Here is a 66489-nt window from a genome sequence, read left to right as displayed (position 1 = left end):
ACGGAGGAAAAAAAAAAAAACATTGAAAGAACTCGAACAAACCAAACAAAAACCCCCAACCAACCAACCAACCAACCACCAACCAACCAAGAAGCAATTTTTGTGGATATTTTAAGGTTAAAAATAAATTTCCTTTGAGTGAATAATAGTACCCAGCTTTACTGCAAATGCAAAAACGCAACATAATAGCAGCAGGTTTGAAACCCCAGGAGAAATAAAACCAGAGCACCTGACTCCTATTTCTTTGTTGAGGAAAAGATGATTAAATGGTAAGATTTTAATAGACTGAGAGGTGGAAGACTTGAACTCATTCCTTCACACACCCCCAAAAGCAGTATATTGCATCTTTGAGTCAAAACCTCAAAAGACAATTAGTCACCTCACTAATTTATGACCTGCATCACAGGCATGATTTCAGGGATGTCTAAATGCTGAAGTGTTTAATGGTAACTGTACATGCACACAGCATCCTGCAACTGTGTATATACAGGAGCATGACTTCTGTGGCTGGGCTCACTTCATGTGTTTCATTTTGGTGGGCCTGGTGCCACCCCTGTGCTCAGAGAGCACATCTTCCTCACCCTGACAGCACTGGATTTATTACTAGACCTGGGAATTTATCACCAGAAGGCCAGGATGGGAAGGCACAGAGAAATGTATGGCTCTGAGATGCATTTTTGAGCCTCTTCTTGAGGTCCTCCTCAGAGGAGGTTCTCAGAGACAAACCTAAACACAGCACCACTGGCACCACCCATCACTGTCTCCTCTGGGGGCTGTGTTTTAGAATGAAAGTGTTAATGAGTCATGCAAGAGACAGATAATATGGAACCCTTAATGCTAGAAAATATCTTGAAGGGTAAATAATAGATGAGACTTGGAAAACATTCCCGTGCCCCTCTGTCCATCCCGGATTCCGTTCTCCGGACGTAAGCTCTCTGCATCAGTGCTCTTGAAGATCTGCTCTGGATCTGTGAGCTGCAGCTCTGCCAGCACTGATAGCCAGGAGCTGGGCACTGCTGAGTGCCACACAGCCCCCTGGGCCAGCTGTGGGATCTTGACAGTGATCACACTGGGGCACAAACCCAGCGAGTTGTGGTGGTGCCCAGAATGCCTTTGAAGGGGCAAAATTCCAGCCCTTGCTCTCTGATTCAGCTTCCCAGCCTGGTGGGCTCTTACAAGGGACTGCAAACAAAGGTAATTAAGAATCGTGAAATGGAGCTTCAGCTCTGAGTTCACTTAACAGCACCCCCTATACTTTTTATTTTTGAACTGTAGTGGGACAATATTCGTCTTGCCATTCTACACAGTTCAGTTGTCTGTGGAGCACTTGGCAATCTATTTAATGTGCCCCATGAACACCATTATTCTCCTTCACAAGGATATGCTGAACGTAAACTAAGATTATCATGACTTGTACACTGTGGTATTAGAAAGATGGTGCATGTCCAGATTGAGACACTGGGCTTCCGTTCTCTCCAAAAGTTTGCCAAGTGAAATGAAATGTATCTTTTTTTACCACACAGGCAAAGATATGATGTGACAAATTGCCTTTTATGAGTGCTGGCAGTGCTTCATTATTTTTGTACAACATAGATAGTCTACAAGGCTGACTGCTTGACCCAGAGTAGTGTCTAAGAATTCCATAAATCCCTCATTTCCATGACAGAATGCCAGTAAGAAATTAAACTGACTCCTGCACTTATGAAGGTTTTTTCCTCTCTGTTCAAACTAAAACTAAAATATTTTCTTGGAAAAATGAACAGAAGATGCAAGTTCTTCAAGGAATGCTTGAACTTCTTAACAGCTGTGATGTGAAGTGTCAACCTCATAATATGATGCATATCATGAATGTATAGATCTTAGAATTATCATAAATGTATAAAGCTTATACTAAATCATACAATATTATCCAAACAATTGTTGTTATGTTGACTCTAATAAACTCTATCTGCCTGATGGAAATTAAAAAAAACCAATTATTCACATGATTATTAGAGGGGGAACTAGTAGCAACTTTCAGGTCAGGTTATCTGCCTGTTCTTACAACACCTGTCCCTTTCATTTCTTGAAAATTCATTGACATTGTAAGCACCTGGGCCTAAATTTTATTCTGAAAATCTGTAGTTCTGCTTTTGACTGGTTGGTTAAAAAGCTATTCAGCCACTTTTGACCATGCAGACAGAGGAAAATAGGTATCTCTTTTAAAATAAACCCCACTGGTAACAGACATCCATAACCATCCCAAAACAAAACCAGCAAAGCACAACAGCTTGTGTACTGGAACCATACCCTGAGGATGTATCTCTTTCCAAAGGATGTTCAGTGGTACCCATGGGATTCAGCACCCTGGAGAGAGCAAAGAGACCCTGCCCAAAAACCCCGGCCCAAGACCCCCACCCACCCAAAAATCACATCTCACCACCAGTTAGTAACTAAGGGGCACTCCAACTCCTGATTTTATCTCATTTTTATGAGTCCGGATGAGTCCACAGCCATCCAACACACACCTCCTAAAAGACCCCTGCATTTTTAATTTCAGCAAGGATGTCAAGTATTCACTTTACCTTTGTGTGTGTGTGCATGTGTATGTGAAAAATCTCAGCTAAGCAAATCACTTGCATGGCTTAACTATTATTCCACAGTCGTTCAGGGTACATTTCAGTTTTCCATGAAGGATATACATACTCTGTGCCTCAGTCTCTTAACTCAGTATCCTGTTGCTATGTTAGGTTGTCTCTCATGACAAGGAGGGAGGAAGATGAAAGCTGAAGAACTGGGTGAAAGACCTGTCAAAGAAGTGTGTTTTCCTCTGCTGTAACTGGGAAAGGTTTTGATTCCATGACTTTTGCACCATAGCTCAGCAAACTTTCAAGAGCACTAATTTCTATTGGACAAAAGCCAGTATCACATGTTTGCCATTTGACGCACTATGGGAAATCAAACAATAACTATAATGCATTCCATGAGAGTCATTTTAAGAATGATGCAGCCAAATTTCACTGTTCTCATGTTATTCCACCTGGACAATCTTGGTGTGCAGTTTAAGTGCTCTTCACCAGGCCAGCAGAATTCTTTAATTAGAAATCATAGTATAGTTTTATATAAAGCCACAGCATTTTCAATATCCCGATATTAATAAAGCAGATGAACTAAAATAGTCTGCTACCATGCAGAGCAAAGTATCTGTTGTTATGCTTATGTTGCATTAAAGGAAGACAAAACTACTGCATGAAATAAGTTCCCTATGGTCACTGCTGAAGAGGTAACCAGATAGGGGCCACAGAGAACCTTCACATAATAAGAGGCAATATAAATTCTTGCATAGTGAACCTCAGCTGTTACTTGATTCCTTTCTTCAATTATATTAAGTGTCCCAGCATTGTTTGATTGGGTTTGTTTAAATCATTAGTGATGCACTGGAGGAAAAGGATACTGTTATTGGTTCTAGGGTTGTAACAGAATACCATGAAAAGCAGGTGCTTATTTCAAGTATATCTGAAAAGATTGACCAAAATAGAACTATTGCTTCAGGAGAGACTCCTTACATAGGAGCTGTGTGTTATAACTGAAGAGGCAGTTTGAAAAGATGACAATGATCCTTTCAGGGTAAGTACAGTTGGGCATTTTTACATTTACATGTATGAGTTTAAAAAAGTCAACTAAGACATTTTATGAATTTAATCTAAAGTTTCCACAAAGCTTCTTTTCTGTGAGCTGTGGGCTCTTTTATACAACCTTCAATTGATTACCAAGTTGATATTAAAGAGCAGTAAACTGAACTTTAAATTCTTAATGTACCAGGTCTACTTTACTTTCTTTCTCAGCTAAGCTGGAGCCTCAGCCAGTAACCCTTCTGAAATTATTTACTTCATGCTCAAAGTGGAGCATATTTTCTTATTTCTTACTTCCATCTCCTGTAATTTTTTTGAGAGAGCTGTCTATTGCTTTCTCTGGCAGTTGTAAACCCCTCACTGATTCCAGAGCACGTTAACACGCAGTGCACACGTGCAGCAGGACCAGAAAGTCAGGCTTAGTGTGTTGTGCAGAGATTTAAAAAGCACAAGCACAAAGGCTGGCCAAGGGTCTTCCCACTGCATCCCAAGGAATCCCAATAAGCCAGGCTGACTTAGCTCTCCTGCACACAGAAGGGTGGAGGGCTCCCTGGTGAGTACCACTCCACCACTCTGGGTGCTCAGAATGTCACCCAGGATGTTTCCAGCAGAGAAACAAATCCTACATTCTTCCCACAATTAACACATTCAGCTGGATATGATGAGCTCAGCAAAGACACTTGGCACCTGAGGCACTTCAGTTTTGTCCACCTTTTGGAAATCTGGGACTGTGTTTAGCTTATCGGAATCCAGGAAATCTAAATAAAGGTATCGTGATAAGATCTGTTTAAAGTTTGTTGTGGATAAGAAGCTGCCTTGGAAGTAAGGATTGTGGAAGAAGTGAGTGAACTTGAGAGCTATGTGTTCTAGCAACTAGAACATCCCATATACGTTTCTTTAAAAGCACCCTCCTGAGCAGGAGGATGTTCACTTGATGTTCATCTGGAGTAAAACTTACCAAAAGCAGCAGTGTGCTGAACATGGATCACTCCACTGAATGTTGACTTGTAAACAAGAATTGTGACTTACTGGCTTCTTTCTAGGAAAACTAGGAAAATTTCGTGAGGATTTTAAAATAAATCATTAACTTTTGATACTGTAACCCAGGACATGCAAGTGACCCACACTGAAGTAATGAAATAGGAACTCAAAGAAACATGTAACACCTGCAGCTGATCTTGTTCTGGGACTGGCACTACCTGCTTTCACCAAAAGGTCTCTTCTTACGTTACCCTAATGTGGAAAATAAGATAAAATTCTGAGTGGCTTCTAAGTAAGAATGTTCTAGTGAGAATATAGAGCAGGACTTCAGAAGGTCAGTAAGACTGGCTTAAGGCATTGTTGAGTATTTGTAAAATGCACTAATTATATTAAGTACCACTGCAAACCGAAGAGTTCTCCAACCCTGAGCACTAACTCCACTCTCCATCTGGCATTCAGGTGCCCAAACTGAGTGGCAAAGTGTCTGTCCTGAGGATGTACAGGAGCAGAGGGGTGTGGAAATACACAGCGTTTCTCTCTGCCTTGACAATGACTCCTCATGGTGAGGGAAATGGGGTACATCTGACACATATGCTGAAAATGAAGATGCAAATATTTACTCTTTTTTTATTGGAAAAGCAGTTATTATTTATAAGAGATACTTATGAATGCATTATATAATATTCAGTGCCACTTTATATCCCATGTGTACAGCATGACAAATGTATACCCTCTAGAGGTGTGTCCATGCACCTTACTACTGCTAACAACCCAATTTTTAGTTCAGGATATGAAATCCTCAATTTTCAGGTTCAGGATAGATTCTACTTTTTTTGGGTGCTCAAGCCCAAACACCCACTCAGATGCCTCGCTGTCTTTGATCTCTGGACATGTTCATTTCAGAACTAACTTTGAGAATACAAAGATTTAGATAATTTAAATAATTAATCTTAGCTTTGAACATTTATCAGACACTCCTACGAAAAATTCCATCATCTCTTCCCTTGTCCTTTTTCCATCAGCTGTTAACAACAGATGGACATTCCATACCTCAAAATTTGTAAAATTACCAAAAATCTTGTGGAAATCTGTAATTGCAAGGTTTATACTTCAATTAGCAGTTGTAATTACTGTCTACCGTTCATAATGCATTCCGACCAATAATTGTGCTAAAGTGGATGAAGTCATTGTGAGATGCTGTATTAGTAATGAAAGGGTAAAATACATTACAGCCCTGTTGTAATATGAAACAAACAGATTAAAACCAGAACTCATGGGCACAGCCAGGGGCACAAGCATATTGCTACCAAAAAACCCAATTAACATCTGCACAAACATGTCCTGAGGCACAGGAAAAAATGCTGAAATTTAAGGAAAGCATCACTACCTAGTCCAGATTTACATATGACAGCATCACCATCTTGTTTCCATGGAGAAAATGTTCCCAGGGATGAATCCATTTGTGTTTTCCTGAAAAGATCTACAGAGCTTTGCTTGCAGAGGTTGTTGAAAGAGCCTGTGCCTGTTTTGGGGAGACAAATAGCATGCAGTGACTGAAAAGTTGTATTTTTAGTTGTGAAGGGAGAAAACTGACTTGGAGGAGACTGAGAGAAGCCCTCAGTGGGGTCTGCAGCTTCCTCCCTAGGGAAAGCAGAGGAGCAGATACAATCTCTGCTCTCTGTGACCACAGACAGGACCTGAGGGAACGGCTGGAGCTGGGTCATGGGAGGTTTAGGTTGGATATCAGGGAAGGGCTCCCCAGGGAACGGCCACAGCTCCAAGGCTGCCAGTGCTCCAGGGGCATTTGGATGACACTCTCAGGGATGCACAGGGTGGGATTGTTGGGGTGTCTGTGCAGGGCCAGGGCTCCCTTCCAACCCAGGATATTCCATGACTCCATGCAATGGAATCATGGCTCTGTGGCTCCACAGCCACACACTGGAACAGGCCCCAGGATAGCAGAGCCTGAGGCTCCTCCCCTGGGGCCTGTGTGGAGGAGTCCTAAGCTGTGAGTTGGAAATTTGTCCAGGAACCCTTTCTGCAGCCCAACCCTGCTGAAACAATCTGCTGCGACTTTTCCAGGAGGAGGTTATTCCCAAAGAGAAATGGAGGCACAGGAAGACTGGAAGGAGACAGAATCCTAGAATTGTTTAGGTTGGAAAAGACCCCTTAGATCATCCTGTCAAGCCATTAACCCAACACCACCCTGTCCACCAGACCAGAGGGGTCTGAACAAGAGGGACAAGCCCAGTGCAGGAATATCCCCAGGGACATACTGGAAGGAAGCCTAGATGGCTTTGGGTGGATTTAGGCATTTCTACACTATGGCCCATCCCTTACAGGGATTGTAACAAGCGGTATTTCTTTCTTTTCCTTTTCTCCCTACAGAGTGTATAAGGACTCTTGTAGATTCCAGGAAAGGAGTTCCCCAAAGCAGAACATGAAAACTGAAATAAAATAGAACAAATGCATCAAACACAAGCCATTAAATAATACAGAACATTTATTTTTTTTAATACCCTAGAAGCTGGTCTAAAATATGTACCTATTTATTGCTTCAAGAGAGTGAAAGATGCTCCTTCTTCTGGGGGAACATAGCACTCCACAGCTCATCCATTCCTTTTCAAAGTAATGAAACCCTCTTGGCAAATGTATTTGTGGGATTGGAATCACCAGGCCTGGCATGCTCATGCTCCTTGACTTCTCTGTTAAAAGCATCACAGGTGAGTCTTTGGTGAGGTTGGGCTGGGATAATGTGATTATTTTCAGCTGTCCTGGAACTGGTGGTAATGGTGTAGATGTTGCTTCTGGGGTATTTCCACATGCAACAAATTTCTAGTATTCCTCTTCTGAACTTTGCATCATAGATGTAGAAGAGGATCGGTTTAGAAGCTGAGGAACTGAAAGCGATCCAGGTAATGGCCAGGAAAAGCAAGGAGCTCTTTCTGTAGTCTGTTTCCTGTGGGTGCCACAACTGTACCATGAAGAAAGGCAGCCAAGACAGAAGAAAATTCAAGACAAAGATGAAAAACAACTTGGCAGTTTTCACTTTTCTTCTTAAGACAAGATTCATTGTCCTCCTTCCAGCTGTGTCCTCAGTCCCACTTCTCCAAATGTAGGTGAAGAGTTTCTGGTAGCAGCGGATAATGAGGAGTGATGGGATCAAAAGCAACAGCACTGAGAGGTGGAAGACACCAGAGGTGACTCCTAGCTCAGAACTGGGGAGGAAGAAGTTGCAGTGGTGGTCACTGCTGGAGCCATAGAGAAAACAGGCCGGTGATGCAAACAGAGCACCACAGAGCCAAGAGACCAGAGTCATTCTCTTGGCTTTCTCCCTGGAAACTCTGAAATTCAGGGGATGGATGAGAGTGTAGCATCGATCCATGCTGATGGCGAGGAGCACATCGATCTGGACCCCGGGCGTGAGGTACTGGATGTACCTGGCCAGCCGGCACACCCCGCTGCCCAGCACCCACCGCCCGCAGCTCAGCTGCAGCAGCAGGAAGGGCGCGCTCCCCACGCTGCTCACCAGGTCTGCACACGCCATGGACACCACAAAATAGTTGGGGGTGGACTGTGTCCTCCTGCTCCTGTGGATCACTAAGCAAACCAGGAAGTTTCCCATGACAGAGATCAGCCACAGCACTACCCAAACCATGCTGGCAGCTGCGATTTCCCCCAGCTTCAGCCCATACTCTACCAGAGAGCGGTTCCTGCTGGGGCCAGCGCCTGGGAATGGAGGTTCTGTCATCTCGTAGCCAGCAGCAGGGGAGGAGGCTTTGGGGCTGCTCGTGTTCTGCATCAGGAGCAAGGTAAAGAGAAGAACAGGACCGCTGCTGTTATCCATGCTGCGAGAAAACTCAGCTACTCAGGCTGCAGACAGAGAGCAGAGAAAAGGTTTTGTTGAAGAACTCTGTGTGAAAAGTGTGAAAGTAATCAATAACACATAACTCAAAGTAGTCTCCATACTCCTTAGAGTAGCAGATTTCAGAGAAAAGGGTCAGAAATATATGGAGACACAATGTGTCATGGCAGAGAACGTTAAATTTCATGCAGATTTTTAGGAATGGCCTGAGCATTTCAGACAGGCATTTCTGTCTACGGAAAGATGAGTGTCCCATTCACAGCTGGAGACTGAGGTGCCATGCCACCAGTGCAGGTAAGCTGCAAACTGATTGAGCAGAACGTGCCCCACTGATCCCAGAAATGAGCTGTACTTCCTGCTGTCCATGGAAGTGTCAGAAAAGCCGACCAAGAGGGTTCCTGCATCCTTGACTTGACTTTGAGCTTTAAAGCAGAAGGAAAATACTGAGGGAGGAGGTCAATGTCCTCAGACAGATGAGATGAGAGGCTGGGGGAGGGATGGGGGAGCTTTTTGAGTTCCAGCAGTGGAGCCTCAGCTTGTCAGCACTCTCAGTACATGTGGCTGCAGTCAGCTGCTGAGCATCTCTGTGCTCTGGAGAAAATCCAGGGAGATGGGGAATGTCTTTACCTTGGTCAGGGGCCTTCCACCCAGGCAGCAGCAAGGCTGATCCTTCACAGCAGGACCAGCCCAAAGGTTCTGCAGGTCTATGGGTGACCCAAGGGACAACTGAAGGACTGCCAGAAGCAACCGACACCAACAGTCAACCAAGAACCTCTGCCCTCGATTTTGTAACAGAGCCCTACAAGCTGAGAATCGCTGTGGCCCCCGTGCAGCACCCAGCACCGGGCCTGGCTGACCCTCATCCCGTGCAGCCTGCCCAGGTACCTCTGCAGAGCCTTCCCGGCCTCCTGCAGATGCACAGCGCTGGCACAAATCGGTGTCACAGCCCAGTGGGGCACTTGGCACCCTCAGCCATGGTCGTTGCTAATGGTATCAGACACGACGGGCCTTGCCCAGCTCTGGAAGGACAGCCACTTTTGGGTGACACCTTTTCCATGATAATAACATGTTCTTTGATAAGCACATGAGCAGCCAAACCCTGCTCCCCTCCAATGCTCAGTAACTGGGGTTTTATGAACTGGTTCACACTTTCAGAATTCCAGAACTTTAACACTCATTGTCTTGCCTGCCACCCCCACAGTCAAGCCCTTCAGGAAACAGAGTTTTCAATTCCATGCTGCTTTTATTGCTCCTCCTCCTCCTGCTGATTTATCCCAAGGCAGGAAGATGCCTAATTCCTCTTCCTAAGCATCTCTGAAATCAAATGCAGTGGAAGGTTGGAAAAGGCCTGGTAGCCACATGGGAGAGGCCCTCTGTTAAAAATTCATCTACAAATCAGCACCAACTTTTGCTGTAAGAGAGCACTGAAATTCCTGGGGTCTTGGGATATTACTAACACTGATATTACAGATCAGTGCAGAGCAAAGAGCTCATCGGCTCAGACAGCTGTGGATCTCCTCCCATTAAAACCAGCAGGTGGTGAATGTATGGGAATGCGTTGCTTTCCAAATTTTGTAAAATATCACTAAATATAAATGCCTCCCCTGGAATGTGGCCATCGAGAAAAGATGTTGGACTCTGGGTTGGTTGTGCTGCAGCAGAGAGGAAAATTCAATTACTAGTTTATCAGTGAAAAAATCCAGTTTGAAAGAAGGAAAGAGAAGCAAATGGAGCAGGAAGTCAAATTTCCAGTAAGCAAAAGCATTCAGAGGCATTCAATTTTCCTTGTTCTGATTCCACATGATGTTTGTCAATGTTTTGATTTTCTAGATATAAACAAATCACATAGTCCTTTCTGTTTACATATTTTTCTTAGACTTTTTTTTCTCCTTTTACATTTCCTGTCCTTCAGGATGATATACTGGTATATTTTACACAAAATAAATGCATCATGGGTAAAATTGTACATATCTTTTTCAACCAGACTTGGAAATCTGGGCAGTTTACTGGGACCACCTGTGCTACCAACAGTTTTGTTTCCCTATCTAGATTTATTTTGTGGCTAAAACATTAGGAGAGCTAAAAGGAGCTTTCCCTTGAAAAGGAGGCTCCATGCTGGAAATTCTCATTGTGCCTGTTGGTATTTCACTTTATCCTTAGTGAGTTCTAAGGCCCCAGCTCTGAGCAGTATCCATGTCTTTAATACAGGACTTTCCAGGCAGCTATTTAGATTACTTTTAATTTGAAGCTCTTTCACTATGAAATACGGGTGAAAACCTTGAGTCCTTTTTGCAGAGTATTTCCTAGAAAAGTCACAGGCCATTGTAATTCAGATGAGGTGTTCAGCGTGTCTCAGATGTAGCCCAGCACAATTCAATTTGTTCTGCACCAAAAAAAAGGGGGCTTGAAGAATCTTCTGGCAAGAGGTGAATGTGAGAGATAGGAAGCTCTGGTTGAACAGCATGAAGGAAAGATTAATGCCATCAAACTTTTAGCAGAAGGTTTTGATTACTAGTTTTAAGAAATACACAGGACTGTGGTTTATCCTAGCAAATTTTACTGGCTATTGTGGTTCGATTTACAGCTACACTGACTTAAAGTTTTCTTCATTAGTTGCTGTCTGGATCTCCTGTTCTGCACTGTATTGTATGGCTGTTTTCACCAGTCCTCCTTCCCTTGGGTTATGGGGGGAAAAAGTAAATCCCCCAAAAATAAATTGAAGGAGACTGAGGGGAGAAGTTGTATTTTAACTTGTGAGGGGAAAAAACTTGACTTGGAGGAGACTGAGGGGGCCCCTCATGGCCGTCTGCTGCTTCCTCATGAGGGGAAGCAGAGGGGCAGCTCCGAGCTCTGCTCTCTGTGACCAGGAACAGGACTTGGGGAATGGCCTGAAGTTGTGTCAGAGGAGTTTAGGCTGGAGATCAGGGAAAGGTTCTTCCCCCATAGGGTGTCGGGCACTGCCCAGGCTCCCCACGGAATGGTCGCGGCCCCAAGGCTGCCAGAGCTCCGGGAGCGTTTGGACACCGCTCTCAGGGATGCACAGGGTGGGATTGTTGGGGTGTCTGTGCAGGGATTGTTGGGGTGTCTGTGCAGGGCCAGGACACGTTTCCCACCCGGGATATTCCCAGCTCAGGGGTCCACAGCAGCGCTCAGGGACAGCGCCCGGGCCGCCTGCGGCTCCTCCCGGGACAGAGCGGCCCCGCGGGGCTCCTGAGGGCGGCGCTGCCGCGTTCGCCCGTGCGGGGCCGGGCCCGAGCCGGCCGCCGTCGCGCCGGGCGGGGCCGCGGGAGGAGCGCGGCGGGGCCGGGATGGCGGCGCGGGCCGGGCGGTGCTGCCGGGCCGGGCTGAGCGGCGGGGCTCTGCTGTCCCAGGCTCTGCTGTCCCGGGCCGCCGGGCGGGGCCCCGGGCACGCCTCGCTGGGGACGCGCCGCTTTTTCGTCGGCGCCCGCGGTGAGCGGCAGGGAAGGGCCGCAGCCTCGGGAAGGTGAGCGCGGCGTGCCCGGGGCGGTCGGGCTGCACCGCCGGCATGGCGGGACGCACGGCGGGCAGGGCTGCACCGAGCGAGCCTGTGTTAGGTTGTTCCCAAGGGGAATTTCATCGCTGTGTGTGCTCCTGGGAAGCCTTTGGTGTCGTGCCTGCCCAGTGCCAGTGGGAGCGGTGGGTCGGGGTTTCCCGGCCTTTTCCCGGTGGGCATCTGGAGCACGGCAGGTCGCTGAAAGCGCCTCTGAGTGATGTCCAGTGATGCTGTAGTAGCTAAAGGTGTCATGTCCTGGCCTGAAATTACAGATGTTTGTAACAGGAATAGTGAAGTTGTTGTGACGTGTGGCTGTATGTGAAAACACCACGAAATAGGTAGGTCGAGGGATAAAGATGTTATCTGAATATTATCTCTTGCACCACCCTGAACAGATGTATTGTTCGGTTTAAGATTTCAATAGCAAGAAAAGGATGAAGAGACATAAAGTTCTCAGATAAGGGGAACAAATAACATGTGAAATGCACAAGTTTTTATGGGATAGGGTTGTAAGACGAATGATATAAAAAAGAAACCAAACATCTCTTCTTAAATCTCAGTCATTGCTTTATGCTAAATATGTACAATCGATGGAAACTCTGAATTCAAACCAGGCTTTTGAAAATAAATGTCATCAGGTTCACCTTTGTATGTCTGAGGCCACATTATATTCTGGTGTTTGTTTTGGGCAGTGAGGTTTGGAAGTGTTTTAGAGTTTGAGGAGGAGAAGGAAATGAAGGCAGACAGGCATGCAAAGATCAGTATTTAGTTTGAAAATCCACTGGTATTTGGTGACTTAATGCATCCCTAGGGAGCCCTCACCACAGCTCCAGGTGAAATCAGTGAGCTATAGAGCCAGGAGAATCCCAGACCTGAAATGGATTAAACTCTTCCACTTCCCATTCCACTTTCTCTGGAACTCAGGGAGCAGGATCAAGGTGTTCCCCACCCCCGGTTCTAGAAGAGGAACAATCCAATGTCTGAACTGTTCATGCAGAGGTTAGTTGTGCTGCAGAGTGGCACAGAAGAGGGGGTGAAGCTGTGCTGTCAGAAGGAAAGGATGGAACCATGGCACTCTCCTTTTGGAAATTGGAACTCTTAAGTTTATCCATCTTGTGCTGCTGGTGGAGAGTGGTTTGTGACTACTGTGTGGGAAAGAGGAAAGGGAGCGTAGGAATGAAGGCAGAAATGTTCTTCATTTTTGTTCTTCGTTTTTGTTCTCCAAGTTCTTTTCTATCTTATCTTTTACAAAGTTAATTGGTAATCTTCAGTATTGGGTATCTGATCTTCCCCTTCTTCCAGGGAAAGATTGAGGATTATTTCTGGATATTGTCACAAAACCACAAAAACTATACAGAATTATGCTACATTTTTTGCTTCCAAAACTATAGAATAATTTATTTTAAGAATACGTTTTTGTTAATCTCTTTTGTTTTTCCTTCTTTCAGGCTCAGTAAGGAGAAGAGGCAGGACACCACAGTTTGTAAGATCAGTAAGTACTGAAACTTACAGGTAGCTCAGGTGTTTGGGAAAGTTTTCTAAGCTGTGTGTTGTGTCAATTTGCCCAGCAGCCCCTTCTGCAGTCAAATCCTGGTGAAACAATCCCCTGGGACCATTCAGGCCAGCACCTGCCTTCTGTAACCTTTTCAGTCTGTGTTATCAAAAATATAACACTAAGTTGATGTTTAACTTGCACTGACACCAGGGAGTGCAGGTCTGAAAAGTAACTTAAAGTTGCATTTCCCAGACATGTCAATGCTGTTTTCAGATTGAGTTTACAGGATTTGTGGTGCTTGCTTTCTGGCATAAAGCTTTTCTTTTTCTAAGAGCATTTGACTGAAAGGATGGTCAGTTTTTGGAGGGTATGAGCTATTTCTGCAATGTACTGATACTTTGTCTCTGCACTGGAATTTCCATGGCAAGAAATTTCAGCATTATTAATTATGAACTGTTCCACACCTGCAGAATTCCAGAATTTTAGAACTCATTGTCTTGTCCCTCACCACATGTTAAGGCCCTTTAGGAAATAGAGTTTGCAACTCTGTACTGGTTTGATTCCCCCTCCTGATTTATCCCAAGGCAGGAAGATGGCAAGTTCTTCTTCCTAAGCATCTTTGCCATCAGATGCAATGGAAGATTGGGAAAGGCCTGGCAGCTAAGATGGAAAAGGCTCTCTGCTAAAAATTCCTCTACAAATCAGCACTAACTTTGGCTGTAAAGGTGTCTGGAAATGTCCAGCTGTGGGAATTGGTTCTTGAAATCATTGTTTGATCCTGCCTTGTGTTATATCCCATGTATCTCCTGTCCCACTTGTCCCCTTCTCCCTTGATCAGGCTGCACCTCCCAGGACAGAGAGGATGGCTGTGGATCAGGACTGGAGCAGTGTGTACCCAACAGCAGCTGCCTTCAAACCTGCCTCTGTGCCTCTCCCAATCAGAATGGGCTACCCAGTGAAGAGAGGAGTGCCTCCACCAAAAGAAGGCAACCTAGAGCTTATCAAGGTAAAACATGTGCCATGGCTGGGCATTTTTAAAGTCACTGTTCACTAAGGCTGCACTGCTTTGATTGGAATATTTGTCTTGGAGACTGTTTCCTGCTATTAAGTCTTATAATCCTCTCAAGTTTCCAAGTGGTAACAAATATAAAGTTAATTAACAAGTGAATGATATCAGGAGACTTTTTAGGGTGATCATGCCTGTGACTTTTGTCACAGAGTTAAGCCTTTCCCTAAATCAGACTTGAGAAGAGTCTGCTTAAATGAATATTTCCTTAAGCATGTTATACTGCCTTAGCAAATGTGAGAAGTGTAACCAGATTTCAGTAATGCTCAGTTACATCTGATCAGGCAAAAAGCTATTCTTTTGGTAACTCTTAATGTGTCTGTTTCAGATCCCCAATTTTTTGCATCTTACTCCTCCTGCAATTAAGAAGCACTGTGCAGCTCTTAGAGGTGAGACGAGGGGTTGAGGTTTTTTGATTTTTGTATGTTTAGTTGGTTGTTTTTTTCTTTTTAAACCATCTCTGGAAGTTTTCAGACAAAGCAAGCTGTAACTGTGTGTGATGGAGGTGAGGCATGGTACACTTGTGGAGCTGGTTATTCAGCTGGCTATGGCTGGTACTGTCTGCTTTCCTGCTGCTGCCAGGAGTCATCCAGGTGGTAGCAGATAAGTCTCAAGAGGTTGTCAGCACAAGAGTAAGACTGAAATGTTACTTTTGCACGAGACCTTGCTTGAGCTGATGAGTTGGTAGTTCAGTGCTTTCCAGAAGGTGAGTGAAGAATGTGACTCAGTTCTCAGAGAACTCTGTGATTGAAGAGGCTTCAGTCAGTAGCCATTATGGGCTGCATTTAATGACCAAAGAGCTATTAATATGAGACCCTCTGTTAGAGCAGGGTCTGCTGGGGAGATACAGGAGCTACTGGAGACCAGGAGCATCCTTCCACCCAGCAAAGCCTGTGAGGGAACCTGAAAGGAAGCCTGTTTTGTGATGAGGGTGGTGAGACACTGGAAGAGCTTGCCCAGTGAACCTGTGGATACCCCATCCTGAAGTGTTCAAGCTCAAATTGGGCAGGGCTTTGAGCAGCTGGATCTAGTAAAAAATCCCCAAAGCAGTAGGGTCACTTCCAACCCAAACCATTCAATGATCCTGTTTGGCACTTGTGAGGCTGCATCTGCAGTGCTGTGTCCCTTTTTGGGGAAGCCAGTACAAAGACAGACAAGGCAATACAGGAGCAAGTCTAGCAGAAACACTGCTGTTAGCTAAATGAGCATGGTTTCTAAGACTAGTACTTTTAAAAACATATATTGCAATTCATTTGAAAGAAAAAAAAAACCCCAGCCAAATACACCAGAGGTACAGGTATATAACAGACAGATATTAATTGGAGTGTTTTTCTCTTTATTGTACAGATTTCTGCACTGAATGGCCAAGTGCTCTGGACAGTGATGAGAAATGTGAACAGCATTTTCCCATTGAAGTTGAAACAGTAGATTATGTTTCTTCAGGGACTTCTATTAGGAATCCCAAAGCAAGAGTGGTGACCTTAAGAGTAAGTAGTAGTTTTGGTAAACAGCCTTTGAGTCAAACCCCTAAATGCTTGGCTTTCTTTTCCAAACATGCAAGTGTGGTCTTCTGTAAGGAAATGAGAGAAATGGAGGGAATTCAAACTCACACACGAGTGAGTATGTCTGTGTGTTCCTGACCAAATCTGTCCATTCATATTCACTGGCCTTGGGACTTGTAAGGCATTGTGAAGATGTGGGGATACTATGCAGGTATAAATTGTTTGAATACTCACATTATTCTTGTCTTATTTTAAGACTTCAGTGTGATACAATCTGAAGAAATTCTGCAAATTATGAACTGTTCCACACCTGCAGAATTCTAGAATTTTAGAACTCATTGTCTTGTCCCTCACCACATGTTCAGGCCCTTTAGGAAATAAAGTTTGTGACTCTGTATTGGTTTGATTCCCCCTCCTGATTTATCCCAAGGCAGGAAGATGGCAAATTCTTCTTCCTAAGCATCTCTGCCATCAAATGCAGTGGAAGATTGGGAAAGGCTTGGCAGCTAAGTTGGGAAAGGCTCTCTGCTAAAAATTCCTCTACAAATCAGCACTAAATCAGTTTTTTAAACCATCTCTGGAAGTTACACTGTGCAGGTATAAATTGCTTCCTGAATATGCATCCTGAATAGCTCTCCTTGATAGAAGATCTGCCTGTCTCAAGTACTTCCAGAGTTCAGAGTTTGGGTTTTCCAAGGAGTTAAAGTTGTTTTCTCCTTTTCTTGAAGGTTAAACTTTCTAACCTGAATTTGGATGACCATGCAAAGAAGAAGCTCATTAAGCTTGTGGGAGAGAGGTACTGTCAGGAGACAGATGTGCTCACAATTACAACAGACAGGTGAGCTGCTAGAAGGACACAAAAATATTGTAGCAATGCCCACAGCTGGGAAAGGACTGGGTGTCTTTCAGTAATACCAGTTATTGTCATGGTGAATTATTATAATTTAAGGCTAAAATGGGAATTAAGTAACACTACTCCTGCTATTAACTGTTAAAAACACATTTTAAAGTAGTTCAGACTTAATGTATGTTGGATTCCACTTTGGCACGGGGGCAAAGAAGTTTCTAATGTCTCCAGAAGATGTGTAAACCCTTGGATATTGTATGTTTTCCTGCTGCCTTGCAGCTGCCCGTTCTCCTGTGTTCTTATTACTCAAGCCTCCATGAGGTTATTCTTGGTTGTGTGAAATTAAGAAGTACACAGGAATCAACCACTCATTTCCTAAGATTCCCTGCATTACACAGTAGAAAGTTTGATGGTAAGTTTTAACCTTTTGTTCAGAAAAATGTTTCTGCATTTCCAGGTGTCCCCTAAGAAGGCAGAACTATGATTATGGCATGCACCTGCTCACAGTTCTGTACCATGAATCCTGGGTAAGCAATTGTGCATGGACTCTCTAAATGTGCTCTCTGTCATATTTTAAAGTAAATGACCTTACAATTCTATTCTCTTCCAACTCACTTTTCTTCAAATTCAACCAAGAGAGCATTTTGCAGGATTCCAAACTCCTGTCTGTTAATTAGAATATGTCTTTTCCTGGGTTGCAGTAAACTGTGGCTGTCATTTGGAAGTGTTCTTCTTAAATGCTCTCTCACACATCTTGTCTCAAGCTGACTGCTTTTCTGAGCTCCCTCTTGCTCAGAAAAGGGGCAGCCTTCCCACTTGCTGACCACAGATGTTCCTTTCACAGGGAATTCCTCACACTTGTCTGCTGTATTTTTGTGGTGGTGTTGGTGCCCTTCAACAATTTTACAGGCATTTTTTACAGAAAACAAGTGAGCAGTGTGAACTGAAATTGTTGTTGTTGGAAATCCATGGTAATGTTTTGGATGACAGAACTTTGTTCAAATGTCCCATGTCACTATCCCATTGTTTGAGACAGACAAAGCCTTCACCATCTCCATATGTCACTCTTACAGAAGTTGTACCTTATCCACTGCTAAAGCTCATACTTACTGTTTTCAGTTGTTCCAGAGTAGGAAATGTCTGTATTTAGCACTTTTTATGAATTGTTCTTGATTTTGATCACTGCAGTGCTGATGTTAAGAACATCCTAAGGAGGATGAGATATATTTCCCTTTCAGTGGCAGTTGCCTTGAAGGATAATTTTGTAATTGTAGAGTGTATCAAATTAAATCAGTGGTGAAAGATAACATTTGCTGTAGATTTCAAGTACACATGGATGTTTTTCTCCCCAACAGCATCACATTGGATTACAAATCTTAAATTAATGGCAGACTAGTTTCCAGCATTAAGCAATGACAAGAGAGCTAGACAGTGCTCACTGTAATAACTTCAGACAAACACCACGGCTGTGCTGGGCTGCAGCTTTAATTAGTGCTGGCAGACAGGGCTATGCAATATTGATATGGGAGTGTTCAGTGTGTATTGAATATGCACAAGTCTCTTGCACTTTTATTACCTTTCATTCTCCACGTTAATATTTGATGAGTTTGTCAATCAGTTGTAATTGTCTTTGATTCCCATGAAAAATTAATGGTTTCCTGAGACATGGGATTTTATTTTGTGTGACATGTTTTATTTTGTGGCATGGTTTTATTCCCCCTGATCAGGGATAATGCCTTTTAATAACTTGCTGAAAGATAGTTTGGATCCATTTTGTAAACCATGAGCAAACAGTGTGTGGTTTATTTTCATTTACATGAACTTTAATATTGGAGGGGGATGGACAGGGCCTGGCCTTCCATTTAGGCAGTAACATCAGTCCTGTTTGCAGAACTAATTGTAGGATTTGATGACTTTCCCAGCAGAGTAGTGCCACACCGTTAATGCATGTGGCTGGTGGAATTGAATCAAAAGATGAGGGCAGTGTTCCATTCCTGCTGAGTGAGGAAAGCTGGATCCATGTAACTTCTGCCCTCAAGCCTGAAAACTTTGCCCATGATCTCTTAAAATGTGGCAGAACTCCTATGATTTATGCTAATAACTGGTTTACTGCGTTTTGTCAACTGGAAGCATGCATAGGGGGAAATGTTATATGCAGATATACATCAGGAAATGGAATTTCAAGTGTAATTATGTTTTAGTTGCCAGGAATACATCATCCTTTTATTACAGTTAGAAATGCAGTATCAGACTCATGAGTTCACTTATTTTAAAACAGTCTTAAAAATCTTCAAAACCTAAAAATGTTCATTTATTTTCTCATTCTAAAATACTTGGAGATGTTTTGCTTCCTCTTTACTAGTTGTCTGCTTATTAATCAGATATTTGTGTTTTATTAGCTTTCAGAATATATTAATTAGATGGCTGATTTGGTCCAATTAGTAAAAATTTAATTTCTCTTCTTTGGACTTTTTCTGTACTTCTTTCAAATTATCCCCCAGGATTGTGCCTGGATTGAATTAATCAGTGAAAGAGTGAGCTATATTGATGGATTATTAATCAGCAGCTTCACCAGTTGCATTTTTGCTGCCTTCAAATGCTGGTACTGCTTGAATGCTGTAACATCACTCCAAACCTGGATGTGTGTTTATGGTACAAGTGGTTTGTAAAGAGTTAGAGTTTGCTGCCCTCGAGTGGTTGAAAGGATGATGGATGGATTTCTACTCATAGCTTGGATTAATCAAGTATATATCACTCAAAAGTTCAATTCTGTCAGGAGTTGAAAGCAGGAATGGGAAGCAAATGCAGCACAAAGTCAATTTTCCAGTAATGAAAAACATTAGGAGTAATTTAATTTTTATTGCTCCAATTCCATGTGGTGTTTAAATGTACACAGGATGAGGGAGAGTGAAGGATCTTGATTCAGCCTTGCTAAGCTGGGATCTTAAAAGATCACTAAAAAGTTGCCCTGGATTTTCTATTCTCCACTGCTTCTTACAGTAAGAAACAGAAAGGTGAGGGAAGGGTAAGAATGAAGAATGGGCAGACAGCATGGAACTGGAGGCTTAATTAAAATTTATCAACCCTGCAGCTGTACAGCTTGACTGAATTTCAGAGGAATTACTTTTGCATTTCTTTTTAGAGCTTTCAGTGGCAAGGCACTGGTGAGATGCAGTGTCTGTGTTTGCATGCTGAATGGGTATTTTTACATGACCACTGATGATAACACTCAAATCCATCATACAGCTTTTCTTCAGGCTTCATCTTCATTGTTTTTCAGCTACAGTCATTTTAAGCCATTCCAAATAAACATCATTTTTACCACTTCAGGCTGTGCCAGTAATACTTTGTAACAGCAGAATTTTGCAGTTTCATAGTGGGAGTTTACCTTGTAATTCAGCCTAAAATATGTGGAAAAGATATGAGTCCACTGTTGAAACCTTAAGCAGGTCTCTGGCTTCTTAGGATTCCAAAGTTCACGTTAGGAACACTCAGGATGTTATGACATGGGGGTTGTAGAGTTGCAGTGGCACATGGAGGAGGCACTCAAGTCTTGCTGAAGCTCCCTGGGCACCTTTAGCATCACTGAAGATGGTCAGGGTGAAGCTCCTGACTTGGGGACCTTAGAACAATGAAGGGTGGTGTAATTGTGCCCTCCCTACCTAGAACAGGCTTCTTTCTCAGTGTGGTTTCAGTAATGCAGACTGAGGCTGAAGTGAGGCTGGTCTCTAAATATTGGATATATGTCCTTTGTTTTGAACCATGGATTGCATTGCGTGCTCCCCAGGATCGGGCAGCTGAGAGAGTCCTCATCAGTAATGGGAGCCAGAAAAGGTAATGCTAAAGTGGCTTTATCCATATTCTCTGAGTTCAGACATTTACAATCAAAGGAAGGAGGCTTCCTGACAGGATATCTGTATTCTAGTAGAAGAAAGCTACACTTTTTTTTGTACCTCTTGGAGCCAAAAATTATGAGCATTCCAGCAAAAGGTTGAATTAGGAATTGGCTTTGTAATATTTCTGACTGTAGTAAGCTTTTTGTAATACCTTGTGCTTAAGCTCTATGTTTCTTGTTGCTGCAGGAACAGGGCTCCTTTTTGATGCATAAATTGAATTTTTGAGGCTGTTCAATTTTCAGTCTGTGTTGGAGTGAAAGTCTTGTGGGGCATAGACATTAATAAACTGAAGAGAAAATCATCTTGGATTTTTAATATCACTGATCTCTCTTGATGAGATCAAAATCTTATCTGGTCAGTCTTCCAAAAACAAAGTGAGGTAGATAAATACCTTACAAATGACCCTTTCAGAAACCTGAATTTTCCAGAAAATGCATGCAGCTACTCCAGCCTAGAGAAATTAGATATTGTCCTTAGTTTTGAAAGAGGCTGATGGCAATTTTCCTGAGTTAGTTACAGAGCCAGACACTAAACTTGAGAGCATCATTACTTATGAGAGCATCATTAATTATGGGAGCATCTCTTATGTAGTATTAGTCTTTGGGGCAGAGTTCTGTTTTTTTTTCTCTGCTTGTTCTCTTTTTGTGTTACATGTTTGTACCTCACTGGAATTTTTATCCTCATAGTTCCTCTTGATTTTCCCTTGACCCTCTAGAGGTCCTACCTGTCCTGTGCCATTGCAGTGTCCTAGAAAATACAGTTCTACTTATTCAGAAGAATGGATTTTAACTTATTCTACATCGCCAAGCAATTACAATTTCTGTACCCAATCTCATATGATGGAAATAGGTTTTGCCTTTCTACAAACTTCTGTTGATATTTCTGAGTTGTTAATTAAATAGTACAGGTCAAAATGTATTATATCCAAAGAGATAAGCACATAGTTGTTTTGGCAACTCGTCTTAGGATTGAAGGTTCCCAGTAACTTGGAAAATGTTAGCATAGCTGTCATTTATTAGTTGAAAATCTAAGATTATTGTACCACACAGAGCATCTTTTATTTCAGTGCAATACAAAGATAGATGTATTATTCCAGGCTATACAGAGTTTGAAATTCAACTTGGCATTTAAGGAACTTTGCTTCCCCTCAAAAATAATCCTTTTAAAATACCTGGTCTTTGCTACACAGCATTAAATATTTAACTGTTCAAACCATTGACAAGAATATTAACCAACAAGAGTCATGCTTTTAATCTTGCCCTCAAGACTTCTGTGTGCCACTTGAGAAATTTTAGTTCAAATGTTTTTCCCAAAAGGAAGATCAGGGAACTGAAAATTTTAAGCCTCTGTATCACTGCAGCAACAAAACTGTGCAAGTTACACAGGCAGAAAAAACCCCAAGCACATTGATGGTGAAATGCTTGCTTAAGAGATCCCAAATTTTTTTCCTTTTTTCTGCACTTTAAGGTACCATATAAAGTGAAGCCTTTTGTTAATGGCTTACATGTAAAAAGCAACTTCACTGTCCAAAGTCTATTTCAGCATTCATACTCTTTCAGAATTCAGATTAAGCATTGTAAAAGCTTGTACATCTCCCAAAATACTGGCTTAAACTGTAGCATAAAAGATTTTCTTAGAAACAAAACCTTATTATGTTTATGGCATGGAAAAAATAATTCTTTATCTTTGCATTAGGAAGTGAAAAAATAGCCTTTTATGCCTCTTTAGTCATAGGTTTAGATCTTTGACTTTATATGGAAAATTGTTTTCTGGTGTTTTGTTTTGGGGTTTTTTGATTCTTATTGTAAGTTTTTTAAGAGGAAAAGGTTGAAAGTATAAGCTGAGTGCATCTTTAGCCAAGCTGCATAATACTGAGATTCTGTCTTATGTGTGATAGAATGAGGAAACCATTTTTAGTGAATTCTTGTTTTTAACCTGGGTCACAAAGTGGGGATTCTAGGAGAACATTACACAATATCACACTCGGATTCCACTTCTCACAGTTTTATTCTCACTTTTAAGCCCGCAGTTTTAAAACTAGTGAACAGCTTTTAACATGTTCACTAACGTGTTAAATCTGCAAGGGACAAAAATAATTCAACTGGTAAAATTTGAGTGATAAAGACCTAATTTTTGAACTTTATTTAATTGTCCTTATTAGTTTTATTCGTAACACTTTAAACTGAGACTGCAGCACATGTAACATTTGCACTGTTCAGGCTTCATGGTGCTTGTCTACCTAGAGTATGTTTCCAATTGCCTGTATAATTCTACAGTGACTTTTCTCTTGCAGTAAATTCTGTTGAAAAGATATCAAAGTTTCACTGGATACAGTTTGCAAAAACTAATGGATTTGGAAATCTCCCCCTACTGTCAAATCCCTTCCTGCCTTCCCCCTCACCTCCCACCACGCAGTCAAGATTTTAGTTTAAAATCCATGTTGACAACATCATTCTGCTGGGAAAGATTCCAAGAAAGAAATACTCTGCAGTTGCTTTAAAATCTTACTTTGTAATGCTCACAAGAGGTAGACAAATCTTAATCTGTTTATCAGCATGCATCTCCAGAATCCTGTGAGTTGTTGTGTACAGAGAAGGATATTCCTGAAGAGATAAATGTAATACTGTCATTAGTCCTTGTTGTCTCTGCTGTGACTTAGAGGTGTTTAAAAGCCTCACAGGGATCTTTTGTTTGAACTTCAGACATGAGTTTGGTCCAGGGAGTGACCATCAGTGATACCCATATTCCCTTACCCCTGAGAAACCCTAACCCTGTGAGAGAGGCTTTGGCTTGGAAATTCTGTTGGAGTTCAGGGGAAGAAATGTCTTGGATAGCCACTCTGCAGATAACTAGGGGATGTGTAAAGCAGGATGATGCTGTTGATTTAAAACTCTAGATCTCCACCCTGGATTGCAGGGTTTGTCAAGCAGACAAGGAACAGTTCACTGGGCCCACTTGTTCCATTAAGGTTTCGGCAGTACAGGGCTACAGGATGTCCCTTTGTTCCTGTTTTTCCCCTCCAGAAACTGAGTGAGGTCCTTTTACTCCTGTGCTTTATTGTGTCCAGGGTTTAATGTCAGTCATATGAACCTCTGAGCAGTGTGAATTGCTGCTTCTGACTAAACATTTGGACTCAGACTCAAAAGACAAGAGATGCCATTTACCAGGTGCAGGACACAGCAGTTGGGAAACTGTTTTAAATTCAGATAGAGGCATCCAAGCACACAAGAGTTGCAGGGTGAAAAAAAATCTTGCTTAATTAAAGGTTATTGAATACTGGTTTGGTTTGTCTGCAGCAGCCTTGATGCTTAGTGGAAAGAATAATCTTTAAACAAACAAATGAAAAACAATACCAGCACACACACCCCACCTTACCTCCTTGCCAGAAAAGAAAAAACAAACAAAACATACCCTGAACAACAACAAAAAAAAACTCTCTTCCCCTGACTTGCAACATGTTTTTTTTCGTTCTGAATAGCACAGCTAAAAATTTACTGAAGAGTCCTTTTTGGCAAGTGATTTTAGAAAAGGCAAAATCAGTGTCATGTAAAGGCTTTACTATAAGGTTTCTTTGAATATATTTCCAGAGAAATGCAAGTTTTATTTAGGCATGATTTTATAACAATTGCAAGAAAAACATGAATAGAAAACTGAACCCAAAATACTTCAAATTGTAATTCTTACATAGGTGAGGTAATATAAAGAAATGACATATTGGTTACATCAGTAAAGTACTAAATAATTATAAATACTCAAACATACAGCCTGCAATATATAAAAATGCAAATATATCACTGAAGCATCTGTATTTATCAAAGTACAATAAAAAATAGCAAGTTACAACATTTGAAATATTCCTTAAAGATTCTTTCGAGGCCTGCTGGAGAGATGTTGAAAGACAGAATTGACACAGAACAAGTGTATTTATGGATTTATGGGCACTGGGATGGTGTCTTCTGTCAGTGCCCTGCTTATGATCCTGTCTAATTTTGCAGCACTGATTGGGTAATGATCAGCACCTTGTGGATAGAGATTCTCTTGAGCAATGTATTTTGCAGGAAGAAGAAATGGATTTGTTGGTGGTGCTTTCCTTCATGAATCCCATCATGGGTTACTCATTACTCTCTCACTTTTCACTTTCCCCCCACCAGCCAGGGCAGCCAGACCAGAAGCCTGTGCTAGGGACATAGTTCTGCTTCCAGAACTGCAGTGTTGAGGGCTCTTTAAAATTACTACTCTGCAAGGTTTTTTACTCATTATGTACAGTCTATAAGCTTTTCCTTCCACTCTGACTCAGCCAGTTGTATCTGCCTGATACAGAAAGAACCTGATGAGTGGGAGAAAGGAGTTCATCCTGCTCATACAGGCTTGAGTTACAAGGAGGAAATACCTTCCACCATGAATGCAGTTTTTATTTAAAGGGAATTGCTATGAGAGATCAATTTCTTCAAATTATCGTTGCTTTATTTCACTCTTGGGTAGTTTGTAAGGTTGTGCATTTTCTTTCAGAAAACTGAGAAGTGGGAGAGTGAGAAGTCTGAGGAAGACATGGAAGAGTATATCTGGGAAAACAGTCGCTCTCAGAAAAATGCCTTGGACACACTGCTTCGAATAAAAGCTTCAGAGAATGTCAATAATGTCACTAAGGAGGAGCTGCTGGCATCTGAAGTGGTTAAGAATTACAGAAACTCAGTCATTGCGCTTAAAAATGAAGGTGAAACAGAAAGTAACATATCTCAGTACAAGGAATCAGTGAAGAAACTACTGAATATACAAGCATGAGAAGAGCAGATTTGCAGGTACACCTGATCATTACAGAGATGTTCAACCACTGTGTTAGTAGTTCTGATGATATGGATGTATAATTATTCAGAACTTGGGCCAAAAAATGAAACTTGACTATGAGTTAAGTCCTGTCCATGAATCTTGTCTTTTGAATAAAGTATGTTTGGATCCATACTGGTAACTTGAATGTTTTATTCTGTGTTTTGTTAGCATGATCAGTTCAATCCTCTTCTTAATCACATTCTGATTCCTTACACTTCTTTGGGCATTTAACCTAGAGCAACAACGTCAAAACTAATGAAATTAGTTAATACTTCTAGTTCCATTAATTAAAAGTCTGAAAATTAGGAGCTCGAAATGCTTTTCAAATGCCATTCAGATTTTTGCCTGTGTGTAAAATGAGGATAATGTTGCCTAAGAGTCTGACTTGGAGAGGTGTTGAAGCACTCTGGACAGTTGAGTTTCTCAGTTATTGTGAGGCAAAACAAATATCCTATGTAAAAGCACCTGTCTCTAAAATAAGGGAGTAAAATAAGGTGGAAAGTGGGATGGTAGTGGGAAGATGAACCAGTAGTTGTTGAGAAGATCCCAGGGTACCTGAGACAGGAAGAATGATGAGAGTTGGTGAGGTGGGTTTGTAACTAAATAGAAATGGACTGAGCCTTGTTACCCTCAGGCTGCTGACTCTCTATTGAATGTACCCAGGCTTTTCAAGGAAAGAAAAAAGGTTGTAGCATCCTATGTAGCACAGAGAAAGGATTATATGGAAAGAAATTCATTTAAAACTCTGGAATCACAATTTTATTGCCTTCTCACAATTAAGAAAAAAACTCCTACCAAACCTTGAAAGGACATAAATAAATCTTACTTTTATTCTACCTTCCTGGTAGAATAAAAGGAAGATTTCAATTTAGAGAGAAAGTCATTCTCTAGAAGGGGCAGAGGGGGTTAAGGATTCTGCATACCTATAAAAGAGCTGCCCATGCCAGCAGCTCTTTGAGCAGAAGCAGTGTAAGAAAAAAGACATTGAAAGCTGAGGGGAATTGATTCCTGCAGCATTCTGTGTGCTGGACTCACTCCCTGCTAGGATTTCTCACTGTGTGCTCTGTGTGTACATACAGCCAAGGAGTGCATCTGTTCTCACTGCCAAAACACTGTCAGTTTAGGAAGGATTCTTCTTAGGTCAGGATTGTTTTCATATGGTGAGAGACAGAGTTTAATGCAGCATTTTAATTCCTATGAGAATTTGCCAGAGCTGTACTAAGACAGAAAATGTTTGTCCTGTAATCCCAATTTTGCACTGACGGACCTGGTTCTTTAGTATTCCTTCCTTTTGGATGTGAATTAATGTAAAATTTTAGCAGAAGCCTAATATGGGGAAAGTTTCAGCTGTTATCAGGTTGCTCCTTTATCCAGAGACAATGAGGGTAATGTTTTAAATTCCCATCTGAAATGGGAACATCTGTGTAATTCCAAATCTTCTCTGAACAGCCATGAAACCAAAACAACGGAGGAAGTAAGTGCAGTTTGAGTCAAGAGAATGGGGCCTGAAGTTGTGCCTGGCTCTGTTCCAGAGGCAGTTTGGTTCTAGTATGTGCACAGGAGAAATGTTTCCTTAATTAGCTCTGTCAGTGCCTGCACAAGGGCTGCCCTAGGAGCCAGCCTGGGCAGCCAGTGGTGTGTACAAGGCTGGCAGGAGTGAGGCCCTGAAATGTCTTAAGAAACCTTAAGTTTGCTTTTCTCCACAAAGCTGTCCTTCTGTACTCAGGACATGTGAGCACCTGAGAAAATCCTCTGCAGCAGAGGACATCTCAGTTTTCCTTTGCTTTTCACAGAATGGACCTAAGCAGAACTCTCGAAGTCATGGCTGAAACAACAATTTGACCTTATCAATAATAATGTCTGGTAGAAAGAACAGCATAGGAAGGGAAACTGACTTTTTCATTAGCTTCACAGCTAATTGATGGAAAACCTAAAATGCACAGGCTTCTCCATCTCTCTCAGAAGTGTTCAAACCTAACTTACATACATCCAATAAATGTTTCAAGTAACAGAGGCAGGATTTAAGGTGACTGTCTCCTGAGCACCAAGTGTCTCTCCCAAAAACAGATGATGCCTACTGGCCAAGAGCAATGTTGGGATAAAACTCAAACTTACACTTGTGATTACTGTACAGAACTTGTGTAATGCAGTGGGCAGGACAAAAGGCAGCTTGGATGCTATTTTGAGCTCTTGGATGTTCCTCTCTGCTTTTCTGCTTCTCCCTCTAAACTGTTTGTGTTTGAAGGTGACTATTTCTCTGTGACTGTGTAGAATACCTGGAACATTGGATCTTAACTCCTGTGGGAGCCTTCCCAATCTCAAGGATGTGAAATACAGCACATATTTTTAAGAAGTAAACTACACATCTCTATTTTACTGTATAATACTTCTGTATCATCCATCTCTCTGGAAGCCTGTGCTGAATTTTAAAAACTGAAGAGTTAGAGATTAGGAGACTAACAGGTCAAAGCAGCTCTGCAGCACAATAACAAACACATCTTTAGCACTTATTAATGTCTCATGTACATTACAATGTAAATGAGGTGTGCATCCTTCTGTGCACAACTGTGGGACCTTTCCTTTTATCCCCCATATAAACATTCCTGAGAATGGACATTTTTTCCCCGTTTTCAGGCATAATGATGCTGCAAGCACGAGGAAGGGATTAAGGGGCAGTTGCCTAAAAAGGCAACTGTGCTGTCTGCACAAATCATCTTGCTACCCATTTCTTGCTTTCCCTCATACCTAAAATGTATTTATTTATTTACTTTCTTGTGGCTCTCTTAGTCCATCATGAAATAGCTCTGCTATTGTGCTTCATATAACCCTTTTTCTGCCAATTTTTTTTTCCTCTCTCTGTCAACAAACCAAGAAATCTCTTCAGAACATAATCTTGCTTTAATCATTCCCTGCTGTCCCAGAAGCATTTGCTTGTGGGACAGACAGCATTTTTGATTTTGTCTCCTATATCTTTTTCTGGTAAGAATTGAGGTAGGTCCCAGTTGCATGATATGATTCTTCTCAGAACATCATATTGAGGGTAAGACTCAGTGGAGCATCAGGGTGCTCTGAAGTGCACTCTACAGTCACTAATCTGGAGATTAAAAAAAACAGGGAACCAGGAATGCCTGAGGCTTGCTGCAGGCAGGGAGTTACTTTTCTGAGAGAGAAGGGAGGTGAAAACCCTCCTTTTTGAAAGCAAGTGTTTAACTACCTATGACTTGTTCTATTTTAAAAAATCCTACGGCTGTATCCACCCCATAAGATAAGCTTTTCTTCTTTTTTGCCTTGACTCAAACTGCTCTGGAGGGTGACTGATAGCACAGAGGAGCTAAAAAAGCTAGAGGCACTACTGGTTTTGCTGTCAGCAGATGCTGTGTGGGGCACTCAGGGCACAGCTCAGCCTGAACTGGAAGAATGGGCACATAAGGACTTGGGGACATGAAATTAGTGCAAGTCTCAGGTAAGGAAGGGATTGCAATGTGATAGAACCTGTCAGTTTTCAGCTGAGCTCTGTAATATTTGTCTGAGAACAGTAATATCTGAACAGCACAGAGTAGAAAGGTGATGGCCCACATTCACAGTTTGTTTCCACACTGATACTGTTAGAGCTAAGTTCCTTAGGCTTTTGTGGCTGCTAGTTCAGCAATAGATTATAAATATATATATTATGGATTTAAGCATCTTCCCCTATCCTTGATGCATGGTTAATCATGACTCAGATAAAAAATGCATTCTTTGCAGCATTATAAATTAATGAGTGAGGGGCATTGTTTTACCATAGTGCTGCCTCAAACTGCAAATCTTACTTTGTGAAACAGGGAGGAGACCTTGTGCACTCTCCTGTCTTCAGAAACAAAAAAATAAGTAGGTATTCCAGTAAAAAAATCCCAGGTATTAAGCAACTAAGTCTAGCACAAACTGTGTATGCCTCTGTAATTGAAGATAACAGTGTACTCAGCAATGCTTGGCAAAACCCTAGGCTAAGAAAACTGAAACACGTTATCCAGCTGAAACTACAGGGCAATGCTTAGGTCAAGAAAAGACAATTTTTCTAATCTAAATTAGATGAAGCTACCTGCATGTAAATTCTGTGTCCTAAAAACTACATGCAGTTATGTAGCAATAATAATTGCATGTATATTCCCAGATTTTCTGGAGAAATGTTATTTGGAATAGAGTGCTGCAAGGCCTTGAAGTTTGAATTGCCTTCTTGGCAGCACTCGAGACTATAAAGTGAACACAAGCAGAATTTTAATGGCTGTATTCAGCTTGAAGAAAGGCATCCAAAAGTACAGACCTAGTTCTTTACCAAGTGTTTCTCTGAGTTTAGGTTTTGCCTTTCTTTGGCAGAAAACAGGATCATTTTGACCATTTCAAACAAAAAGACCATTTCATAAGTCACCTGTTTCTTCCTGCATTACATGGGATGTTTACTTTTTTGGTAGCAAATAGACAAGTACAAAAATAACTACAGCAGGATTTCTCATCAAGTTAAATAATTCTCTGCCACACAGACATGCCAATACTGCAGCCGCATTGAACCTGGGGGAAAGTGTTACAGTATTTTTCAGGCATTAATCTGCATCAGATTAGGAACCAAAATGCTTCAAACAGTGGGAGCTGTGAATAGGTGTTTCCTACCCAAAGAGACAGGGAGTTGTGCTTCATCTGCTGAGAATTAAATCAAAACCAAAATATTCTGAACTAAGTTATCACTGCTTCTGTGAGAGAAGTAAACTGGTGTACGGGGTGCATTTTTTAAATCCTGTTTGTTCCAGAGACAGGATGGTGTTTCACAGATTACCTCTGACAGGAACATGTTTTATGAGCAGTCTGGACATGGTTGTTCTTGTCCTTACAGGTTTATAGTGACCCCTCCTGTAGCTGCAGCGCCCGGCTGTGAGGGCAACAGTGCAACAGCACAGGCAGAGGAGAGAGGAGCAAAGGACAACAGGAATCAGCCAGACGCCCAAAGCTGCAGCTTCCCAGGCAGCTGCCTCGTTGTCTGAAGTGGAATTCCTCCCACTGTAGCCTTTGGTTTCATTGAGGTGTTGCTTGCTGCTGTTCAGGTGAGGAGGGGTGGGCGCGTGGGATAACACCTGGGCAGGCCTGGGGCTCAAAGCTGAGTGTACAATCTTGTCTGAGCTGGTGATGACCGACCTGCTGCTTGTCCTCTTAGCAAAATCAATGGCTGCTGGGGAAGTGTCTGCCCTGGAATAGGCAGTACCTTCTGCAGTTCTCTGCACTGTCAGACTCCAGCTGGGGCTGGCAGTGTTTGCTGGTAAGCCATGGCTCATGGCAGCAGGTGGAGCTCGGAGCAGAGGAGAACCTGACGTGGTGGCATTGTGATGTTGGCATCTTCCCCCCTCAGGGGTCTTTGTGCTGTGCTGCCTCTCAGATTTACTTGCTGAGGAGTAAGCATTTGGCTCTTGGGATTTCAGTTTCTCGAAAATGAGAAGATCTGGATCAATCCCTATGGAATTAGGAAAATGTTAGTTTATTGACAAAAGCTTGTCTGCACACCCACAAAAAGGATCCACGGAGACAGAAACAGGGCAGGGAGCCCAAATAATGCCCTTTTGGATTGGAGGTGTCACTGCCTCGGGTTATGGGACACCTTATGGGATGCAAGGGATTTTGGGATTGCACATGACTGACTATGGGATGCTTAGGGAAGGAACCAAAGGTGAGGAAAGGGTAGTGAGGGCAGGGAAATCCAGGAAAGCTCTGTGTGTGACAGTCTGCACCAGCAGCTGGAGGGAGGCTCCACCATGGGAGCTCAAACATCCCAGTGGCAGCAGCTGTTGAGTCTGGGGTCCAGACTGGGCACCCTGGGAGCATCTCAACAAGCTGCTGGGGGACTTAGCATTGTATGTATGTGTGTGTATATAAACACATATTTATATATTTTCACTAACACAAAAAGCAGGATGAGGCTTTTGGTGCTCCCTGTGTTGGTGTGTTCCCTTTATGTGTTTGTCTGTGTTACCTCTGTGCTCACAGGGCATTTGGTTAATGAAAATAAATGTTCAGCCTTGTTACTGCTTGAGTCTGGGGACATGGAGCAGTGGCAGCCTCCTCTCTCAGTGTCAGAGCTGGGAGGGTATTTTGGCCAAGCACAGTACTGATGGGGTACTCAGAGCATGAATCTTGAGAGCAGGGTATATCTTCAAGCTCCTTTCTCACTCTGAGTGGAAGAAAGGGGGGAATTATTTTCAGAAGTAGGTATATTAATGAAAAAGGAAGTAAGTCTTCATGTTTTTTAGCATTCTGTGTTACTTCAGGAGATCATTTAGCACAGCAGCTGACCAGGTATCATTTTAACATTCCTAGAGCTGCTCTGTTTTCAGCCTTCATAAATGAAATGCATAATTACCTGTTGTGATGTTGTACAAAATGACATCAACTCCAGCCTTTAGAATGCAGCTTTCCAAAGCTGGGCATGACATGTGCAGGCAGTTCCTGTTCCTATGAATGGCTCCATGGTAGAACACTGCTAGATTGCAGGAGACTGGAACCCATAAAGAACAAAGTTGAGCTTCTCAGCAGAATGACCATTGCATTTTGCATGTTATGATGTTATTTAATGTCAGAAGTTCATTATATTTGCCCAGATCCTGTGGGAGGAGAGACCAGATCCTGTGGTTCTCTCATTATCATATAAACTAATTGAGCATACAGTCAAAAGAGAACTTACATCCTTATTTTACATCTGGACTAGAACAACCATATGAGTGCTACTTCTGTTTCTCATTAAATAATAACTGATTTAAGCCCCTTTGAAATGCCCTCTAATGTCTCTGTTTAGTTAAGATAGTAACAAATTTTGTTTGAATATATATGATTACAAAAAGGAGATTTCAAGTTTGCATTTTTTATCTCTGTAAGTATCCAGTCCTATGTGGAGGGATATGATAAAAAGTTTGTTGTCGAGATAGGAACAATCTTGCTGAAATGTATGTAATTTTTCTCACTTCACATTATTTAAGACAGAATTTGACTCTTCCCAGGATTGCTGCTGGAAGTTATTTATGTCACTGTCAGGTTGTGAAGGTCATATTTTTTGCTCATAATTCAAAATATAATCTAAATTTATATTGATGCTTTTTAGTAACTGGTACCTCACTTTCATCCTCCAAAACCATATCCCAACCCCTTTCCAGTCTGGAGAGTTTTAAAAATTTAGGCACCACAAACATGCAATTCATGTATCCTTCTAAAATACACTCCTGTAGAGTTCAAGTGCAATGTGATACAGACAAAGTACAAGGCTTAGGACAAAGGATGATTTTGTTTATTTTTATTCTGAGCCTGAGTTTACCAGAGAAAAGGGGTGGCCAGCTGAATAACTGCTATTATTTATTGCTATAACTTTAGTGTTACCTGGTTTGCATGGTATAAACACAGAATAAGAGAGAAAAGAATACTCTTGTATTTCAGAGAAGGACAAACTGTGTGTCCCCTCCACTCTCCCTCTCACCATGTCCTAGTCTGATGCCATCCTGCAGGAAGAGAATGCTGTTGGAATCACTGTCACTGCTTGTTCTCTATAATACAGATGGGGATGAATACTGAAGAGTTACTCTCTTAATGCTGGTATTGCCAACTAAGTTACTCTCTTAATATTGGTATTACAAGCTTTGTAACAAAGATCTAAAATTGCAAAGCAGACCCTAAGATTTTAGTGTGTTCCTAGTGTAGTCTTCTGAAAAAATACAGACTATCAGTTTCCTTTCCATGGGACAACAATGTGCCTCTGCTTTCCTGCCTGAAAAAAAAAATTTATAGATCCTCCTTCCACCCCCTCTATTTCTTCTTCAAGTGAAGGGCTGTTTATATAAACATTACCCAAAATGGGGGGTTCAGTGTGTGCCAGGATGTTGCCAACAAGCACTCACCGTTCCTCAGAAGGCAGCAGCTCCTGCTGCACTGCTGGGGGGAGCTTTCTGCATAACCCTGCAGCAGCTGCGCTCCCCTCCGCCGCGATTCCCGCAGGTCCGGCAGGAGCCCCGGGAAGCGCCGGATCCAGCAGTTCTTGTAGAAGGCAGTGGGTGAGCAGAGGCACTGGGAGCGCCCGGGCAGCCCCAGGAGCAGCAGCAGCGCTTGAGCCGCTGCCAGCAGCACAGCCATGGCCCCGTGGCAGGGCCTCAGGGAGCCGCCCTCTGCCCCAGCGCTGCACCCGCACTGCAGGGAGCATCCCTGAAAAAGTGAGGATGCTGCCAGGGGCATGAGCCAGGGCAGGGGCTCCTCCAGACAATGCCCATGGTGCTGTCTGGGCAGCTGCTGAAAGAGAGCAGACATTTAATGAGCTACAGAAGATTATAAAGAGTTATTATTGCAGTTCTCTAACTTAATTATTTGGAGGTGGGTCTTGAAACACAAAAGGGACAGGCTGTTTTTAGTCATTCAGAGAACTTGTTTCTGTGGTCCCCTCTTTGTGTCTCTTGTCCTCAGACCAAGCCACGCAGACATGGAGCTTGAGATTTGGTGAATAACAGCAAGCTCAGCACCTTGTTCCACCTCACTCTGTTCACTGTTAGACTCAGTACAGAGAAACAGCTCTGTCTAGGATCTGAACACTTTGAGTTATCTGGTGACTGTGGAAATCTGCCTTCTTATGCTAACACATGAATCTCTAGCCAGGGGTGGAGATCTGTTCCCCTTCCTACACTATTTTGATTGCAAGAATAATAAAATTTTATTTGTAAAGATCTAGAACCAGATGAACTCTCTATGACTGGGGAGGGCTGGAACCTCCACTCAAGCTATGATTGTGTTCTCCCCATAATAACTTTAAAAACATTGAGCAGTCCATACAAGGTTTTCTGCTAGAAAAAGGCCTGTCAGAAAGAAAACACAGCTGACACACAGAGAGATGATTTTTCAAGTACCTGGTCTGAAACCTGAAACTCCCACATTTTTTTTCTTAATAGGACCAAGTCTGATCCCCGCTTCTCACGTTACACTTTTCATACAGAAAAGCTTTAAAATATTACAATACAGGAGTTGATTTAAACCCAGTGGACTGTATAGTGAGGTTGAGAGACTTAGGCTGAATTACAGTTTGCAATAAAAATTGGGTGTTCAATACATAAGAATATTTTACACTGTGTTTTTACACTTCAAGATTGAGATCAAGGAATTTCCTCCTTTCCACATGAAGTGTAGATCAGTTAAGTGGAGTGGGGAGAGCATCAAACTCATTTTAATTATTTGGTCATTACAGTTTGAAAATGAACTGACAGGTGTTACACAGCTCACTGGAAGATAAAAAAGCCCAGAGCAGGTTAGCCCCTGTTGATCTAATAGCAAGGCCAAGGCATTATTTTATTCATTGGAACCATAATTAGGAGGATTCCAAATAAAAGTCTGTTGTGGGGAATATGAGAATTAAACTGTTAGAAAGAAGGTAAGTGAGTAATTCTTCAAGCCTCTATCCTGAAAAGCAGCTCTTGGCACCTGCGTTGATTTATTTAGTTTTGGAGTTCGATATTTTCATCTCTGTGATAATCAGCACTTAAAACCTTAAATACATTTTAAAATGCCTGATAGCTTTCACTCAGTGGACTGCACAGGGAAGCTTTTAGACACATATCTACAAGCACTATTGACAGTGTATTTTTTAAAATATTTGTTTCAGCTTTCCAAATATCCCAAGGAATCACTTGATTTGGAACACACTCAAAATTTTGACGGACATGCCTGTATTTTGGCATTACATCCTGTAGTATGAGTAAGTGTAAGATTTTCAGATCTGTTTTGTTCTGCAAGATTTGCATGCAAAAATGTTGATTTCTGATTGCTTTTCTCACTCCTACTCTTTCCATATCGCCAAGAAGAGAAACCTGGAAGACTCTGAATAATCTGGGGAAGCACTTAACAAGGAGATGCAAAGTATTCTTTCCTCCTCCTCTTTTCCTGAATAAATTTTAAGGGCAGAAATAGCTGCAAGGAAACTTTCTTTTTAATGAAAGATAAAGTGATTAAAACAAGTAAATAAATGGCTGCTTTAGGCAACTTCCTTTAAAAACAGAAAATTTCTAGTAAATTTCACCATCTTCTGCCAGCTTCCCCTTAATTTCGCTTTGACTTTTCAATGGGAAATGTAAATTAGTGCTGAAATTTTAATTCACAGATATTTTGCAAGAAGGAAATGCCCAAGTCTTACCTGCAAACCAGGGACTGATTTTCCATGTGCTCTGCAAAGAGGGACCAAGAGGCTGCCACTGATACAGGGGAGTCTGTGGCCAGTACCAGACCAGCACTTCATGTTATTTAGGAACTCCTTTCATCCGACTCCTCACATTTCTTCCTGGAAAACAAAAAGGTAGGGGGGCCTGTTTCCTGTCAGAATATGAATGGTTTTGCAGGCCTTTCAGTAAAAGAGATATAAATGGACCTGCCACGCTGGAACAAAATGATCTTTTTCATGATCCTTATAATCAGAAACAGTCCCTGAAGTTTCCCACCTGGGCCAGCAGTGAGAATGGCACAATCCAGGAGCTTCCCAGCACAAATGATTCATCACCAGGTATTAACTCTTTTTTTGCCAAGCAGAAAGAAAAGCATGCACTTTTTCCATATGAAGTAACAGACATGTCTTGATTTTTGGAACTACATTTAGCTTTTATGGAATATATGGCTCTATCACTCAGAATATGTAAAGACCAGAAATGATCTATTTAGTTGTAGAGTTGTGGAATGTTTTGGGTTGGAAGGGACCCCAAAGCTCACCCATTTCTACCCTCTTGCCATGAGTAGGGACAAGTTCCACTATCCCAGGTTGCTCCAAGCCCTGTCCACCCTGGCCTTGGGAACTTCCAGGGATGGGGCAGCCACAGCTTCTCTGGGCACCCTGTGCCAGGGCCTCACCACCCTCACAGGGAAGAATTTCTTCCTGACATCCAACCTAAACCTGCTCTCTGTCAGTGTGAAGCCATTCCCCCTGGTCCTGCACTACATCCTGTGTCAAGAGTCTCTCTCCATCTTTCCTGTGGGCTCCCTTCAGGCACTGGAAGGCAACAATGGGTTACACTGAGTCCGTGTCTTCTTCAGGTACTGTGTGACCGAGCAGTGGGAAGGTGACAAGCTGAGAAGTGAGACCCAAGCAATTTCCCAGGTGAGGTAGGAACCTTGCCCAAGTCCTCCTGTGAATGTCAGTAATGAATTTAAGGAAATGTGCAGCATAAAGCCATATGACATCAGCATGAAGTTCCCTGCCTATGTTGTGCTCCACATAAGAAAACTGAATTTCAGGCCTGTGTTAAAATCATCTTTATCTCATTTTTCTGAGATTTGTACATGCATTTTCCCTTTATTATAGTAGGGGTAAGATCAAAGTTTTAAGTAAACCAAGTATATTGATAATTTCAGAATATGTCACTGTAACTCTGTTAAGGTATAAAAGTTATAAAAGACTAATATAATGAATCATGAAATAATGAAATGTAAATATGTGGAAAAAAATCAAACTGAGTCTTTGACATTATTCAAATAATGTGCTTGCTTTCTTTCTCCTTTAAAATTTTCCTTGAAATCAAAAGTCTCTTTCAAAATATCTAAAGTCCAACAAAACAGCATTTTTGAGAGAACTGTTTTGTCAAAAACAGCTATTAGTGGTCAAGTTTTGGTTTGGAGCAATGTATCACATTTTTAATGACTCTGACCTTCTCTGAGGTTAGGGACAATTGATCCAAAGATTCTGGTTTCAGTCCCACCTCAGTAAAAAGAGGTGAAATATTACAGTTTGTCTTCCTGGGGCTTCATACAAACAGTTTTTTAAACCCTTGTTTCCAAGGGTTGCCAGGCCCTGAGATTCTCTCGGATCTTGGCTTCAGACTTACTCTGGCCAAACCTCTGCTCCAAGGCTGGCATCTGAGTGTTCAAGCAAAGAGCAGCACAAGTTTTACCAAGATTAGATTTATACAAATATATATCTAGTGGCATTGCAGATTAACTTCAGCCAAGTTTTATGACAAAAGGCACAATGTTTAGCAAACACTAACGAACAGATGCTGATTTATGGCAGAACTTGAACTGGGCAAAGGGGATGGAGTTTCAATCTTGTGGTGAATTTTACAGAGCTGGATACTGAGTGGAAGTCTTCCATGTGGATTACCATTCATTTTACCTAGTTATTATGTACTAAAATTCAGCACTGCTTGTCTACACCAGGATTAAAAAATATCTGCTGTTTTAAAAGCACCCAGTTGAGTCTCCTCCAGGCACAGCTGCACAAGAAATTCCTGGCTGTGGATGCACAACACATTTGTGCAGAGCAAACATCCCTAACAGGGGATCCAGCAGCAGACAGAGCACTCCAGCAGCCTGACCCCCATTCAGGTTTTGTCAGGGAACATTCATTTCACCTGAGGGAGTTTCAAGGAAATTCCTTAAGGGGTCTGTGGTGTAAAAAATGGACCAGGTTGAAGGCCATTGCAAGGATTTACACTCTTCCACCTCCACTCTGCTGTCTGGGGCCTGGACTTGCCCATGATCCACAGAGAATGCCCACCACACACAGACACTTGGGATGGTTGGGATGGCCTTTTTGCTGCCCAGACAAGCTCAGGAGCACACACCTTAGTATTAATCACTCAGATATGACTAATAAGTACTTGATAATAAACAATCTGCTTTCAAAAAACATGTGACTCTAAGTATCTTTTCAGTAGTGCTGCAACATACTTTTATTGCAAGGAATAAATAAGCAGCACATTAAAAGCAGAAAAAATAAACAGAAAATATTAGGGAAAAATGTCTTAGCAAGTGCTACTAGAAATGAGTGCTTGCTTTCTATTTTTTTCTTCTTTTTTTTTAATAGCATTGCTAATGGCACTGGGTAAGAAGTGATTTGTTTGGCTGCGAATCTGTAAAGAGAAATTACCTTTATTTAGCAGGTCATCCTTCACAAATGCTAGAGTTCAGCTGAAGTAAAATTATGCTCTGGTCAGTTCCTCTCAGAAATGCCAAGATCCTTTAGAACACCGACATTTTTAAATGCTGAAATACTGCAGGATAATTCCTATGTTCCATATATGCTTACTTTGTATCTTGTGACAGGGAAAATACTGAACAATTTGGCAAATCCTTTCCAAAAGACCAATTCCTGTCTTGAGTAATTCCACTGTTACTCAATGCACAGTTCCCTGGCAGTGCAGTACAATTCCCTGTACTGCACTGTGTCTCAGAGGGCAGAATGTGGCACTTTATATTTTATATTAGATAGCATGGATACTTTAAATATCCCCAGATTCACTTCTAGTTCACACTTTAGACTAATAAGGCTGAAAGGAATTCAATTTTTCCACAGTTTTTTTTTTCACTCAGTGTGGTCCTTTCCTCAGAGCATTCAGGTTGGTGTTAATTTCTAGTTCTCAAGTATTATCCAGTGTCTCCTGGCTTCACTTTTCTTTGTAGCAGTAACCCCTCCTGAGTCTCTGTGATTCCTTGCTTTTGCTATGCTGGGAAAGTCAGAGGGCTACAGAAATGTGTGCCCAGGCAGAGAAAGGCTGAGATTCTCTGTGTCATGGCTGAATGGTCTATTACAATGGAGTGGCTGTATGAAAAAAGCTTCTTCCATTTCCACGTCTTTTTAAAAGAAAAGAGTGATCTCTCTTTGGCCTTGGAAGAAATTCAGACATTAACTATGAGGAAATAGTTCAGGCACCAGACACAGGGAAAAATTATGTAGCACAAATGGCCAAGGCAACCCTGGAGCAAGAGAGCCTTTACTGACACTCTCTGGTGTCTGCACAGTCCCTTTCTTGGCACTTGAGAACCCTTTTTCTTGGTATCAATTTGTCTCTCAGGTACTGTAAAGAGAGGCCTGAACTGTCTAAAACACCTTGAAGACTTTGCCCCAGGAGCTAAAGTCTAGGAGACAGGTATTGAAAAGCTGAGCAGAGTTACCTTTGTCTTCTTCTCTGAGTGTCTTGTTCTTCAGGACATGTTCTTTTGTCATAAACTCATTTAACATTTTAGATTTAAAATCTACCATGATTGTTTTCATGTTTGATGCTTCAGCATGTTCTTGAAGGATGATAGATAGTTCTTTATATTTGTTTCAAAGATCATGCAAATCTTTTATGGCTCTGAATGACACATTTCAGCTTTGTAGCTCTAGAAATAGAGTTCCAACTCTGCAAAATACATTTCTTACTCACTTAAGGTACAACCAAAGTGATTGCAGGTGAAACAGCAAAGCCTTTTCTTTGATTCCATTATAATAACATGTACTATTGATCTTAGAAGAAACCAGTATAACTGTAGAGTGGAAGACAGACAAAATTATCCCCACAAGAGTGGAACAAAGAGTAGCCCTTGCCTTGGTGCATTTGCAGTGTAAGTACTCTAGAAGCACATCACACAGGACTGATGAGTGTAGAAAAAACAAGGGACCTGTCCTGTCAGCACACTCCGACTTAGCACAACTGCCTGGCCCTGAGCCTGGAAAAAGCACAGAGAGATGACAATCAACCCAAAAAACACCCAAAACAACAACAACAACAAAAAAACCCACAACTGGGTAAGGAAACAGGCTTTTTGTAAAAGTGGCCACTGGGTACTGCTGACCTCTTGGGCATGTGAGAACTCCTGTGGAAAGCTGTGGGAATCAGGGCCATCAGAAGTTTGCTGGCAGGAATAAAACACTACTGCATGCCAGAATTGATCCAGCTCATTAACAAACGTCATAGACTGTGAGGAAGAAGGACTGGAAATCCCAGGCAGAGTGGCAGGCATAGGGCTCATCTGGCAACATACAACCAGAGAAGAAATATTTCATCTACCCAGGCTGTGGTGTCAACACTTTGAGGCTGAACTTACCATAACTGACTACATGGAAAAAAGCATTCACCAATTAGGAGCTAACTTACAAATCCATGAAACATAAGAGACTCCAAAGCAGATGTCTAAAGATGGCAATCCTGCTGTATTCCAACAGGACAGCTTGCTGGCCATGCCAAACATGAGATCTCTGTTTTCCTCGGGAGTAATCATGATTGCAATTGCTTGAAATGCCTGCCTGTGGGAATTAAAGGACAAGAAGGAATTAAGCGTTGGACTCCTACTGAGGGGTTGAGACACTTGTGTGGAATAATCTTTTGAAGGCTGATCCTGAAGCAGAGAAAAAACCAGCCAAATGCTCATACTTTAACTAGGTGTAAGAAACTCAAAAAGGAAAAATGTTGTGGTGCTTTATTAAGAACAGAAGACAGGAAAATGGAATTTGAGTATTAATTAAATAATGAGGAAGACTGAAAGAGGAACACAAACCAAGCAAACAATGAAACACATCAGTAGGAAAGAGAAGGTGAGAGGTGATGGTGACCCAGCTAGTGAAGAGACCTCTTTTGGTCTGGTCGACATCCCATAGAAAAGGATTTCAGAACATGAAATGGGCCCCTCAAAAGCAAGATGATGAAGATTCTTTGAAGTGAGGTGGAAAACAAACATCTGCAGAAATCTACTTCACCTCAAAAAATGCTTTTATAGAAGTCAGCAGAAAAGAACACCTGTAACTGAGATTGACATTTGTGTCATCTCCATGGGCTAGAGTTAAGACCAACAAAACAGTGATAAAGGATCACAATGCTAAAAAGTAAACAACCCTGTGTTCCTTAAAAGAGAGGGGTAAAACCCCACAAAACAGACTAATACCATTTAAATGTTTTAATAGTGGGGAGTGAAAATCCCTTCTGAGCATGGAAAATAGGGAGTTGTCTGAAAACTAAGCAAGCTGCACAAACTGGACATGAGTCACACTACTGCTAAAGGGAAAGAGCTTCTATGGTCTGCAATATCCGAAGGAAATGTCTTTATAAAGATAAAAAATATATTTTGAACATCTTTATAGTACATATCAGCATGTAAGAATACACGCATGGCAGACTTCCCATCTGTTTTGGCAGATGGTAGGGTTTTTTAAAATAAAGGACTGTTGTTGTGCTTGAAGAATGTAACAAGGCAAACAGCAAATCTATCATTTTACCCTTGCCCAAGATGCTCAGTTTGCTCTTTCCTTGTTCATGTCAAACAAATTCAGGGCTCAGTTGTTAATTTCCTCTTTCCTTGTTCATGTCAAACAAAGTCAGGACCCTGGTACGTAGCCCGCTCCTGAGATGTCCTGTTCCAGGAACTCAGTGTAAATAGAAAAGATGGAGCAGCAGAACAGGTTATGCAGCGTCTTCACAGGGCAAACCAGGGGCTGGGACACGCAGGGAGCCGAGGGTCAGAGCAGAGTCCCGTATCGCACTTGCCATTCCCGGGTCCCTGTGATGCTCTGGCCGTGCAGGGGGAGCCCCGGGGGTTTCAGCTGGGGAAGGGATGCGGCAGAGAGGGGGATGCGATGGCACCAGGCTGGCTGTGCCGCTCACTCGCTGCATTTTCCCTGCGCGAGTGCCTGGGGAATGCTGCCCCTGGCCAGGGATGCAGCGGTACATTTATGGCAAGGGGTTAGAGCTGCGGCTGCAGCTGCGATCCCGGCCCAAATCAGGAGAGGGGAGCACCAGGGGGGATCGCTGCGCCTCTGGGCTGTGCCCTGGAGCCCAGCCCCGGCCTTTCCACCGTGCCCCGGACACCCACCCTGCCTGGGCCCGGGGGATGCCCTGACGGCCCCCCCGGCGGGCAGCGCCGGAGCGCTCAAACATTGCCTTTTTCGGGCTTTTTTTCTCTTTCCTCCCTGTGTGCGGTTGTTTTGTGTTTTGTTTTTTTTTTTCGCTTCCTCTTGTCACTCCTTGCAGGGCCGGAGCGGCGGCAGCGCTCCCGGCATCCCGGGGCCGCTCCGCCCATCCCGGCTCGGCCCGGCCCGGCCGGCGGAGGAGGAGCCGGCGCGGCGGCTCCGGCCGGGCTGAGGCGCGGCCGGGCCCGCGGTGAGCGATGTCCCTGGCAGAGCGGCGGCGGCGGCGGCAGCAGGAGGAGGAAGAGGAGCGGGAAGGGGAAGCAGGGGATGGGGCCGGCGCCGGGGAGGAGGTGGTGCAGATCCGGCTGGGGGACAAGTGCTACCCGGTGTGCAAGAGGAAGCTGATCGAGCAGAGCGACTATTTCCGAGCGCTCTACCGCTCGGGCATGCGGGAGGCAGGGCAGGGCCAGGAGGAGCAGCTGCTGCGCGGGGGGCTGAGCGCCCTGGGGCTGGAGCTGGTGCTGGACTTCATCAACACGTCCTGCCTGGCCAGGCTGGAGCAGGAGGAGGGCGGCGAGGAGGAGCCGCCGCTGCTGGAGGAGCTGGTGGAGGCCGCGTCCTACCTGCAGGTCACGCCCCTGCTGCGGCTGCTGCTGTCGCAGGTGCGGCTGGGCAACTGCTTCGAGCTGCACCGCCTGGCGCAGGTGTACGGCCTGCAGGACCTGCACGACGCCTGCCTGGACTTCATGGCCGCCCACTACCACCAGGTGCTGCGCAGGCCCGACGCCCGCCCGCACCTCCTGCTGCCCCCGGCGCTGCAGCAGCAGCTGCGGGAGCGGCGCATGAGGGGCACGGCCACCCTGGTGCTGCTCGGGGACTTCATGGGCGCCTGCCCGCCGGGGCTGCCCGCCGGCTGTCACCCCGCGGGGGACGCGCCCTGGGCCATGCTCCGCTACGACGAGGAGGCGCAGCGGTGGCTGCCGCTGGCCAACAACCTGCCCGCCGACCTGGTGAGCGTCCGCGGCTACGGCTCGGCCACGCTGGACAATTACCTGTTCATCGTGGGCGGCTACCGCATCACCAGCCAGGAGATCTCGGCCGCGCACTGCTACAACCCGTGCCTGAACGAGTGGAGCCAGCTGGCCTCGATGAACCAGAAGAGGTAACTACCTGTGCTCCCTGGGGTACACGCGTGTCCCTGTCTGGTGTTGAGGTAGATCCTGTTCACTCGCATGGCACTGGCTCAGCCTTAGGGATGCGATGCAGACCTGTCTGTGCTCCGAACCACCAAACAAACCCAATGAGAAAACTCCTTTCCCGCTTTCTTTTCGGTGTGTTGTAACTCCAGATAAGTGTGAAAAACGCCAATCACTTGTTTTTAAAATTTTAAAAGTTTAATAGTAATAAAATGGTTATAAAAATAGTAATACAATTAGAGTAATAATAATTTGGACAAATTGAATTAGGACAATATGAGACAATAAAGACAAAGAGTTACGGATGGCCAGGTACCTTTTTTTGGGCAGCACGAGTCCCAAAAAGGACACCCATTAACAAAGAATTAACCCTTAAAAACAATAACCTGTTGCATATTCATACACTTCATACGTGATGCATAAATTCCATTCAAACACAGGATTCTATCTGGTCATCGTCAGCTTCTTCCTCCGAATCCTAACAGCGCCTTCAAGGAGGGAAGAAGTTCATTTCTTCTGATAAGAGGGCAATAAATTCTTTTTCTCTCAAAGATTTAGGTGTCCTGTGGCTGCTATCTGGTGCAAATACCTCATTCCTTTCTTTTAAAAAATCCCACTAACATAATTCTTATTTTAACTACAAAAGTTACCTTTTAATTACAAGACTACATTTATCATGTTATTAAAATGTTAATACAGCACTACTAATCAATACATCAGAATACATATGGTAAATATCTGCGTAGAGCCATATAATACGCACTTTTCACATAAGTACGTGACAAGTTTTCCTGCTCTTAGCGGGGATGTGCAGGCTGTACCAGAGCTGGAGATGGCCAAAACCATTTAGTTACAGCAGTTGTCCATTTCATAAAAATCTGAATGTTTTGTAGGCCTGCACTTCAGTGAAATACCAGGAAAACGTCAGGAAGATGGTGAGAAGTTTCTCACTTGATGGGAATGTTTGGATCTGGGAATCATTCATCGTTTTGACAGTTTTTCTTTTTTACCTTTATCCTTTTGAGCCGTTTACTGCACATTGATGTTTTAGTTTGCATTCAGAAGCACTTGTATAATTTATACTTGAAAGAGTGATAGAGACCTAGCCTTGAGGAGTGCCCAAGAAGGGAGGCCTTCTCCCTGGCCAAGGTTGTGGCTCCTCTACCTTAGGCACACTTAGGAGTTATCAAAACAAAGGCTTTCATTTCACTGAAACAAACTGGCTTTGTTTCCCACATGAACTTCCTCTTTTGTTTCCATTTTAGTAAAAGTATTTTAAATTTTATCTTTTCTCTCTGAAAAAGAAAAAGTAAGGAGGCCAAAATTCACTGTAGAATGGAAATCCTCTTCTCTGTGGAGTGAATAGAAAGAGCATGCACAGAGACCCAAGCTGTTGGCATAAATGCTTTGTATCTGGGTAGTTAAACTGCAGTCTCTATTCCTGGCTCTATTTAGCTTTTGCCACCTAAACCCCCTCAAAACAGGGATTAGACCTAAAATTAAGTCTTTCCTATTTCATCCTTTCCCCCCCCACTTCTTGTATTGTGAGATTTTTTCTAAAATAATCACCTCCCTAATCAGTCATCACAACTGATCAGAAACCATTTTTCTCAGGGTTTCTGACTGCTTGGAACGGCGCTGGGAAAAGTTTCATCTGTAAAAGGAATGTTTGGCTTTTAAGCACTACAAACACCTTTTCTTACAGAACTTTAATCTTAGAGGCTGAGCCTGTAGCAGAGTTCCCTGAGGTACTTGGGGAACAGAGATGTTTTAGCTAGCTTCATTCGACAGCAGGACCCGTGTGAACGGGGTTGGGAGCACTTGGGCTCACTGGAAAATCAGGGTGGGGTCAGCCCACGCAGTGTCTCCGATGGAAATTAACTTGATCACAGAAGTGCCACATCGATCAAATCACGAGGTTCTGTTCCTGTGATGTCTATAGCAAGAGAGCTGTTACTATGTATGTTGACTCTGCAAGGTGGGTTTTTAAAAAATAACCTTTTCAAGGCCCTTTTTGCACCTTACAGTTTGTGTATTCAAACTCTAGATCAGCCTTTTTTCCTCCACACTTTCCCTTTTTTTGTTTTTGCTAGGATGTATAATCATTATACTTGAAATAAACAAACATACTGTTTTCAATGGCATTGCCCCATCAACTTAATCTTCAAACCCATCAAAGTTGACAGCAAGGTGTTCCTTATACTAGAATTTCACACTGGCCATTTACTGCAGAAAGACAGCAGGCAAATGGATATTTTTGGAATAATCTTTATTCCTAAATTCCATGGTAGTTATTGCAGGCCAAAAAGTCCCCAGAATTACACCTGCAAAGTTAGCAGTGAGGATGTTGTTCCCTGAGTAACTGGGGGAACTGTTTTTCATGGAAACTCGGCTGACCCCTTCACAAAACACATTTCTGATTTTACCAACTTCACAGAGTCTCAGCTCTGCAGTTTAATTATTACTTTTTCTATCTGACATAACATGTTGGCTCCCTGATGACCTGCTTGGTGCTCCTGAAGGAAGGATGGCCTGTGCCCTAGGAGCCAGGAGCAGCACCATTTTTAACATGAGAGGTTTGCATGCTGCATGACCAGTGCTGATGCCTGTCTGCCACACATCTGTGCTGCAATTAGAGCTGCAGTTTGCTTGGCATTGTATTTTTAGTTTGTTATGATGTAGTAAAATAAGCAGGATGGTTGCCCAGCCTTCTGCTTAGGAATTACAGCCATGTGACTGTCTGGCAAATGAATTTATGTCAGCTGATACAATTACATCCCATGGATGAAATTCGACATACCTTCAGGGAGGGCTCTAGTTTCCATTGAAGTTGGTTTGACTTCAGACCACAGAGGATCTGGATTTGTCCTGCATGAGTGACTGCATGTGTTGGCCTCGAAGGAAGGCTGAGGAGTTATGGATATAATTTTGCTGCTCTACTCTTCATAAAAGAGCTTTCTATCCTAAACAAACCTTTCAAGTTCTATGGTGTTTCTATCATGAATTATTTCCATTGTTGTAATCTCCTCATGCTTAGATGAAAAACTCCTAATTTACTTCTAAGTAGAAGACAAAAGCCACCTGAATGTTTAGCAGCCATTCTGGTTTGGGTCTTCACTGTTGACTTTCTTTTTAGGTGTACAGGTCTTATTACTTTAGTTTCAAACTTTTTCACAATAGGCAAGTCCTGTATAATGTTCTTGTGATGCCCCCAGGAGCTTCAGAGAGTGTTATTCCCAATTTATGCATACCCAAGGGAGCTAAAATAATGTGCTCAGGCTCACCAAGGAAGCCTGTGGCTGAGCATGGAATTTCTCATCATCTGAGTGCTAAATCCAGTGCTGATCACAAATAGTCCACAGCAGATCAGGTTTTCTAGACCTTTTCATTCCAGGCGTGTTTCTGTACTTGGAATTCTCAAGAGAGAGAATGACCTGAACTTTTTAATACAAGCAGCTCCATGTTAGTGTTGCCCAAGATCACTTGTGGTCTTTGGCGTCAAGAAGGTAACAAAGTGTTTCAGTAATGTCCTTGAATACCTTTCCAAACACTTTCTTTTTTTTTTTTTAAGTGAACACTGTCTGGTGAAATTTATTATTTAAAAATAACATACTCATAGGATTTCTACTGCATGTGCCAGTTATAGGTGTATATTCCCCTTCTGTTTTCCTTCAGAACCTTCCCACTCATGGCAGGTAAATCTTCCAGGCCTGGAAGACCCATGTAAGCCCAGGCTGGAATTATGCACATGGAACATGATTTTTGTAAGCAATCTGTACCTGAACTGCTGCCACTCTGAGGACTCTTACAGGAATGTAGGAGATGATGCTTCTGGGGAATGCTGCTTGTTCAGGAGACCTTCTCCTTCCTCATTTTTACTGTTTTTTGTTTTTTTTTAATTCACTCAAAATTCTTCTGTGCTGGAAGAAAATAGACTTCAAATTTTTTTAAGTTAGAACCATCCATACCTTACCACAAATGTATCACATGCTTCTAAAGCTAAATGTTTGATGCAGTGTACTCTGTAAATTCACATAAGAAATATAAAAAAAAGGGAAAAAAAGGAACTCATTGGAAATATGTAAAATGCTTTGGAATTTCTCTGTAACTCTGCTTTCATGGTTCCTTGTCTCTGTTGTAAGTGCTTTAAGTCTAGAATAAAGAGGTCATCTGATTTTTGAGAAATTTTAAGGTTAAATTTGACAGGAAGAAACAATGCTGGTTACTCCAGGGCTCATGTTCTGCAGCAAGACCTAGGCTACCTTGCAAATAAATACATATTTAACTTGCTCCTGAAATCCTCCAGCAGTGTAGATTCCAGCCTACACTGGAACCTTCCTCCCAGGCCTCTTGTTCCCATGTTTAGCCACCCCTCTGATCAGAAGGTCCTCCCCAGTAACTGGGCTAACTCTTTTTTGTGGTACACTAAGTGAGATTGTCAGTGAACAAAAACTGAGTGTGTCCTTCATAGCTGCTGCCCCACGGGCTCCTGCAGACACACCTAGCACAGTGCAGAGCCATGGGGGGGTTTGGGAAGCTGTGGAATGTTGTCCTGCATGCAGAAAGCCTCTCTGCTCCAGCTCCTTGGTGTGCATTGTTCTATTTTCCTTCCTTTGTGCACGCAGCGCTTTGCACTTTGTTGAGCGAAGAACGAATTTTGAGTGATGGTGAAACCCCACAGCTCCCTCTCACTGCTGTTCCTGGGCTCCTCTTCAGGGCAGCAGAAGACAGCTTGTACCTTGGCTTGTCCCAGCAAGAAGGGGCCCTCTAGGCCTGGTTTTTGGGAAGTACCTCTTGATCCCTCAGGTTTAGACAAGTCGCAGGTGTGAGTGGAGCTCTGTCATCGTAGAATTTCACTGATTCGGCCCCGCTGTTTCCAGGCTGTAGTCCATGGAACAGTTGTTGGTTGTGGAGAGCTGGCTGCCTGCTCAGTGTTTGCTTTCCTTGTTTCCAGCTGCTCCAACACATTGAAAGAGACTAAAAATGCACTAAATATTTCCTAATGTGCACTCTCCATAAAGACACCTGCTGTTACTGGCATGGGAAGGTGAATGGCAGGAGTTTTTCATAACATACTGAGCCATTGTCCAAACTTTCATATGAAGTGTGCTGATGGATACTTGCAGCTACTTTTGAGTAAAATGAACCTTATTGTTCATGAATTCCACAAATCTGAGATACCTCTACTGAATGTCATCCATTTTAATGAGTGCTTGGAAGTGGTTAAATGACTGACACAAAGGTTTGTGGCCTCCTTTTAGAATATTTAAAGCTGAAAGTTGTGCTGTTTGTGTTTCAATAGATAATTTTCCCAGTGGTTTTGCCCCTTGGTTAATTTGTGGAAATTTTTTCTCTGTCCTAACTTTTGCAATAAGTATATTGCTTTCAAAATCATAATGTTTTGCAAGTAGTTATCCTCATTTCATACCTGCTTTTGATTGCCATGTTATTATGGATTCTCTGAAATGGAAAGCATAATTGCTATTGAGGGAATATGAACAGACTGACCTAATCGTAGATGTCAGGGGAAAAAATAAGAATAAAAAGCAACTAATTCCTTCAAAGGAGCATTTTAGTTTCCAAAGCTGTATCAGGCTGACAAGAACAAAGTGATTCCATCTGGAAACAAATCGTTTTTCCAAATAGATTTAATAAAATAAGTTGCAGGGCAGTCTGCATCGAGGCAGCGTTGATTTTATCCAGACAAAACCCTGCAAAAGTACTTAGCAGTAAGTTTTGAATGTTGGATTCCTGCAGGGTGGTACTCCCTTTGCTGCCCAGCAGGCCAGTGCAGGTCTGAAACACCGTTTCAGATTTACAGACATAACACAGTTCCCTGTTTGGCTTTGTGCTGAGCTGGTGCACTCCAGGGACTGCCACACATCCAGTTAATTAGGATAGCAATGGTAAAATCTCAATTGGCTCAACAGAAGAGAAGGAACAACCTTTCTAGGCAGTGAGACTGTTCCTGGGGAGAGGAAAAGTTCATCCTTTGTTAGACCAGCTGCCCTAGCTGGAAGGAAGAGCAGCATATGAGAGTTCTGTCTTCACATCCTCCAGGTTCTTCCTCCAGATCTGCACCTCTAACACCCATAGACCATTTGTTTCTGTCTGTGTTACCTTCAGGGTGTGAGATAGGAGACTTCTCATGCTTCCGAATTAGGAAGTTGCCCTGTGGCATGTGTGACTTTTGAGAGCATAGTGGAACAGACTAAGAAATAAATGACCCATTTGGAGGGCATTGCTCATGGGGTGCAATGTCATTTTTGTGCAGCTCTGGGTAGAACATAATTTACAGCTAGATATTGCTTCAGAGGATGTATTTAGTAGTTTAATGCTGAATAGGCTACAGAGGATTCTCTCTCCTTTCTTTTGCTGAACAGGATTCAGTGTGTTCCACTATAAATTGCTTTTTTATTAGGGTTATTAAAGAGATTCCATAATACGGCTAAAACAAGTATGCATTCATAGGCATCCATCAAGCCTTGTTCGAAATTTCTGCAATTTTAACTGAAATTATATCTTTCTCTGTGTGTCCATGTAATTCACTTTTCTCTACCAGTGGCACATTGTTAAAAGCCTGATAAAAATGGCCTGCCTGCTGAGCACATTGGTTAACTGAGTATCTAGAGCTGAACTGGCACAGACTGAAATACGAAATAAAATATTCCTCAGTCTCAGCAGCATCATCAGTACCATTCAAACTTGTCACTGGTTACTGTCCTGAGTAATTGCAGTGTAGTTACAGCACTTTGGCCTGGCACAGGAGAGTTCAGAGGCTGCAGATACCTCAAGCAGTGGTGCAAGCTGTGAATGAGTGTGTCAGAGCCTGGGTAGGAAAAACTTTCCTCTGTATTTCTACACATGGATGCACCTCATTTCAGTGCTGCAATCTGTGCTTTCAGGTCCAACTTCAAGCTCCTGGCTGTCAGTGGAAAGCTCTATGCCATCGGTGGCCAGTCCCTTTCCAATGTGGAGTGCTACAACCCGGAGAATGACTGGTGGAATTTTGTGGCATCTATGCCAAACCCTCTTGCAGAATTCTCAGCTTGTGAATGCAAGGGCAAGATCTACGTTATTGGAGGATACACTGCACGAGGTAACAAGTTTGCTGTTACTTCTTGTTGCTTTTTACCTGGTTGTTTCCAAGGCCCAGATAATTTTCTGCTGTTCTTCATGGAAGCTTTTGAACTCGTGTAGAAGGCTGCGTAATGCTGATTAAAACACATAGAAATAAATTGCTGGTAGAAAATTATTGATGAAATAAACAAAACAAAACAATAGCTCTGTCAGTAAAGAATCAGGTGAGTTTTTCTTTTCAAAGCCTGTGTGGACCTGGGGCTCTGTTACTTGATGGGTACTTCAGCACCCAGCTTAGCCACTACCCCTTTTCTTAGATTTTGATCACACAGTAGATAGAAGTCTCAACAGATGTACTTTGCTTGCTTTTTAAATACCTGGTTTAGACTGTCAGAAGGAAAAATTCATAGAAAAGATCTTCCTGCCCTAGTATTTCTCATGTATTAGTAGATGTCATGGTCTTTTCACTACAGGACTTCAGTGTTTCACAGGCAAATACAAGTTATACCTTAATAATGGAAATGAACGATCAAAAGCAGAAGCAAGACCCAACACTTTCAGCTTACTTAATTTCTATACTGAATTTTCTGTGGTCACTGTACAGAAGGGAGGATTTGAAGTTTCATTCTCTTCTGACAATTACTTTTCTTTTATCTAGTGGGCAGATAAGTTCAGTTAAAAAAAAAGCTTCCATTTGTTCATTCCTTAAGTACATAGTGCCATATTTTGGGAGGAAGACATTTTCTCAGAGCTTTGGAAGTTAATTTTTTAAACATGTCAAATGTTCAGTATTTACCAAGATTTTGTAAGTTTGAATTTGGCCTTTGCCCACTTTAGTTGACCACAGCAGTTTTAAGGCTTTCTTTCCAAGCAGAGAAGGAAATTAGAAGACAGATCAGCTTTTACAGACAGTACTGCAATCAAAACTTAACTGATGTTAGAACAAGCTCCTGGTGTCTGAGCAGATTGGAGCCTCTGAATCATTTTAAAATTTATAAAAGACACACTGCCACCCCTTAAGGTCCTTCTGGTAATGAAAACTCTCAAGCACATTTTGTCCATGCCATTCTGACCCAGAGCCTGGTGGTTTCTGTGAGGAAAATGTGCCTGTGTCTATATGGAGAGCTGTGTTGTGCTGTGCTGCACTGCAGTCCCAGTCCTCTGGTCACCCCAGGATCTGCTGGGGCCTCTGTGCTCCCTCATGTCCAGCGCTGGGACTCTGAGATGTCTGGCATGAAACACTTGTTGTGCTGAGATGTCACATCCAAAGGGAAACATCCTGTGAGACAAGAGAATGAGGAGAAGGGGTTGAAACAGGTTAATGGGAAGCCTTGTCTCTAAAAGCCAGGGTTAGGGGTTTGGCATTTTTGTCTAGAGAGAGAGGAAGAAGAGGTGAGGTGAAAAAGCTCTAATTTGGTTAAGAGTGCTACACAATTAGGGGAGGAGCAGCTTTTCTCCTACACCCTCTGCACTCTGCAAGTTCCTTTTCTGATACTTATCAGGCTGCCTAATCCTGGTGTCATGAAGAGGAAGATCAGCACATTGCTGATGCAGATCCCATTCCTTTAAAACTCCAGAACAAGGCATGTGCAGTCAGGATTGCTACCCTGTGTCAGCCTCCTGACTCAGTACTTGTTGCCTGTAGGTTCAGCTGATGGAGAGTTGTGAGTTACCTCTGGCCTCCTCCACTCTCCAGGGGATTGCTGCTCCCTTCCAAACCCCAGTCCTTTCCCAGGTCTTTTCCTAAAAGCCTTTTTCAATGGAAATTGAGCAGTAAAACAATAGGAAGTTTTGAGCAGTAGATAACTAGCACATTTAGGCTTCTTTATAAATCCAGGATCACTGTGGACAACAACCACCTGTGCTTGCTATAAATAATTTCCTGAAGAAGGGTCTAGAATCAGTTTTTCTGTGACATCTTGGTAGCAGACTTAGACACCAGAATTGCCACAGTTACACTGGTGATTTTCCTTCTGAAGTATGCCAATGTCAGAAAGTGTTAAGACCTAAAGATATGAGAGACACTAAGGTTTATATGCTGGTTTGCTACCTTTACTATGTAAAACACATGCAGCAATTAATTTGTTTTTATTATGTTATTTTTAGTAACTTTTGGTGTTTCTGTATATACCTCAGTTTTGGTAGATTTTGTGGGCTGATTTTAAATTTGTGTAGAGCTTTCTCCTGAGACTGCACTTTCCAAGAAATGGCAGTATCTGGAATTTCCCACTATAAATTATAATGACACTTCTTGAATAGAGTCCTTCTCTTGAGTCTGCAGCTCTCACTTCTGAACCTAGATCCTAATAGAAATTCCATGTCAGGCACTGGAGTGTTCATATTTTGTGTTGTGGGTTTTGTTTTAGGGTTTTTTGTTGTTTCAGTGGATATAAAAGACCCGGGCTGTGGACTGAGCATGTGAGGGCCATGTTGCAATGGACTTCTATTTCATACACCTCCTCGCAAATAGCACATTTTCCAGGGGAAGTTTACTGCTATAGATAGTCATAAAACTTAACTGGGACTTCTCCTCCCCTTAATGAGTCAGAGAATGATAGGTTGTTTGTAGACAAAGGTCATCTATATGTAGAGCTGTAGTTTCACAGAGCACTGCCATGAAAATAATCAGGGTGCAAATGCTGGATGGAGCAGCACCTCCCTGATCATGCCGCTGATGCACTTCATTCACGACAGTCCAGTTATATTTCTGGCTATTTATGCCTGTGCCCTCACAGAACCTGTCAGTGTGTCCCTGTCTGCTCTTCCCCCTGGGAGCTCATCTGGAAGTAACCATGCAGGACAGACTGGTACCATGGAGGAGATTTAATAAAAGACCTGTCTAGAGTCTGCAAACCTGTTCCTGCTTGTCACTTGAGGTTGGATTTGAGCTCAGGTCTCCAGAGACTGGAGAGGGACTGAATTTATTGAGTGGTGTGCATTCTGTGATAATACAATGAAGCCTTGGGCACAGCCAGGGTCTTCACTGCACCATAAATCAGGGTGGCATTGTGATGTTTTGTGGAATAACCCTATTGCAAACACATGCACACACTGAGTTCTGAATTATGGAGATGATTTCCTGGTTCTTAGATGATTTTGACAATGCGTGTTTCTCTCTTTACAAGGTGCCCTTAGGTCATCCAGACCACTTGCTGAAATGTAACCAGCTTTACAAATTTTATTCCATAAAACTTTGGAACTGAAATGCGAAGTAATGAAACATTAAAAGTAATGAAACATGAAAAGGTAACTGAAACATGGACTGAAATGCGAAGTATCAGAGTTAGGCTTGGATGATAAATCATCACTTGGCAGCCATTAATGAAGTGTACTCTCTTCATGATGGTTTGATTCATCTGTGACCACTTCTGGAGATGAGAATATTGCTCCATTTCCCTCTTTATAAAAAAATACTTATGTATCAATCAGAGACAAAATTAAGAGCATAAACTGAAAGGTAGGGATTAGATTCTGCTAAAATCTGCGGGCCCAGACAATTTACAGCATGTAATGTGCCAGAAGTAGCATCATTTTTTTCCTTTGTGCCAGGGAACAGAACGTTCAAAGTTTCTTGTCAAGGGCAAAGAGCTGCAGTTGTCAGTGATCGCCATTTCTCCCCTGGCTTGCCCTGCAAGCGCGTGAGCAATCTGCAGGAAGGGCTGGGAAAGGAAAGAAAAACGCTCCCCCACGAGTGCCTTGTGACAGAATTATTGATTTGTGAATGTCTCCTCTCTGTTTCAGGCAGGAACATGAGCATCCTGCAGTACTGTCCCACTTCTGATTCCTGGACCAACTTGGAGCTGTGCAACGTGCACGTGCGCAAGCAGCAGATGCTGTCTGTGGAGGAGACCATCTACCTGGTGGGGGGCTGCATCCTGGACCTGGGACCCAGCCACAGATCCAGCCCCAGCGAGGACGTGCTGACCGTGCAGTCCTACAACATCGCCACCAAAGAGTGGCTCTACCTCAATGAGAACTCATCGAAATCCGGCCTTAACTTGACTTGCACGCTCCACAACGATGGAGTCTATATCTTGAGTAGGAATATTACTCTGTCCTCCAGCTTGGAGCAGCGGCTCTTCCTGAAGTACAACATCTTCACGGACACTTGGGAGACCCTGGGGCGCTTCCCAGCCTTTGGACAGAACATTCTGATCTGTTCTATGTATTTGCCTGATGGGCGAAAAGTGTAACAGCACGAGGGTTTTCTTTTCAGTTCATTAGTGGTTCTTTGATGAAATATTGCTGCCTCTGAATAATTCCATTTTCAGAATGTCATCTGGTTGCATAATGCAGGCATAAAATACTGATTCTGTTCTCTAAAAAGGTTTCACAATTCAGTACGAAGAGAAATGCTTCCAGAAACAGTTTGAAGATGGGGATTTGAAAATTTTACTAGTTTGGATTAAAATTTCACCAGGTATTGTTTGCAATTTAAACATAGAATTATTGTGTTGGCAACTGATACAGGAGTTCCAAAGGCAAAAATGATCAGTCTGGTTTTATTCTTCGTCTTAGTAGACAGTGTAGAACAAAACATACACATTTTAAAAGTGGAAACAATTCAATAAAGTAAATAATTAGTATAATCAAAATCACAACAGGATTTATTTATTTCAAAATACAGTTTTTTACTTAAGCAATGCGCAAATGCGCACTGTTTCAGATTGTTTATACTATCTCATTTTTATCTCTTCCATGGCAGCAAGTGAAATTGTCAAAGGTGCCAGCAATTGGGATCCTATCAAGAGCTTTCTCTGAATTATTTGTAGTGCAATGCTTTGCCAGAGACTGGTAGGAGTTACCTAGAGACTACAGTCACTGATTGGAGAGTAGATGCTCCTTTAATGGAAGTTGGCAGCATTTCTTGCTACTATTAAGACAGAGGTAAAAAGGCTCTTTATTCAAAGGGTGGAGTTTCCTAATTGTCATAAAGGTTTGAGTCTTAGTTACCTTGTTGTGTTCTGTGGTACTTAAAACTGACTTTTAAAGATCAAATTGCAGTGGCAGCAAGCTGTGTGTCGTGAAGATGTCCCTGAGCACGTGCAGGGGTAATCCTGCTCCAGGCACATCCTGATTGGTAACACTCCTGTGGGACATGCATGGAAGGCTTGGCTCTCATAAATGACTCCCTGAACACGTCCCCCTGAGTGGGAACATGTGAGTGTTGGCTCTTTCTTGTGTCACCAGGGAAGGCTGCCTCAGGTTTGCCACCCAATGTTGTACTTGTGTGAAGGGCACTGTAAGGTGGTCACTGTGAGCTCTCCTCTGTGGGGATCCTGCAGTGGATACTGCAGGAGCTTCTCCCAGTTCCTGCCTCTTGCCTGACAGAATTGCAGCCACAATTGGCCCCTTTTCTCCTTGTAGCTCACAAGTGCAAAAGGTCTGCTTGAGGAGCCTGCCCAGCTCTGGAGAGTGTGTCCTCACAACAAGGAGAGGAGAAGCTCTCATGGTGGGTCACCATGAGAAGAGCCAGGTTAGACATGTGCTAAACACATTGCAGGGTTGCTGGTTCTGTGCCAGCTGTTCATCCATATGGGATTTAAAGCACCTCAACACATTCCTAATGTGTTGACATGTAATTTTTGTTTCTTCATTAGAATTCAGGAATCTGAATCTTTTGAAAACAGGGGTCTGTTTTACAGAGGATGGGGCAGCAATGGTTCCCTCAGGGTCCCTGTAACTCCTTGCTTTTCTACAGTTTTGAATGAAATCTGTTCTTGCTAAAGGGTTATCAGTCTTAAAGTGCCTTGCCAATCACTGCTCACACATTAATCTTGGTGCTTCCAATCACCTGTAGCAACCCAAACAGAAAATCCCAGTAAACTTCTCCAGAATGAGGGCATTTGTTTTTGAATGCTTTCAGGTTGAAACCAACCACAACAAAAGGTATTTTGGATGTCTGAGATTTATCTTTTTGGGTGGAACTTTTGCAGTCTGGTGGAGAATGTCCTGCCTCAGCCCAAACTGGTGCCTGCCACTCAGCTCTGTATGACTTCAATTAGCTAAGTCCACGTTGATGTGTTTTTATTTCCTTTGAAGGCATTGTGTAACTGCTGTGTTTTGACAGCAGTATCAGACCACACAATTACTCTTCTGCAATGAAGCAATTAGGTGATTTTCATAAGATGCTTTTTCCAGAAGTGTTTCAGAATAAATATAAGCAGGGTGCCATTGCCTGGTGATAAATTATCTCAGTCACGTTATGCTACTTGCTTTCCTAAATTTTCAGCTCCAGATTCAGTACTCTACAGTCAACTGTGACCAGTGTTGGTGGAGGGAATCACATCCAAGTCACAATATTCTCTTTCCTAGCAAATTAACCAAGAAACCCTGTCAATCCTGGGTTTGCAGTGGGGTGTATCAAATCAAGACCTTTCAAACCCATTCATTTCTTAGTGCAGTCATAATTCCAAAAACTATGACATCATCTTCTTGGTGTGATTGCTCTTTTTCAGAAGAGGCCTTTCCACACTGGGTTTGTCTTGGTTTCAACTTCCAGCAATCAAGTGACCACCTTGAAAACCTCAAATGCAGAAGACAAAGCTGTGTCTGACCATAAATACAGTCAGACCCTTTTGTCAGTCCATGGTGCAAATGCCTCCTACACTGACATCTGGCAGTACTGCAGTCACAAATCAAAACTGGTGTTTAATTTGGTGGTAGCATTAATTAGTGTAAGAATCTAAATGTATTCCATTACTATAGGCTGAAATAAAAATAAATGCTTTTTTTTAAACAAAATGCTTTACAGAAAAGTATGCAGTGTGTGTGGCCCCATACCTCAGGAAAGAAACCAAACACTGTAATGACTGTCTCGTGCCCTGTTTATTTTCTTTCTATCAGTTTTATACTTCATATTTACTTTTTATATTTTGGGGCAAGGAATAGTGTCTGAGAGCCACTAACAGAATAATTAAAACACTACTTTTTAGCCAGTGGAAATGTTCAGTGATCTGGTGTGCTCTCCTTTCTCTGGTGGTGGGAGGAAATTTGAAATTTCTTGATTTTAGAAGTAGACAAAGAGCCCTTGCAGTCTGATCAACTGGAAATTTCTCTGTTGCCCTCATGTTGCCCTCATGTTGCTCCAGACTTATCATGTGGGCTTGGAGAGATCCTTCCTGCTCCTGGCATCTGCATCTCCAAAAGTGAGTGAGGAGGGATGTTCATCTTGTGGGAACACAAGGGTCATCTGGTATGTAGTGTTTTGAAAGAGTTCCTGAGCATGTGAAGTACATTTGTCCTCAGTGCTGTCCCTGCCACTTCCTTGGCTAGTCAGACCGCTTCAGCAAGCGCTAATTACTTCAACCTCTGCTAATTACCTCTAATTTGAACTATTGGCTCTTTCCAGCCTGTTTCTTTCATTCCTTCTTCCTTTTTTTTCTATTTGGTCACCCAACAGTCTGTAGTTCATCTAAGTTTCCTGGTCTTGGTGTTCCCAAGTCTGTATCCAACCTCCCGACCGCTGCTTTCCTGCTGTGTCTGGGTTATCCAGTGCTTTATGTCTCCACTATTTATCTTCTCTGCCTCATGGACCAGTTCCCTGTCATACTGACCAGCAAAAGCTGGTAGAGATATGACTATGACTATGGTAGAGGATGATCCCGAGTTGAAAGAAAGAACAGCAGCCCCCAAAGTCCTGGGGGAGGAGTAAAAGGAAAACTCTGGGAACTCAGTCCCTCCTCGTAAAATGCAGAAGCATTTGAGAAGGTTGCTCACATCAAGGCTAAGAGGGAGCATAAAAGTTTCTTCCTTTCTGGGAATGGTTTGTGGTTTTCAATGTGAAATAAGAGTTGTGTGGGGCTTAAGTTTAATCTCTCTGGCTGCTTTCCATGGGTTTCCCTTTCTGCCCCGTCGGCCGACCTCTCTTGAGCTTAATATCTGTGTTTTACATTCTTTGAGGATTTTGCCTTTCTACATCAGTGTCCAGCCCATTTTGCTGAAATCATATGCTAGCAGTTTGTTGGTTTTTTCTGTGTGTTGCTCTTCTTTTCACACTCATCTGTGTCTGTCACAAAGTAGTTTGCAATTCAGGTGTAACCTTTTCACTTAGTCAATTTTGGGCTCTGGGAAGAGAAACCTCCAAAGCTACAAATGTTCAGTTTCCTTTCATCCTCATTTCAGTGAGAAGTGATGCTGCAGGCACTCAGTTTGTGGGAATTGGTCTGTGTCCGTGACAGGATGGAGAACGGAGGGCACGGAGTGTAACAACATTTTTTGTTTATTTAACACATAACATGCTCAAAGCCCCCCATGTGCAGAAGTTACTCCTCCCTGCCATCCCTGTGAGGGAAGATACACTCTGTAACGGGTGTTAAACCAGAGACATCCTTGGAACAGCTGTTGGCAAGACCAGCAAATTTATAGGTGTTCATCAAGAGCCCTCCTCAGAGGGCAGAAGCTGTCAGAGTGTGTGGATAAATTGATTTTGCACTTAGAGCAGTGACCAAAGGGTGGCTCCCTAGCCCCACAGTAAGGCTTAGGAGCCAGAGCTCGTGCTCTCAGACAGAAAATTTAAACCCCTTTACAGTCATTCTTGGACTGTGGTTTCCATCTAACCAGCTTTGAGCCTAGTTTAGTGCAACCTCTGGGTTGGTTTTGTTATCTTTTTATTTCCTGAGAAGGAGAGTGGAGTTGGGAAAAGGAGTCTGGATTTTGTGAACTGATAGGGATCATGTATCACAGATTTAAAATCACTCTCCCAGTTATACATGCTATATGGATTATTTTCTAAAAGCAGTGACAGTACAAGTAACCACATGCCGTTATCTCCTGTGAATATCAGTGTTGTCTAAAGTAAGATTTGGTTTCTTTTTTGCAATTAGAAGAGTAAACCATTGCAATTCCCGTACTTTTCTAGTGGAAGGCTGATTATACAGGGTCCAGTTTTAGAGTGCCCAGTTACATCACGTGCTGAACATCTTCAACCTATAAATGCTTCAAGAGGAGGGAAAGACATTCAGCACCTTAGCAAAGATGTTTCCTGTTTGTCGGTACTTAGACCATCACTTGAGATTGAGCAGTGAATACAAACTCTGAATCATCCCTCCCTCCACTTTTCAGCTGAAATTTATGATTATTCACTCGGGTGATTTTCCACTCTCTGATATTTTTCAGGTGTATTAAGGGGTGTGTCTTGTGATAAGAACACCTTTTATAAATAATTTTCAGCATCTTCAAAATTACTTTCTGGTAAACTCTATAAATTCTATAAACTTTCTGGTTTATAAGTAATGCTTTTATTAGTCATGATTTGAAAAATGGCTTTGTAGAATTTTGAGTACTTTTCTGTACTTAGTATTGAAAATATCAGGGATTTCAACAGTGTTAAGGGCAGGGAAATATCTGTAGCTCTTCAAGGACACGACTTCAGCTGTGCAAGGTCTGAAATGTAAAATGTGTCATTACTTCATTTCCTCTGAAACTTCGTCTAATTTGCAGTTAACTAATTTAATTGGGTTAATTTACTAATTTTAAGTTTTACACCATTCACTGAAGTTAAAACACTTTTGATTGAGCAGTGGTTTTGGAGGTGATGTTAAAAGGGCTCTGTCTTTGGATGTTGTAATTACCATTTACTTTTTCTACTGGGGCCATTATAATTGCCTGGTATCCCACTGAATGCCTTTTCATTTGGTTGTAAGGGAAGTTTTTGCCCACAGGTAGGGCCTTGATTTATTATGAAGACCAGAGCTGTGTCATTTGAGAAAGTGTATTCTGAAGCTGTAAATTATTGATTGATGATAACTGCAGTGAAGCCCAGAAATACATCATTTTGGGTGGTAGGGGTGGAGATTAAGCTAGGAAAGAGATGCTTAGGGACAGCCACTCTTTAATGTCCAGGCATAAGTAGTTTTCAATTGCAGAACCAGACAGAAATGGTTTTAAAATAATAACTCCTTTTTACCTCTCCCCATCTCTTCTGCTGCAGCCCAAACCTTTCCAGTCACAGTAATTTGTGGCAAGACATCTGTACTTGAAAGAGAATGTTGGTAGTGAGGTAGGAATGTGCTGCTTGTGCAGGTGATCCCTTATCAGAACTGCTGCTTGGCAGGCCAAGAAACCTTCCTGCAGCTTTCCTGGAGGACACTGATGGCTCTTTAATGTCATGTTATCTGCTAATGTGGGTGTGATGAGAGGTGAGGCAGGGAGAGGAGTCACAGAAGCACTACTGTCGACCTGATAAAAATGCACAATAGCCTTGTAGAAAAGGCTATTCTTTTTTTTTTTTTTTTTTTTTTTTTAGAGCCTGATCCAAAGCCTTTGATGTTAATAAAAAGAACCAGCTTGGAATTAGGCACATGATTGAGTGAATTAGGTAATTGTGAAAGAATCCAAAGGGATGTTAACTGTACAACTGGCTGGTGAAAGAAGAGGCACAGGCTTGGAGAGCCTTGGCACAGTGTGATCTCTGATACGCCCCATCTGTGGTTTTTGAATATCACTGTGAAGATGTCCATTGTGTTAACACAAGCTTATCAAATATAGTGGCTCTGAAAAATCAGGAGAGTGATGTTTTCCTAGGAATATCTGGGGAGAAGGTGAACATCTCTACAGTTCTGCTGGTGGGGAATCACTGAGAAAACGTTGCTCTCATACTTCTGATTCTGACCAGCAAAGCATGTCTGTGTTTTCTTGTACCAATAAATGTGGTGTGTGAGGTGAGGTTGAAGTGTTTTACTTTATACCCTGGTGCTGTGAGATTTTTATTTGCTTGTTTTCTTGCACAATAGCATCTCAAAAAAAAAAAAATTGTATCCGGGCATTAGATCCTTCTCCCACAAGCTGTGATAATGCCATAGCCAACAAAATTACCTGAGTATGGTCATGTGGGACTGACAGGCATCATCCCTGTGTTACTGTGAGTTTATACAAGTAGAGAAGATTTATTTGTACAAGGATTAGGGCTTTGGCTGATATTCCATGCAAGGTGAAACAGCTCCAAGAACGTTTTGAGAACAAAACATCTCAGGGTGGTTTTCCTCTATAGGAAAGATAAGGGTGTGTTCCACATGGAGATTTGAAATCCTTGAGGAAGAGGATAGACTTAAAGCTAAATCTCCTGTGCCTTGGCAAATCTCCCAGTAAACATAAACTCCCTTCTTTCTTTAGTTTGTATGGGTAACTAGTTTTTGTTACTTGCTTAAACAAAAAAACAAACAAACAAACAAAAAAAAAAAAACCAAAAAAAAAAAAAAAAACAAACTCCAAAACCATAAAACCCCAAAGCCGAAAGAAACCAAAAACCAAACAAACCAAACAAACAAAAAACCCAATTATGAAGCTTTATGTGGGATAATTAAATTGTCTGGTTTTCAGAAAATATTTACCCCAAGATGTCTAAACATTAAACATCTGTACAATGCACCAAAATCTGTGTGTCCAAGCTTGCTTTTCCTCCATGCTAATTCCCTTGCTTTATCTTTAAATCTGTTTCAGCTCCTGGAGTACTGAAATGAGCATTGTTCCTGCTGCATCCTCTGAGTGTTTGTAAACCAGCTGGTGAAACAGGAGTGTCTGTCTGTCCATCAGCTTGGAATAACTGTTCCTCTCTGAGGGGAACTGGGCAGGGCTCTTCTGGCAGGGTGGTTTCACTGGGAGGTTGGTCCAGCACTTCAAGACTGCCTGTGAAGGCTGCCTGCCACTCTGAGGAGTGAGAATTGATCAGCGTGGCCATAATGCCCAGAGAACATCCCCTTCCCGAGCAGCATAATTTAATAGTAATTCTGAAATTGTTTCCTTCTGAATTTTTGTTGATCCATCCACCCTCCAACACCCTCAAATCAGAGAGATTTTCTCCTGCCAGCTGCATTGCATAAAAAGTTCCACTCTCTCCGTGGCCCCTGAAGTCCAAAGTAAACACACAGGAACATAAACCCGTTCACCCCTTCTGGGCCCAGCACTCAGCAGCCTCCTCACCCCTCCAGTGATCGATAAAAGCCAGAAAGGAGAAAAACAACAGCAAATACTTCCATCCCACTTGGTATCAGAGACCCCCAAGTCACTGGCAGCAAGAAAAATCACTGCTTTTCTGCCAGGCTTTCTTTGCCAAAGGCAGACTTGACTTGGGAGCAGCCGTCCTTGGCTCCAGGCCCCTCTGTCAGTTGCCATAAATAGCTGGAAATTCAACCTGTCAAGCTGTTCCCTGCCAGTCTAACACCTACTTCCTTCAGGTGCCACAGGGTGGGACATATTAGGAACTCAGCAGCCCATTAATTCTTTCCTGGTTTCTGTGGGAGGTCTTCACAGAAGTTCATGATTTTCTTGAGAGGCAGAAAATTTGGGATTTGAATTCCACCCTCTGCAGCAAGCATGGATCATATATATTAATGCTAAAGTCTGCCAGCCTTTTTGTCAGGATTCAAATGCCCTTGTGCTTTAAAAGTGAATGAAGGCAACGGTCAGGAAAATGTTGTGGTGCAATGAAAAAGTGAATTGAGGTGCAGAGTACCCTGTAATTTTAATGTTCACAGGTAAGTACAGCAATGGCAACATGGGAAAAAGGGGCAAAGATTTTTTTTATCATGGTCTGTAATGCCTTAAATGTGGGGACATTAAATTTCAGGCTCTCCAGAATGGACTCTTAATTCAAAAGTTCAGTGCTTAAGTGCCTTCTGAAGTGTTTCTAATTAGCCATCTAGGAGGTCTGGTCAATCACCCTGAGCTGTTTCTGTAAATTTTACTAAGCAGCTTTCTGTATCTTCCTCTCTTGAAGGCTTTGCAACTTTGAAGGCACTGCTTGCTCAATGGAACAAATTAAATGGGATTGGCTTCCCTTGAGCCATGTTATCTGGACAGAAATAGTGCCTCACTTCCAAGTGTGGAACTGCAGTTCTTCCAGTTCAATTCTCCTCAGTTTTTGTGCAATGCTTTCTTATTCCAGATAAGAAATTGCAAATACATTTTATTTATCCTGTCCATTGAAAGCTGTTGAGCAGGGATCAGCAAACAGGAATCGTGTGACGCAGGACAACCACACAGTGGGGTTTATTTAAGCATGGAGTGTAGCAACAGGAGCACTGCATGTTCAAAAGGACAAAGACAGAAAATAAGTGCTTGGAAATAGAGGATCTGTATCTGTGCAACAAAGTGATAACCTGGGTTTGGATGCACATCACTTTTGTGCAGGTGTCCCTCCACCATCTGCCCACTTTTATACTTCCTTTAAGCCAAAGTTTGTTTTATCCAATGCTGAGAGACATCTTGTCATTTTGCACCCTTTCATTTCCTCTCCCATCTCCTGTGTGTCCTGTGACTGGGACATCCCTTGCATGTTGGAGATGATTTTGGGACGAGGGAGCAGCCATGCACATCTCTCTGTCCCTTGTTCTCTGACAGCAGTAGCTGTTAAGGAATATTTAGGACCCAAAGTTCTTTTACCTTATTCACTTAAAACTACCTTTCTGTTGGAAGTAATCTATCAATTTCTGGCTCAAATCTGCAGAACAAATACCAGTTTTGATGTTGTGTTGTGGCACTGATGGGATCCCACAAGGGCCAACAACTGGGAAAATTATTTAGTTGATTGTTTTCCACGAAGACCTGGGAGAATATTGCATAGTAGTTTTTTGGGGGAATCTCAGAAAAAACACTTCCCAAGCTTTGTCATCACAGATATCCATGGTTTGCAGGTGATCTCTGTGGAAAAGGAACCAGTGGGGAATACTCAGAGCAGTAGTCTTAGGCTGAATCCTACTGATTTGCACCAGAGAGTGGATTTTTACAGCAGCAAGAGGTGGTGGATAGGGGAGGGAAAGATGTGCAGCCTTTCCTAGAACCCTGCCTGTGTTTCACATGAATTTGTTACACATGGTTGTCAGTTCAATCTGTTCTGGGTCAGGTGGGCAGAGGTTTTTGCATTCAGAGGTTTTTGGTATGAAGAAATGTTCCTCAGCAGGCTCAGATCAGAATGAATCTGCCTTGGTGGAACTTCCCAGCCCAGCAAAATTAGGAGTGAGAATTCCCTTTTCTGCATGTGTTTGAACCAGCTCTGTTTGGCCACTGGCACCAGGTTTTGTGCCAGTCTGTGACACCTTCAGCTGCTCCTCTGTTGAGAACCTGCAGGGACCTCGTGGTTCCACTGCTTTTGGTCTGGGTATTGTATAAAACTGTCTGTGCACACATTCATCCTGGTTCCTGCTCCAAAAATCTTCCTGTCACTGTTGCCTCTGCAAAGATTTTCCTTCAACTTTAAGGGATGTATTATCTAAAAGAAATTAATTTCCAGATGGTCCCTCTCACTCAAGATGATTTTGAGTGCCCAATTAAAAATTTAACACTTCCAGCACATAAAAACCACAGTGTTAAAATAATCTTATCATTTGAAACATAAAAACTTACACATTCTCCAGTTTTATATGGATCTACACCCTAGATTAAGATAAGATTGTTTAATGACTTCTTAAGGATCGGCATGCTCTGTCCCAAAGTTACAATTCCAAATATGATTTTAACACAAACTCCCATTTGTCACATGCTATAAAAATGTCACATTTTGCATTGTTCAAGAACATTTCCAAAAGTAAACTCATATACCTAGGATAAACCAAATGCACTTATTCCACAGCTACAGTTCACTGCTTTTGTGAAGTATACCATGCATTCTATAAATATTTAGCATATAATATAGTTCCTTCAGTAAATATTTAAGTAGCTATCTAACCTATTCCAGCACAGATGCAGACTTCCCCACGATGGGGGAAGAAAATGTTGCTAGGGGTTGCTGTATTAAATGCTATACCAAGTGCACAGCCTGCTTTTGCAACAGCAATGCATCTGTTATCTAGAATAAATATATGGTTTTGACTCTGAAAGGATTATTTGTACGAAGTAAAAAGCTTGCTTCCAGGAGTGGAGGCTTATTATAATTGTATCTTTCTGCAGCTCTTGATCATGATGGAAATCTCTTTTCTTAGGCTGTTCAGTACCCCTGATGATTCCCTGTTTGAGGAGAGAGAGCTGAACAGAACACACCAGTGGGATTGGCAGGGGTATCATATCTCAAATCCACGTTCCCAGATTATTGGCATTTTTGGCATTTGTGTTAGCCATGTTGTGAGGGTCCTGGGTTTAACTGGATGTCTCTTTTCCCTATCCTATCCTATCCTCCATTTCACCTTCTATGTGTAAATCTAAAACTCTTCTTTCCTCAACTCATGTCTCATGTGTTGCATGAAACATGTTTATTGCTGCACTGTACAGCCTTCAAAGGAAATTCAGAGAAGGTCAGCTCTTGTTAGCTGTGGAAGATGGGAGATGGACTTTGCTTTCCCCTCTAGTCAAAATATTCCAGAGCCTTGAGATCCCTTACAAAAATATGATGGGTTTGCTGCAGTTTTATCATGATGTCATAATGGGCTTGCAATAACAGAGTTCCAGTAAGACACAATAATAACACACACACACACACACACACACAGGGTCACACTCTTCAACTTTCAGTTTATTCTGCTTTTTGCCTCCAGCTCTGCTCCTGTCTGATGCTGTGTGATTTGAAAGCATTCCCAACAGGCCAGGAGCAAAGCCACGGTCTCTGGCACCTCTGACGTGCTCTGTTCCCTTGCTGGCAGAGCCTCTTTAATGTGAGTTAATCACTTGCTTTTGAACTGTTTATGGCAACAAATTGGATGTGAAATAATAAACATTGGCAGCTCTTTTCAATATTAAAGGTATCCCAGAGCTGGCATGAGGTCCTATCAGTTTCTTGAAGACAGACTTTTATGTGTAACCTTCTAAAGCATTTCAGTGAGCATGTTGAGAAATTCCCCTGGCATCTTCCAGGACTCCCAGGCTCTTTTATGCATTAAAGGTCATGAGAAGCTTTGCTACTTTTTTTTTTTTCCCAAATCTAAAAAATAAAAAAAAAAACCAAAACAAAACAAATTTAAAAACCCACCAAAAAAAACCCCAAAACCCCACAAACAACAGCAACCCACCATTTTGACTAATTAATGTCCAGTTAACTGGGGCAACACAGGAAAAGCAT

General features: G+C 42.5%; 4 protein-coding genes and 1 long non-coding RNA gene across 5 annotated transcripts; 3 read left to right on the top strand and 2 right to left on the bottom strand.

The window, feature by feature from the left end:
- Positions 1-7215: 7215 nt before the first annotated feature.
- Positions 7216-8445, bottom strand: LOC118698105 (probable G-protein coupled receptor 19). Its single transcript, XM_036401186.1, has one exon. It carries the CDS (start codon positions 8437-8439, stop codon positions 7216-7218), a length of 1224 nt encoding a protein of 407 aa, XP_036257079.1. The 5' UTR covers positions 8440-8445.
- Positions 8446-11765: 3320 nt separating this feature from the next.
- On the top strand, positions 11766-25743 carry MRPS35 (mitochondrial ribosomal protein S35). The gene is given in 9 exon segments (XM_036401539.1): positions 11766-11849; positions 11851-11941; positions 13420-13463; positions 14305-14472; positions 14861-14921; positions 15880-16019; positions 16763-16872; positions 17339-17408; positions 25287-25743. Coding segments are annotated over 9 exon segments (1041 nt in total). The 3' UTR covers positions 25560-25743.
- Positions 25744-30400: 4657 nt separating this feature from the next.
- Positions 30401-33737, bottom strand: MANSC4 (MANSC domain containing 4). Its single transcript, XM_036401013.1, has 3 exons — positions 33506-33737; positions 31984-32118; positions 30401-31080 (listed from the first exon to the last, which is right to left on the bottom strand). The coding sequence occupies exons 1-3, from the start codon at positions 33735-33737 to the stop codon at positions 30401-30403; spliced, it is 1047 nt and encodes a 348-aa protein (XP_036256906.1).
- Positions 30464-37076, top strand: LOC129046704 (uncharacterized). Its single transcript, XR_008508414.1, has 3 exons — positions 30464-30676; positions 35248-35340; positions 35743-37076. It is a non-coding gene; the product is annotated as an uncharacterized LOC129046704 (long non-coding RNA).
- A 5352-nt stretch (positions 37077-42428) lies between these two features.
- KLHL42 (kelch like family member 42) lies at positions 42429-55456 on the top strand. The gene is made up of 3 exons (XM_036401490.2): positions 42429-43390; positions 50330-50523; positions 54246-55456. The coding sequence occupies exons 1-3, from the start codon at positions 42486-42488 to the stop codon at positions 54695-54697; spliced, it is 1551 nt and encodes a 516-aa protein (XP_036257383.1). The 5' UTR covers positions 42429-42485; the 3' UTR covers positions 54698-55456.
- The last annotated feature ends 11033 nt before the right edge of the window (positions 55457-66489 follow it).

This window comes from Molothrus ater, chromosome 5, assembly GCF_012460135.2.
Source record: "Molothrus ater isolate BHLD 08-10-18 breed brown headed cowbird chromosome 5, BPBGC_Mater_1.1, whole genome shotgun sequence".
Classification (NCBI taxonomy): domain Eukaryota; kingdom Metazoa; phylum Chordata; class Aves; order Passeriformes; family Icteridae; genus Molothrus; species Molothrus ater.
This window is presented reverse-complemented; position numbering and strand designations above follow the sequence as displayed.

Coding starts and splice junctions, on each gene's coding strand:
- LOC118698105 (XM_036401186.1), bottom strand. CDS start 8,439: ATGGATAACAGCAGCGGTCCTGTTCTTCTCTTTACCTTGCTCCTGATG.
- MANSC4 (XM_036401013.1), bottom strand. CDS start 33,737: ATGGCTGTGCTGCTGGCAGCGGCTCAAGCGCTGCTGCTGCTCCTGGGG. Junction 32,119..33,505: donor CTGCTGCCTTCTGAGGAACG/GTGAGTGCTTGT, acceptor TATGGGTTCCAG/TCTCCTGCAATCTAGCAGTG. Junction 31,081..31,983: donor TTTGTACAACATCACAACAG/GTAATTATGCAT, acceptor CTAATTCCATAG/GGATTGATCCAGATCTTCTC.
- KLHL42 (XM_036401490.2), top strand. CDS start 42,486: ATGTCCCTGGCAGAGCGGCGGCGGCGGCGGCAGCAGGAGGAGGAAGAG. Junction 43,391..50,329: donor GCCTCGATGAACCAGAAGAG/GTAACTACCTGT, acceptor CTGTGCTTTCAG/GTCCAACTTCAAGCTCCTGG. Junction 50,524..54,245: donor TGGAGGATACACTGCACGAG/GTAACAAGTTTG, acceptor TCTCTGTTTCAG/GCAGGAACATGAGCATCCTG.